The sequence below is a fragment of the Podarcis pityusensis genome, assembly GCF_964106645.2.
Source record: "Podarcis pityusensis genome assembly, chromosome: 8".
NCBI lineage: Eukaryota > Metazoa > Chordata > Lepidosauria > Squamata > Lacertidae > Podarcis > Podarcis pityusensis.
In genome coordinates this window covers 79,034,296-79,093,895 of record NC_138033.1, presented here as the reverse complement: position 1 = coordinate 79,093,895, position 59,600 = coordinate 79,034,296, and the positions used below count along the sequence as shown (strand labels likewise).

At 43.2% G+C, this 59,600-nt stretch overlaps 3 protein-coding genes across 9 annotated transcripts; 2 read left to right on the top strand and 1 right to left on the bottom strand.

Annotated features, from left to right (window-relative positions):
* Positions 1-1,750: 1,750 nt before the first annotated feature.
* LDLRAD2 (low density lipoprotein receptor class A domain containing 2) lies at positions 1,751-20,086 on the bottom strand. Of its 6 annotated transcripts, none has more exons than XM_081017988.1 (6): positions 19,413-20,086; positions 13,520-13,649; positions 6,764-7,228; positions 5,058-5,207; positions 3,446-3,583; positions 1,751-2,207 (listed from the first exon to the last, which is right to left on the bottom strand). In XM_081017988.1, exons 1-6 carry the CDS (start codon positions 19,461-19,463, stop codon positions 1,984-1,986), a joined length of 1,158 nt encoding a protein of 385 aa, XP_080874114.1. In that variant the 5' UTR covers positions 19,464-20,086; the 3' UTR covers positions 1,751-1,983. The 6 variants fall into 6 exon arrangements, with proteins under 6 accessions (XP_080874114.1, XP_080874116.1, XP_080874115.1 ...); XM_081017990.1 differs by lacking the exon at positions 19,413-20,086 and adding an exon at positions 17,533-17,880; XM_081017989.1 differs by lacking the exon at positions 19,413-20,086 and adding an exon at positions 15,600-16,322.
* Positions 20,087-20,283: 197 nt separating this feature from the next.
* On the top strand, positions 20,284-39,954 carry LOC308483147 (uncharacterized protein; the record flags this gene model as incomplete). The annotated part of the gene is made up of 12 exons (XM_081016732.1): positions 20,284-20,729; positions 35,726-35,793; positions 35,941-36,103; positions 37,229-37,370; positions 37,449-37,567; positions 37,681-37,830; positions 38,242-38,384; positions 38,538-38,652; positions 38,764-38,900; positions 39,086-39,205; positions 39,339-39,453; positions 39,721-39,954. Exons 1-12 carry the CDS (start codon positions 20,706-20,708, stop codon positions 39,952-39,954), a joined length of 1,530 nt encoding a protein of 509 aa, XP_080872858.1. The 5' UTR covers positions 20,284-20,705.
* Positions 39,955-40,244: 290 nt separating this feature from the next.
* On the top strand, positions 40,245-44,827 carry LOC308483791 (uncharacterized protein). 2 transcript variants are annotated; one of them, XR_013989774.1, is made up of 7 exons: positions 40,245-40,496; positions 40,605-40,709; positions 40,827-40,932; positions 41,183-41,245; positions 41,494-41,673; positions 41,763-41,927; positions 44,605-44,827. XR_013989774.1 is itself a non-coding variant. In XM_081018026.1 (6 exons), the coding sequence occupies exons 1-6, from the start codon at positions 40,260-40,262 to the stop codon at positions 41,774-41,776; spliced, it is 705 nt and encodes a 234-aa protein (XP_080874152.1). In that variant the 5' UTR covers positions 40,245-40,259; the 3' UTR covers positions 41,777-42,072. The 2 variants fall into 2 exon arrangements, 1 of the variants encoding a protein (XP_080874152.1); XM_081018026.1 differs by lacking the exon at positions 44,605-44,827 and having other exon boundaries at positions 41,763-42,072.
* Positions 44,828-59,600: the final 14,773 nt, after the last annotated feature.

Below are 59,600 nucleotides of genomic sequence, written 5' to 3'. Positions count from 1 at the left end.
CAGGCGGGGGAGAAAGGGCTAAAAATGTAAACCAATAGGAAAGCTGGAGGCAGAGCCTACCTGTTTATAAAAGGGCTTAGCCCAAAGTTTGAGTTACTTGTTGGTGGGTAGTTGGTTGGTTTTAGTGGGTTGTTTGGTTGGGAAAGGCAGTTGGAAATAGAGAGACAGTTAATGCAGTGGGTTCTTGTGTGAGGGGAGGTAGAAGAGATAGAGACAGGATAAAATAGGACTAAGAAGGTAAAGAGTAACAACGTTTGGAATGCAGTTAAAGTTTGTGTCTGCAATAAACTACACTCTTCTTTGTTAACTTGAGAACCTGACTGAGGCAAAGTGATTTACCGGGGAGGACCTGGTTGGTGGCAGCAGATTAGTGTTGTACGGGTCAATAGTCCGTGAGACGACCAGGAGGGCCGTACAAATGCCACAGGTTGTTTTTATTTTGATTACATAGATTGTGGCTTTTATGTTGATCTTTTCTGTGAACCGCCCTGAGACCTCTGGGTATAGGGCATAATAATAATAATAATAATAATAGGAAATACTACTTTACTTAGTACATAGTTAAACTAGGAAACTCCCTCCCACAGAAGGCAGTGACGGCCACCAATCTAGAAGGCTTCGATAGAGCATCAGGGAAATCCATGGAGGTCAGAGGCAGCGAATGCTTAAGAATTCCAGTTGCTGAAAAGCACAGGAAAAAATGGTGCCCTTGTGCTCTGGTTGCAGGTTTCCCACAAGCATCTTGGCAGCCACTGTGAGAACAGGATGCTGGACTAGATGGGCCATTGGCCTGATCCAGCAGGCTCTTCTTGTGTTCTTAAATGCATGGTGTGGATGTGAGCTTGTCTCACGGCCTGGTGCTGGGAGGGAGCCTTAGTTTGAACCCACTGAGGAAAGAAGCAGGCATCTCCTGCCACCTTGTGGGAGATCAGCCAGTATACATCTGTCTGCTTAGCCCAGGGGTCAGCAACCTTTTTCAGCCGTGGGCCGGTCCACCGTCCCTCAGACCATGTGGGGGGCCGGACTATATTTTTTGGAGGGAAGGAAGAAGTACGAATTCCTATGCCCCACAAATAGCCCAGAGATGCATTTTAAATAAAAGGAAACATTCTACAGTGTTACCTTGGGTTACATACGCTTCAGGTTACAGACTCCGCTAACCCAGAAATAGTACCTCGGTTAAGAACTTTGCTTCAGGATGAGAACAGAAATTGTGCTCCGGCAGCATAGCGGCAGCAGGAGGCCTCATTAGCTGAAGTGGTGCTTCAGGTTAAGAACAGTTTCAGGTTAAGAACGGACCTCCAGAACGAATTAAATTCTTAACCCAAGGTACCACTGTACTCATGTAAAAACACCAGGCAGGCCCCACAAATAACCCAGAGATGCATTTTAAATAAAAGGAAACATTCTACAGTGTTACCTTGGGTTACATACGCTTCAGGTTACAGAAGCTTCAGGTTACAGACTCCGCTAACCCAGAAATAGTGCCTCGGGTTAAGAACTTTGCTTCAGGATGAGAACAGAAATCGCACGGCGGCAGCAGCAGGAGGCCCCATTAGCTAAAGTGGTGCTTCAGGTTAAGAACAGTTTCAGGTTAAGAACGGACCTCCAGAACGAATTAAGTTCTTAACCCGAGGTACCACTGTACTCATGTAAAAGCACCAGGCAGGCCCCACAAATAACCCAGAGATGCATTTTAAATAAAAGGACACATTATACTCATGTAAAAACGCCAGGCAGGCCCCACAAATAACCCAGAGATGCCTTTTAAATAAAAGGACACATTCTACTCATGTAAAAACACACTGATTCCTGGACCGTCCACGGGCCAGATTTAGAAGCCAATTGGGCTGCATCCGGCCCCCGGGCCTTAGGTTGCCTACCCCTGGCTTAGCCCCATCATGCCTCCGCTGCCAGCTGCACCCCTTCTGGCCCATGCTCTTCTAAAACTAAGGGCCTGTGATCCTGCCCCCCATCTAGGAGTCACACGGGTGGCTCGGTGCTTCCATGTGGGGTGACCTTGGGGAGCTCCCGGCGGGTGCAGCTGCGTGGGCAGAGGTGGCAGGCAGCGCAGACAGAATTGCAACCGGGCAGGTACCTGCAGGCGCCCATCCTCCAGATGAACCAGCCTGGATTCCAGCAGCACCAGAACAGGAAGGCAGCGCCCAGGATGGCAGCCAGCGAAGCAAGGAGAGGCTTCCGTTTGTCTGCAGAAGGAGGAGAAGGAGCCTGGTGAGGTGCAGGGAAATGGAACAAATCGTGTTCCCCAGCAAACAATTGCCCCAGCTGTGCTATTTTGATACTGTTCTTCATTTCAAAAAACATAGACACTGCTTGACTGTGAAGAAAAACTCAGAGCAGTTTACAAAAAAGGGTAGAACAAGAAAATAAAAAAATTACAACAATAAAACCTAGAAAAAATTAAAATACTAAGAGATTCAAATTCACTTTAACTTTCTAAGCATGTGGATAGGCTTAGCTATACAAAAATGTTTTATATATGATAAATAATGAAGTGAAATGGATGTTTAAAATAACGTTTGCGAAAAAACAACAACAAACCAGAAGCTTTTCTTTCGGGAATTATAGGGACAGAACTACCTAAGCTGTACAGAAACTTCTTCATCGTATGCGACTACAGCGGCAAGAATGTTACTTCCCCCAAATGGAAAGCAGCAGAAGTCCCAGCAAAGGAAGAATGGACGCAAAAACTTATGGAATATGCAGAAATGGCGAAACTTGCCAGAAGAATGAGAAATCAAGAATACAAACTTTTTATAAAAGAATGGAAATAGTTTATTGAACATTTACAGATAAATTGTAAACAGATAAGAACGTTGGCATGGTTATTGTTATAACCTGCAGTTTTATAACAGTATATATTTAAAGTAAATGAATAAATGGGCAAATTAAGTTAATTTGGATATGCAGAAGATATTAAAAATAAATTCAAGGAACCTCAGAAAGAGGAGGAAGGAAGTCAAGCTTTGAAATGTTAAAATGATTGTAAAATTAGTGAAATGTAGACCTGAAAAGCATAAATATTATTTTAAAAAAATGTTTTTAGCAGATTTCCAGGTGAGATGAATGGCGGTTTTTCTGTCTTCCTGTTAGCTCCTGCTGGCTTGGTGATTGATAACATAGTCTGACTATCACTCTGGAGAGAAGAGATGATCTGGGAGTTACCCTCAAATGCTTTGAATGAGGCTGTTTTTCTGGAGACTTGGACGGGGGTTAGAGTGAGTGGATGAGCTGAAGAGTTGCCATTGTGCCAAACACCATGGAATCGCCTTTCATAGGTAAGAAAGAACTGTGTTTTTACCTGAAAAGAGTCGAGTGATAGCCACCTGCTTGGTATCAACAGGCAGGGAGTTCCCAAATGGCACACTATAAACAACCAAGTTATTACAAGACCTCATTCCTGCCAGCAATGGTGCTGCTGTACCTGTTTTGTCCCAGGTGGCAGTGCCTGGGGGCAGGAGCTGGCTTTCCTGGGGTCCTGCGCAGGTCACCTGACTTGGCAGGGCGTTAACTGCAGAAGAGGCCTCGGCATTATTCAAGGGCGGCAGGAGCGTGGGTGAGCCTGGAGTTGAAAAGGAGAAAGAGTCAAAAACAGTAGTGGCCTCTGTGCTGCCACGGAGAAACCAAAGCAGAGGGGCGTAGCCTACTCCTGAAGGAAGGTGCGGACAGGTGACCCCACCTAGGCCCGAAGTCACCCCCCCCCAAAGCAGGCTCAAAGCTTCTCAAAGCTTTTCAAAATCATTTTCTCAGCAGCTAAGCATCTGCTCATTTGCTCTGCTGTTGCAAGGCAAAACTATTACTTTTATCAGCACGAGAAGGCTTCAAAAAGCTAATGAATAGACTCTGTCAGAGCAGGCCTGAGAACTGACTTTTATCTCATTCTAGTTGCAACTTCTTGGACATGCTGAACCGCTCTCCTTCCCCTTTCCTGGGAAGGGTGCCAAGAGTCCAAAAGAGTCCCAAGACAGGGGAGCTTTCTGTTCATGCTCAGAGGAACTCATGGGCAGGACTCCTGAGGGAGGAGAAAGGGGAGGGAACTAGAAGGGGAATATATACTCTGTGCAAATGACTGTGAACTCGTGCATGCTTTTTGAGAGTTATCACACTTGCTCCTTCTACCAGTTCATGGATGGTAGAAATAAAGCTTTTTCTCCGAAACTATTGTTTGAGTGTCTGTTGACTCCCATTTTCCCTTTCCCGGGTGCAATATTTTTCCCACCCGAGGGCAAAGCCCCATAAGGCTACATAAGGCTACACTCCCTTTCTTAACAACTTAAGGGGCCGCTGCAGACATAAGGCTCAGGCATTCAGCCTCACTTTCTCACCCATTTTTTAAAGTGATCATGAGCAAGAAATGGCACTGTTATAAGAATTTTAAGGTCATAAATATATAAAATAAATGTTCATAACTGTGTATATAAACCACATGTCTGAAACCCCATAGAAAAAGTCCAGAACAAATTGACCTCAAATTTTTCTCTGCAAGGTCAAAATTGGAAATCTCCCCATTGTTTCTTTGCTCACAAATCCTGACTTAAGGGCACTTTTGAGATATGAGTAGGGTGTGAGCCCAGTAGTTATCATAACAAAAGACTGGCCAGGCTCCCCAGGTAATCCAGTCAAGTGACCATTAATAGGTAACCTGGCAGACATGATAAAAACAATGCACTCAGATTTCTGTTGTAGACCGCCTTTTCTGTGATGTAGGTATGATGTTTCTGGGGGTGGTCTTGGACTCCAGGGCGGGCAATTTAAAATGTCTATATAAGGGCTTGCGCGCATGGTTCGGGGTCTTCCTCCTCCTCTCTCCTGCGCGTGGGGGAGCACCCTGTTGCAACAGTTAATAGAGATCACGCTTACTAGCTGCTTTGCTTCTCAATATTCTCTGGTTGGCCTCTGTAATTTTCTCCTACCGAGAGAGAATCTGCAAAAGGACTCTATATGGGCTCTTGGGTACCCCATAAGGGAAAAGGAGCAGGTTTTTATTTACTTATAACAGCACATACACACACCCTCTTCCTTCTACAGCCACCAACCTTTGCACCAGGCTGGGGACTGGGCCGCCTGGTCTGTACCATCCCCACAGTTATCGACACTGCTGCCATCGCAGACTAGGCTGGGAGGGATGCACTTGCCATTGTGGCAGGGAAAATACGACTCTGTGCTGCAGGCCGAAGCGTTCAAGCCTGCAAGGAGAGGGAAAGGCAGATTTTGCTGTTCTTGTTGTTTAATGTACCTATAATCACTGCTTTTTTTATAGAAAAAGGGGGCAGTGCTCACCATGAAGTTGTTACAGTGAGTGCCACACTTTTAACATGGGGGGGGGGAGGAGGTGCTGGTACAGTGTACCTTTGAGCACCCCCAGATAAAAAGCACTGCCTAGAATGTACCTCCCAAACTAGCTTAAAACGATAGTTAAAAGGCATTTAACACCAGTGTTGAAATTTTTAAAAGGTAAAGGGCCCCTGGACGGTTAAGTCCAGTCAAAAGTGACTATGGGGTTGTGGCGCTCATCTCGCTTTCAGGCTGAGGGAGCCAGTGTTTGTCCACAGACAGCTTTCCGGGTCATGTGGCCAGCAGGACTAAACTGCTTCTGGCGCAACGGAACACCGTGACGGAAACCAGAGCGCAAGGAAATGCTGTTTAGAGCAATTGGAGCTCTCTCTGTTGCGGGGATTCGAACCACTGACCTTCTGACTGGCAAGCCCTAGAGGCTCAGTGGTTTAGACCACAGCGCCAGGTACCCTGACAGCAGCCCAGTGGTCCACATCACCTGCACCTTACCCTTAGGGTTACAGTATTGGACTAGGACCCAGGAGAGACCAGAGTTCAAATACCCCCACTGGGCAACATGAAACTCCCTGGGTGACCTTGGAGCCCAGTTGCTGCCTCTCAGGCTCACCTGCCTTCCAGGATTGGGAGGATTAAATGAGGAGGCATACACCACCTTGAGCTCCTTGGAAAAGAGGTGGGATATAAATGCAATAAAATAAAATAAAATGAAGATTGCTCAGCTCATTTGGAGTTGTGTGATAGGAATTTTGAGGTCTTTGATATATGGTAATGTTCATAACCGCACGTACATAGATCAGCACAGGAAGACTGACCTGAAACCATTTTGATTCCTAAACTGAGCAAATGTTTTCTCTGCAAAGTCAAAGTGGAAAAGCCTCCCCGTTGTCTTTTCCTTCACAAATCCTGTCTTAAGGGTATGTCTGTGTTTGAATAGGGTGTGAGCCTGTGACCTGGCCCAGGAACTAAGTATTTATCACTACAAAAGACTGGCCAGGCTACCCAGGCAATCTAATCAAGTAACCTGCCAGTCAGGAGATAAACAAGGACAGGAGAAAAACAACATTCAAATTTCTGTTTTAAGACTGCCTTTTCTGTGATGTAGGTGTGATGTATCTGAGGGGTGGTCTTAGGTTACACCCTTTCTGTGATGTATGTATGATGTTTCTGGGGGTGGTCTTGATCTACAGGGTAGCAATTTCAAAAGTCTTTATAAGGCCTTGCACGCCATTTTTCTGGGTCCCTCCTCTCTGGGTGAGGGGAGCACCCTGTTGCAACCGATCAATAAAGATCAAGCTTGCTAGCTGCTTTGCTTCTCAATATTCTCTGGTTGGCCTCTGGTATTCTCTCCTACCAATAGGGAACCTATGTAAGGACTCTATATGGGCTCTTGGATACCCCGTAAGGGAAAAGGGCCGTTTTTGTTTACAACAGCTGCTTCCCGCCTTACCAGTTCGAACGGAGGTGAAGTCACCAACAAAGTCGACACGAGGTTGCTGGCCGCGAGTCACGAGCCTCAAGGTGAGGAAGTTGCCAGTGGAGACGACGGGCCGTGGGATGTTCTTCCCGCACAGCGGCATCCCCAGGGGCTTGGCGGTGTGGTTTTGGCCATCGTAGAATTGCAAATAGGAGCCTGCTGTGCAAGGGTCAGGGGTCTCCCGCTCCCTTCTGGACTTGGGAAGGGCCAGAGTGGGGTGGTCGTTGCTGGCCAGCGTGCTGGAAGGCGAGCGCACCATGCTGTACACCAGGAAGAAGCGGAACTGGAACTGGACCTTGTCTTTGGGGGTTGCCGCTTGCATGGTCAGCTGGCAGTCAGTGCTGGTCACTACAAAGTAGTAACGGCGGGAGTCTCGGTGGGATGTCAACACCATCCCATCCCCGTGCAGGGTCTGGCCGCAGAAATCGACCACGCTCACTGTTGGGGAAGAGAGAGAGGAAAAGGGAGAGTCATTGGCAAGGCACAAGGACATACATAGAAGAATAATCTTCTGGATCAGGCCAGAGACCCATCTATTATATTATTATTATTATTATTATTATTATTATTATTATTCAGATGTATACATTTCACTAATTTTACAATCATTTTAACATTTCAAAACTTGACTTCCTTTCCCCTCTTTCTGCTGTTCCTTAAATTTATTTTTAATACCTTCTCCATATCTAAATTAACTTAATTTGCTCATTTACTCATCTACTTTAAATATATACAGTGGTACCTCGGGTTAAGAACTTAATTCGTTCTGGAGGTCCGTTCTTAACCTGAAACTGTTCTTAACCTGAGGTACCACTTTAGCTAATGGGGCCTCCTGCTGCTGCCACGCTGCCGCAGCGCGATTTCTGTTCTCATCCTGAAGCAAAGTTCTTAACCCAAGGTACTATTTCTGGGTTAGCGGAGTCTGTAACCTGAAGCGTCTGTAACCCGAGGTACCACTGTACTCTTATAAAACTGCAAGTTATTACAATAATCCTGCCAATGTTCTTATCTGTTTACAATTTATCTCTAAATATTCAATAAACTATTGCCATTCTTTTATAAAAGGTTTGTTGTCTTGATTTCTTTTTCTTCCAGTAAGTTCCGCCATTTCTGCATATTCCACAAGTTTTTGTATCCATTCTTCCTTTCATGGGACTTCTGCTTCTTTCCATTTGGGGGCGAGTAACATTCTTGCCGCTGTAGTAGCATATATGAATAAGTTTCTGTACAGCTTAGGTAGTTCTGTCACTATAATTCCCAAAAGAAAAGCTTCTGGGTTTTTCTTTACAAAAGTTATTTTAAACATCCTTTTCAATTCATTATACAGTCGTACCTTGGATCCCCGAACACCGATGGAGAACCTACAACAGACCCTATAAGAGCTCTTGTGTCCCCCATAAGGGAACAAGGGCAGATTTTGTTTATTACACCTCAAAGCTGGTTAGTCCATCTCATTCAGCATTCGGTTACTGGCAAGAGATGGCTCAAGCTCATAATCAGGGCATGAGGCTGCAGCCTCTCCACCTCTTCCTTTGTCTCCCCTCCCCGTACATAATATTATGGGGTATACTGCCTCTGAAAGTGGAAGCTTAATTTAGTACCAACCGCCAGACAGAACTATCCTCCATGACAATTTGTGTATAACTGTGTGCAGTTTCCAGTCTGTGATAGGAATTTTATGGGGGATGGTCAAGTAGCAGGATTTAAGTTGAATAAGGTGAAAACCAAGGTGTTAGAGAAAAATCTTACAGAGATTGAGAAAGAGAGGTTTCAGAAGGAGACAGGATTAATATTGGTTAAGAAAGTGAAATATCTAGGGGTTCATATGACTGCTAAAAATGTGAATTTATTTAAAGATAATTATGAAAAATGTTGGATGGAAGTGAAAAAGGATTTGGAAATATGGTCAAAAATTGAAGTTATCATTGTTGGGCCGAATTGCTGTGATAAAGATGAATGTATTGCCTAGGATGTTGTTTTTGTTTCAAACATTGCAGATTTTGGACAAGATGGACTGTTTCAAGAAATGGCAGAGAGATATTTCGAGATTTGTCTGGCAGGGCAAGAAGCCAAGAATAAAATTTAAGATTTTAACTGATGCTAAAGAAAGAGGTGGATTTGCCCTGCCAGATCTTAAACTTTATTATGAATCAGCCGCATTTTGCTGGCTGAAAGATTGGCTGCTTCTTGAAAACACGGACATTTTGGATTTAGAAGGTTTTAACAATGTCTTTGGATGGCATGCATACTTATGGTATGACAAGGTTAAAGCACATAAGGCCTTTAAGAACCATATTGTCAGGAAAGCATTGTTTAATGTCTGGGTGAGATATAAGGATTTGTTGGAAAGTAAAACACCAAGGTGGCTGTCACCAATGGAGGCTAAGGCTCTGAAAAAAACTAATATGGAGACAAATTGGCCAAAATACTGTGAAATTTTAGAACAAGATGGAGATAGATTAAAGCTGCAGAGCTTTGACAAATTAAAAACTAAAGTTCGAGACTGGCTTCATTACTATCAAATAAGGGAGGCTTATAATTTAGATAAGAAGATTGGTTTCCAGGAGGAAAAATCAAAATTGGAAACAGAATTGTTAGATCCTAAAACTAAGAATTTGTCAAGAATGTATAACTTGCTGTTGAAATGGAATACACAGGATGAAACGGTTAAATCTGTTATGATTAAATGGGCACAAGATTTTGGACATAACATTATGTTTGCTGACTGGGAACAGTTATGGACCACAGGTATGAAATTTACGGCTTGTAATGCCTTAAGAGAAAATATAATGAAAATGATTTACAGGTGGTACTTAACCCCAGTCAAGCTAGCAAAAATCTATCATTTGCCAGATAGTAAATGTTGAAAATGTAAAGAGACTGAGGGAACATTTTTTCACCTTTGGTGGACATGCCCAAGGATTAAGGCTTTCTGGGAAATGATATATAATGAATTGAAAAAGGTATTTAAATATACCTTTCTGAAGAAACCAGAGGCCTTTCTTCTGGGCATGGTCGGCCAATTGGTGCGAAGGGAGGATAGAACTTTCTTTATGTATGCTACAACAGCAGCAAGAATACTCATCAGGAAGTACTGGAAGACACAAGAATTGCCTACCCGAGAAGAATGGCAGATGAAAGTGATGGACTACATGGAACTGGCTGAGATGACCGGCAGAATTCGAGACCAGGGAGAAGGGTCGATGGAAGAAGATTGGAAAAAATTAAAAATATACCTTCAAAAATACTGCAATATAAAAGAATGTTAGAAAGAGGTTGGAAAAAGAATATTAGGTCGTTCTGGTAGATATGATATAATGGACTAAGCAAAAATGAGTTGATGAAATTGATGGAATAGAGGAGGTTTAATTACATTATTTTAATTTTAAAATACGTAAATGAAAATAAGGTTAGAAGGATTTGCTGGAAACACGATTTGAACTAGAATACAAAATTGGGAGGTGAGAGGAGGTCATGGAAATAAGTAAAGGGAAAAAGCTATGTAAAGGTTTAATCTGTTTTTGTTTTATTTTAACTTAATGTATTTTTATATTTTTTGTTAAGTCTTCTTTTTTATTCTATCTTATTGTTCTTTTTTACTTGTTCACTTTTCGCTTTGTTATGGCTAAAGTTTTCTTTGTATTTTGTATGGTTTTTCTTTTTCTTTTTTGTAACTTTAAATTTGGAATAAATATCATTTAAAAACAAAAAAACAAAAAACAGAGGTGGCCGAAGGAAGCCTGTTTAACCCGAATAACACCCAGAGGATGGTTGCCTTGCTACTGTTGAGTGCAACAGAGGACAGGGTTGTTTTGTGGCAATTTAAAGTTGATAAAGAGATTTATGATAGCGGAAACCTTTGTGGCCTAAAGACCCCTTCTCCTTTAGTCCACAGAAGTTTATGCCACTATAAATCTCTTGGTCTTTAAAAGGCCACAAGACTCTATTGTGTTGCCTAATGTCAACTGCTGTCTCAATTACCCGGCACTCGTTTATTTCACTCCTTTTCACCATTACCCAGAAACAACAAAACGGCCAGCACATTAAACCCAGGAATTCTGGCCCTCTAGTTCTTCCCATCACCCTCATAATTGCCACACATCCTAGTGTGAAGAATGAGAGGCTGTACTCAAGAGGTTCCCCCCCTCGCCCACCACCAGCTTCTAGGAAATTTCACTTGGGCGTTTTGTCACTGGCTCATTCCAACTTGCCAGTAGTGAGAGAGTCTGAGAACAGCCTCTGGAGACAGGTTTTCAAACACTTCTGAACCACACAGTGTTCTTTTTCTTTTTTTAAATGATATTTATTAAAATTTCAAAAAGATACAAGAATTACACAAAAACACAAAATGAAAATACAAAAAAATACAAAATACAGCAAGAAGAATAAAAAAACCCCACCCTTATTAAGATATAACAAAACAATGAAAAATAAAAAGAAACAAACAAAATAAAAACAGTTAAAAACACATTAATTTTCCATAACATATCTTCCATACACTTATTTCCCCGGACCTCCTCGTACCTCCCTTTTTTGTATTCCAGTTCAGTTTGTTAGCTCAGCAAATCCTTACCATTAAGCTTTTACCCATTTGTGAACCTTTTTTTGTATCTCTTAAAGCATTACAGCTGGAAACCACTTAGTTTCTATCCAACATCCTTCTAAGATTCATTAATTTTACAATATTTCTGTAAATAGTCTTTAAATTTCTTCCAGTCTTCTTTCACCGACTCTTCCCCCTGGTCTCGGATTCTGCCAGTCATTTCTGCCAATTCCATGTAGTCAATCACCTTCATCTGCCATTCTTCCTGAACCACAGTGTTCAAGGTAGCTGTTATGTTGGCGTATAATTATAGAGGGGGTGTGTTATTATTTAGCTGTTTTAATTATTTATTTGTGTTTTTACCTTGTATTTTATTCTGTGAACCGCCCTGCGATCTTACGAAGAAGTACAGTATATAAACTAAATAAATAAGTAAATAAAACAAATAAACTCTGCAGCTTAATTGTTAGAAATGGTCATTCTGGAACCACAACTTGACCAGATGATCTCCAGGGAACCTCTCAACTAGGGCTGGGCGATAGCTGCTTTTCAGCATCGTGATATATCACCACGTAAACACTGTGATATATGATATATCATGATGCCTGAAATAAGGATGGCGGCAATGTCTAAGCAACACGATGACCATGTACATACGCAATAGAAAATCTTTATAGAATTCCTTCAAACCATAACAAGTACAAAATGAAATCTTTAGTCTCAAAGTCTCTGAAAATCTTTAAATGAAGCGAGGTACCAAACTCTGTACGATGAAAGACAAGCTGTGAAGCTTTGTGAATTCAGCAAATATGATGTCCAACACTGAACAGTGAGTCTGGATATTGACTACTGTTTCGTGGAATTCTTTGTCAGTGTGGTGGGAGGATATAGAATTACATTCATTTGAAATAAGATGGGTTTATGAAGCATGTAAATGAAAATATCAAATGCTGTGGAACAGTGCTCATGTAATAATGTAGTCATAAGGATGGAGCTATGTAGAGGCATTACCTGGCTTCACAGTTTTTCCTGCATCGTGATTTTTTGCATAGTGCACACACAAATCATGATTCATGATATATTGCCAGGTCAAAAATTATGAAATCGTTATCACAATATGGACTTCAAACCAGCTTTGGACGATATATCGCCCAGCCCTACTCTCAGCTCATGATTATTATCTTTCCTGGGGCAGTAAACGCAGCACTTTGTGGCAACCTTGTTGTGCTACAGCCACCATCCAAGCCATATTGACTCCATGAAAACCAGCAACATGGAAAAAAAGAGGCAGGCAAGGACAGTTAAGATACCTGGATGCTACACTAGGTCTTTTGACTCCAGCTCCCATCACCAACCCAGTCCCCGTCTGGTAGAGATTTAGGGGCCAAGCCAAGATGTCAATCCAAAATTGCCTGGGAAGGAAATTGAAGAACTGGCTAAAGCAGAGCTTTCCAAACTCTGTGTCGCGACAGTTTAGCGTGTTGGCTGCAGTGTGTTGGTGTGCTGTGCAAATGCTCCTCTCGGGACTGGAAAGGGGTTTGTTAGTAAAACTGAATTACTGTGTCGCAAAATGCTGCATGTCTAAAAAGTGTGTCACCAGCATGAAAAGTTCGGAAAGCTCCTTTAAAAAAACAAAAACAAAAAAATTAGAATCCTTTTTCCTGGATGGAAATCAGATGGAAATTCCCAGGTGTCAAAAAAGGCTATTTATGTATGCCACTACTGTGGCTCATGTTTTGTTAGCCCAAAAATGGAAAACGAGAGAGGTCCCAACTAAAGAAGAATGGCAACTTAAACTGATGGAATATGCGCAGCTTGCGGATCTAACATATAAGAGAACAAGAAGAACATACGTGTAGAGAAGATTGGAAAGATGTTTATTGAATATATGGAGGAAAATTGTGTACACTTGAAAACACGGGCAGCATTAAGATAAATTCAACAGTGTAAATAAGTTTTGATGGATATAATAATGGAATACTGAATGGTTTAGTTTATATAAAATATGCAGGGATTTATGTTGTGCAAAATGAACCATGGGAAGACATTGATATTTTAAGGTTGTTTAAGTGAATATTCTAAAATGTAAAACAGAAATTTAATAAAAATTGTGACTGCTGAATTGCAAAATAAAAATGGAAAAAAAGGAAAAGTTTGGAAAGTTCTGAGCTAAAGTTTCAGCCTACCTGTCTGCATGGTGGAGACTGCAGGGACAGCAGCGTTCAGGAGAAGCAGCCATTTCCCCCACGCCTGCAAGGCTCCTCGATGGGCTGGTTTGCTCATCTTGGTCTCTTTCGGGAGCCCCTGCATGCCAGGCTATAGCAGAGGAAAAGGCAGGAGTGTGTGAAATGGCAACAGCTGTGAGAAGCAGGGTTTAAATGGACCACCCCAGCCCCCGGTGACCAAATCAAGCCGGGGATTGCTATTGCGTGATTTGACAAGGGAACAAAAGGAGAGGCTGGCAAGCTTATTGCAAAAGAGTCCCATCCTGGTATAAGTGTGTGTTTTTTTCCAAACGGGCGGCTTAACTTTTGCCCTCCTTCATGCCGGCTTTTGCAGACGCTGTCTGCACATCGCTCAGTTGCCATGGGAATGACGGGAGACGGATGGAGCGATGCAAACATCCTGTCTCGGGCAATCTAACCGAACGCCTCAGGAATCTTGAACTGGCTCCTGGCATCGCCATGTGCCAGCTCGCACCTGCTTTCTGGACGATCCCACACCTGAGGCTGGCAGTTTTGAAACGAATGCAAGTTGGGTCCAAGCAAAGCCAGCCAAATGGGAAACAAGAGCGCTGACAGACACTGCTGGGCTGTTGGCTGAGGGTGGTGCCACGCCTTCAGGCTCACATGGGCACCATGCCTTCACAACGCAGCTTCCTGTTTTCCTATCCATATCTCTTGCAGCTAAAACCACAACTCTAGTCCGTGAAAGCTCAAGCCACAATGCATTTAATGGTCTTTGAAGGTGCACACAAGATTAAAAAACAAAGTGCGAGACTGGCTTCATTATTTTCAGATAATGGAGGCATTCAATTTGGACAAGAAAATTGGCTTCCAGGTGGAAAAATCAAAATTAGAAACAGAACTGTTAGAAACCAAAACTAAGAATTTGTCAAGAATGTATAACTTGCTGCTGAAATGGAACACTCAGGATGAAACGGTGAAATCTGCTATGATTAAATGGGCACAAGACGTTTGACACAACATTATGTTCGCTGACTGGGAACAGTTATGGACCACAGGTATGAAATTTACGGCATGTAATGCCCTAAGAGAGAATATTATGAAAATGATATACAGGTGGTACATAACCCCAGTCAAGCTTGCAAAAATCTACCATTTGCCTGATAATAAATGTTGGAAATGTAAGGAAACTGAAGGTACATTTTTTCACCTTTAGTGGACGTGCCCAAAGATTAAGGCTTTCTGGAAAATGATATATAATGAATTAAAAAAGGTATTTAAATATACCTTCTTGAAGAAACCAGAGGCCTTTCTCCTGGGCATAGTCGGCCAATCGGTGTTAAAAAAGGATAGAACTTTCTTTATGTATGCCACAACAGCAGCAAGAATACTTATCGCAAAGTATTGGAAGACACAAGAGTTACCCACACTGGAGAAATGGCAGATGAAATTGATGGACTATATGGAATTGGCGGAAATGACTGGTAGAATCCGTGACCAGGGAGAAGAGTCGGTGGAAGAAGATTGGAAGAAATTTAAAGACTATTTACAGAAATGTTGCAAAATTAAAGAATGTTAGAGTGATGTTGGATTGAAATTAAGTGGCTTCTAGCTGTACAGGCTTTAAAGTTATATATAGATTAAGATTAAGGATTAGGACTAAAAAAGTCAAAAGAAATGGAAAATTGGTTTTTAATAGATTAAAATTTAATGTTATATTATATTAAGATTAAGGATGGGATTAAAAAGGAGGGAAAGGAATTGCTGGACAAACAAATTGAACTGGAATACAAAAGAGGGAGGTATGAGGAGGTCCGGGAAATAAGTAAATGTAAAAGTTGTGATGAAAAGATGGAATTGTTTTTAACTGTTTTTTCTTTTTGTATTTTGTATTTCGTATTTTGTATGGTGTTTTTTCTTTCTATTTTTAATTTTTTTTTCTTTATTAAGATGTTCTTTTCATGTGAAACTCCAATAAATATCATTTAAAAAAAAATAAATGAAGGTGCACACAAGATTCTGTGTTGCTTCGGGAAGAACATGTTGCTGCAGCTGCCAATGGAGACATATTCCAACTGACCTAGCAGTTAGATGGTGTGATTTTGTTTCCATCTGTTCCCTCTTGCTCTCCTTTTCTTTTCATTGCTTTCTCTTCCACAAAACCATTTTTCTTTTCTCTCTATTTCCCCCTTCTTCCTCCACCACTTCCAGTGACTTTCCTTGAGTAGGTTTCTCTCTCGTGTGATAGGAATTTTACGGTCTTAGACATATGGTAATGTTCATAAGTGTACCAACCAAGCACGTACATAGATCAGCACAGGAAGACCGACCTGGAACCATTTTGATTCCCAAACTGTCCCAAACCGACCAAATGTTTTCTCTGCAAGGTCAAAGGAAAATGGAAAATCCTCCCCGTTGTCTTTTCCTTCACAAATCCTGTCTTAAGGGCACATTTAAGATATGAATAAGGTGTGAGCCTGTGGCATGGCCCAGGAACTAAGTATTTATCACTACAATTTATCACTATCCTAGGCCCTTCACGGGCCTAGGACCCTCGTACCTACGGGACCACCTCTCCCGGTATGCCCCACGGAGAGCCTCAAGGTCCATAAATATTAACACCCTAGAGGTCCCGGGGCCTAAGGACGTTAGATTAGCTTCAACCAGAGCCAGGGCCTTCTCAACACTGGCTCCGGCCTGGTGGAACGCTCTGCCTCATGAGACCAGGGCCCTGCAGGATCTGATTTCTTTCCGCAGTGCCTGTAAGACAGAGTTGTTCCGCCTGGCCTTTAGTTTGGAGCCAATTTAATCCCCTCCCTCTTTCTTTTATCTTTTCCTTCTCCTCCTGCAATGAGGCTACTTTTTAATATTTTAATGTTTCAATATTTTAATGTTGTATTTTAATTTTGTTCTTAAGTTGTAGTCATTCAACTTGTTTTTATTATTGCTTGTAAGCCGCTCTGAGCCTGGCCTTGGCTGGGGAGGGCAGGGTATAAATAAAAATTATTATTATTATTATTATTGTTATATGAGAGATAGCTTTGGAAGGATTTGTAAGTGAAAAGAACTATTGGGAAAGGTTTTTCCTTCACCTGCAGAGTAAATATCTGGGGTCATTAAGAGGGTCAAGATAGCTTCAGGATTGCTCTGTGAACTCAAAGAAAGTGTGCCTTTTTTTCCAGGGAATATTTTATAATTTTTGAATGGTGAAGGATTGGTTTTTCTCTAGGGTGCATGTCCCTTGCAAAAATCAGAAGTATTAATCACTTTTGCTTAGCTGAATATGTTAACCCCATATGGAGTCCTTAAGTAGGTCCGCTATCGGAAGCAGAAAATAACAGAGGCCAACCAGAGAATATTGAGAAGCAAAGCAGCTAGTAAGCTTGATCTTTATTAACTGTTCCAACAGGTTGCTCACAGCCACACACACAAGGCAGGAGAGACCCAGAAGAAAGGTGTGCAAACTCTTATATAGACTTTTGAAATTTCCACCCTGTACCTCAACCCCCCCCCCCCAATACATCATACATACATCACAGCAGAAGGGGCGGTCTACAACAAAATCTTGTCTGTCAGGAAACCTGTTGATGGGTTTACCTGGAGAGCCTGGCTATTCTTTTGTGATGATAAATACTTATGGTAATTCCTCACAGGCTCACCCTATTCATACCCAAATGTACCCTTAAGGCAGGATTTGTGAGCACAGAGACAATATCTGAGGTCACTGAAAGAGTGAAAATGGCTTTAGGACTGTTTTCCTATACTGCTTTTTTGTGTGTTTGTGTGAGTGCGCGCACGCATGTGCCTGCATCTGGTACATTTATGAACATTTATTTTCTATCTTAGACCTTATAATCCTCATAACACTTTGATAAAATACATATTTTGTTATGTGCAAATGGCTTTAGATGCCTATTAGGTCCATAAATTACCATCTAGCATATATTCAACACCATAAACAGCGACAATTCGTTGTTGATAAAGGACAGCTGGACATATAAGGGCCCCATTACCTTCAGTAGGTTAGGGCCTCATCAAACCTAAATCTGGCTCTGGATGTGGAATAAGAAAGAAAAGACAGTGAAGAAGAAATGAGGCCAAGAGAAAAGACAGATGGAAAAATACCACCATCTGAGGCAGGCAACTCCCTTGTTTTTCAAGCCAAACAAGAAAATGACTGAAGGGTGGGAAATATGAGTGAAAATACTGAGAATAGGAAAAGGAGACGGCAGGAGAAAAAGGAGATAAGAAAATGTGGCAAGCGGGTGTTGTAAACAAAAATTGCCCTCTTCCCTTATGGGGTATCCAAGAGCCCATATAGAGTCCTTACATAGGTTCCCTATTGGTAGGAGAAAATAACCGAGGCCTTGGATCGAAAATAAGTGGTTTCCAGCTGTACAGGTTAAAGTTATTGAGAGACTAAGATTAAAGATTAGGATTAAAGATGTTTAAGGAAATGGAAATTTGGTACTTAAGAGGTAAAATTTTAATGTTATATTACATTAAGATTAAAGATTAGGATTAAAGAAGTTTAAGTGTTATATATTATATTAAGATTAAAGATTGGGATTAAAAAAGTGGAAAAGAAATTGCTGGACAAACAATTTGGACTGGAATACAAAAGAGGGAGGTATGAGGAAGTCCAGAAAATAAGTAAATTTAAAAACGGAAATGGAAAAGTGATATTGTTTTTAATTGTTCTGGTTTTTTTTAGGGTTTTTTTGTATTTTGTTTTCTGTGTTTTCCTTTTCTTTTTGGATTATGTATTGTGTGTTTTTGTACTTTTACTTTTATGTTTTTCTGTTTAACTTTTAATGAAATTTTAATAAAAAATATATATATATAAAAAGAAAATAACAGAGGCCAACCAGAGAATATTGAGAAGCAAAGCAGCTAGTAAGCTTGATCTTTATTGATCTGTTGCAACAGGGTGCTCCCCTCACATGCAGGAGGAGGAGGAGGAACCCAGAAAAATGGCGTGCAAGGCCTTATAAAGACTTTTGAAATTGTCACCCTGTAGATCAAGACCACCCCCAGAAACACATCACAGAAAAGGCGGTCTAAACAGAAATTTGAATGTTGTTTTTCTCCTGTCCTTGTTTATCTCCTGTCTGGCAGGTTACTTGATTGGATTGCCTGGGGAGCCTGGCCATTCTTTTGTAATAATAGTAATATTTTTTATTTTTACCCCGCCCTCCCCAGCCAAGGCTGGGCTCAGGGCGGCTAACAAGCAATAATAAAAATAAGTTGAATGAATACAACTTAAAAACAAAATTAAAATTCAACATTAAAATATTGAAGCATTAAAATATTAAAATGTAGCCTCATCACAGGAGGAGAAAGGAAAAGAAAAAAGAAAGAGAGGGAGGGAAGGAATCAAATTGGCTCCAAGCCAAAGGCCAGGCGGAACAACTCTGTCTTACAGGCCCTGCGGAAAGAAATCAGATCCTGCAGGGCCCTGGTCTCATGAGGCAGAGCGTTCCACCAGGCCGGAGCCAGAGTTGAAAAGGCCCAGGCTCTGGTTGAAGCCAATCTAACTTCCTTAGGGCCCATGACCACTAGGGTGTTGCTATTTATGGACCTTGAGGCTCTCCGTGAGGCATACCGGGAGAGGCAGTCCTGTAGGTACGAGGGTCCTAGGCCCGTGAAGGGCCTAGGATAGGGATAAATTGTAGTGATAAATACTTAGTTCCTGGGCCATGCCACAGGCTCACACCTTATTCATATCTTAAATGTGCCCTTAAGACAGGATTTGTGAAGGAAAAGACAACGGGGAGGCTTTTCCATTTTCCTTTGACCTTGCAGACAAAACATTTATATATTTTCGGCTCCCACGAAAATATATAAATAGAGGAAGATCTGTGACAATAGATTCAAGAACTGAGCTATTTACCATTTCAATGGAACGGCTCAGACTGGCCAGGAAAGGGCAACCAGCAAGCATTGTCAGGTATCATGACAAGAGACAAGCCAGGAGACAAGATGGCCTCTTTCCATGATGCATGTATGATGCTTGTTGGGTGGGCAGTGGTTTTCAACTAGGGTGCTGTGGCACCCTTTGGTGCCTTGAATGATGGTCAAGGGTGCTGGGAGCAACACTGGCCTCTGTCCCTCTTTCTCCCCCCCCCATGCCTTCTTGCATCTCTGCCTCCCAAAGGCTTGCGCAGCTGTTTGTTGCAGCACCCCTGGCTACAAGCTCCCCGGGCAAACGGTGCCTCTGGAGCTGGCCAGGGGGTGCTTCCCAGGCCCCTGTGGGGCAGCGTGAGGAGGCACCTCGCTTTAGGGAAGGGGCGGCAGCTGTGGCTGTCCAGAGGACTCCGAAGGAGAGGGGAGAGGAGAAGAGGGAACACGCCACAAGGGAAGGAGTCAAAGAACGAGAGGCTGCCAGCTCTGCTGGCAAGGGGTGACATAGCTGGGCTCTTGAGCCTCACAGAAAGAATGTAGTTGGTCAAGGGAGCCGTGGACTCAAAAAAGTCCAAAACCTCTGGGCTAAGGGAAACCCAGCCAGATTGGGGGGGGGGGTATAAAAAATAAATTATTATTATAATTATTGGCAATTTCTCAAGTCTTTAACAACTTGTCTTGGCTCCTCACCTCCATGCAACATGTAAGGTGAGAAACTCTGTCGCAACAGTAAAATTAAGATCTGCCTTGCTTTGACTGGTTCCTGCCGCCGCTCATTTTTCTCTGACCCATCATGGATTTAGCCCCAACCCCAAGAAACTAGAATAGTTTTGGGCCCCCTAAAATAGACCAGGGTCACTGAGTCCTTCCCAGCAATAGAATTAGCCGTTCTGGAAGATTCCTAAAATGTTATTAATCCAGAGTTCAGAATTCAAAAGTCCCAAATATAAAATAAACGTTCATAAATGTACACAGCAAACACATAAGTAAGTACAGGGGTGCAATCCTGTCAGCTTCTTTAGGAGACAACAAGAGTCTGCAAAGCAGGATACAAATAATAGAAAAAGTATTAAACTGTACATTTCAAAGAATATATATATATCACCCTAGCGTTGCATGGCATTAACATTTTCTAACCACTAGGCCACACGGACTCTCCTAGAGCGAGCCTTGGCACTGAGGCCAGGAATTCCAGGTTCTCAACTGCTGTTGCCTAGGAACGGAGCTTGTGACCGTTTGAGATTCCTCAGCATCCAGAGGTTGGCAGAGGTGTTGCCTGAGGATGGCGTCCCAAAGACTCCTGGAGGTAAGTCTAGGTTGCCATGGCCAGGGGACCTAACCCTGGAACCTACTTGTATGAACTTTATTATGGTCACAGACCAGGATAAAAAAAAGAAAGAGCATATAAATAAAGTAGCAGTTAGGATTCATTTTTTTTAACCGGTAACTGTTAGAGCAAATGAGGACAAAGAAACAGGCATAGGGTAAAAGTGTTTAATGGTCACTTTAAAATGTGAAGGTTCATTGTTGCTTCACAAGTTGTGTATGTCTTTACGGGCCAGGGCAAGTAACGAGACCCAGTCTTACAGTTGTGTTAATCAAGCTGTGTCAGCAATTGGGTATAGTATATAAGGAGCAGCACCTAGCTCTCCCATTACCCGGGGGGATGGGTTGGTGGTTGGGTCTGGTTTGTTGTTCATGAGTTTAGCGTATAAGGAGTTTTTGTTTTTGTTATTAAAACCTTGTTTGAGTTATTTTTGAGTCCCTTTTTATTTTTTAAATAATATTTATTAAAATTTCACAAGAAAAAAAAACACATTAATGAAGAAAAAATTAACAATAAAAAGAAAAAATACAAAGGAAAAAAGGAAAAAAACAATTAAAAACGATTTCATCTTTTCCTCGCTTTTACATTTACTTGTTTCTCGGACCTCCTCTTACCCCCCTCTTTTGTATTCTAATTAAATATGTTAATCCAACAATTCCTTTCCCTCCTTTTTAATCCTAATCTTTAATCTTGATATAATATAACTTAAAATTTTAGATTTTAGATATTAAAACCAATTTTTAGATATTAAATTTTTAGATATTAAAACCAATTTTTCCATATTCTTTTAGCCTGTACAGCTAGAAACCCCTTAACTTCAATCCAACATCATTCTAACATTCATTAATTTTGTAATATTTCTGTAAATAGTCTTTGAATTTCTTCCAATCTTCTTCCACCGACTCTTCTCCCTGGTCACGGATTCTACCAGTCATTTCCGCCAATTCCATGTAGTCCATCATTTTCATCGGCCATTCCTCCAGTGTGGGTAGATCTTGTGTCTTCCAATACTTTGCAATGAGTATTCTTGCTGCTGTTGCAGCATACATAAAGAAAGTTCTGTCCTTTTTTAACACCGATTGGCCGACTATGCCCAGGAGAAAGGCTTCTGGTTTCTTCAAGAAGGTATAATTAAATACCTTTTTTAGTTCATTATATATCATCTCCCAGAAAGCCTTAATCTTTGGGCACGTCCACCAAAGGTGAAAAAATGTACCTTCAGTTTCTTTACATTTCCAACATTTATTATCAGGCAAATGGTAGATTTTTGCAAGCTTGACTGGGGTTATGTACCACCTGTATATCATTTTCATAATATTTTCTCTTAAGGCATTACATGCCGTAAATTTCATACCTGTGGTCCACAACTGTTCCCAGTCAGCAAACATATTATGTCCAACGTCTTGTGCCCATTTAATCATAGCAGATTTCACCGTTTCATCCTGAGTGTTCCATTTCAACAGCAAGTTATACACCTTTGACAAAGTTTTAGTTTTGGGTTCTAACAGTTCAATTTCTAATTTTGATTTTTCCACCTGGAAGCCGATTTTCTTATCCAAATTGTATGCCTCCATTATCTGATAATAATGAAGCCAGTCTCGGACTTTGTTTTTTAGTTTTTCAAAACTCGGCAATTTCAATCTGTCTCCATCTTGTTCCAAAATTTCCCAATATTTCGGCCAATTGACCTCCATATTGAGCTTTTTCAAGGCTTTCGCTTCCATTGGTGACAGCCACCTTGGAGTTTTATTTTCCAATAAATCCTTGTATCTTATCCAAACATTAAACAGTGCTTTCCTGACAATATGGTTTTTAAATGCTTTATGTGCTTTGACCTTGTCATACCACAGATATGCATGCCATCCAAATACATTGTTAAAGCCTTCTAGATGCAAAATGTCAGTGTTTTCAAGAAGCAGCCATTCTTTCAACCAGCAAAATGCTGCTGATTCATAGTAAAGTTTGAGGTCTGGCAGGGCAAATCCACCTCTATCCTTAGCATCTGTTAGTATTTTAAATTTTATTCTAGGCTTCTTGCCCTGCCAGACAAATCTAGAAATATCTCTCTGCCACCTCTTGAAACAGTCCATTTTGTTCAGAATTTGCAGTGTTTGAAACAAAAACAACATTCTAGGCAATACATTCATTTTTACAGCAGCAATACGACCCAGCAGTGAATTTTGAGTCCCTTTTTAATGCATGGTCTCCCCAGCAAGCTCTCTGCAGCGCTACTAAACTGCAAAGAGCCAACAAAAACATCTGAATAAAATACAAGATTAAACACGGATAATGAATGGATAAAAACTGATAATTAAAACAGATAAGAACTAAACGAACTTAATAAACGAAAACAGATTATTTGTAACCTAAAAAAAATGTCAAAGCCACAAAGAGATAGAGGGAAGTCACTACTATAGCAGGGATTCAGACTTCTTTTGCTGAACAGAAAGAAAGTGACTGTTTGGCTTTAAGGGAAGAAAGACAAAAAGAAAAACAAATGCAATTACTTTTTATAGAGTATTTAAATCACTGTTTGCATCCCCTCATTATCATTTGTGCTGTGGGAGAAAAGAAAGGACACTCTGTTAAAAGGGAAAATTATTTCATGTGAGAGGTCTGTCAGGAAATGCTGTTCCTAAAATGCATAGGCATATACACACACACACCAAAAAAAACTTATAAAATTTAAATCCCATGGGGGGGGGGGGAAACTACTCAAGAGAGGAACTCACAGTGGGAGTGCTTTGATATTTACCTGTGAAAAGAATTTGGCATGTCCAGTACTTAACTCTTTTGTCTTAAGTAGCCCCTGGAGCAAAACACATTAAGGGTGATTTCCCTCAATGGTTCCAAGTTTTACATAAGGAAATTTGGATAGGTTTCACGCTCTCCAAACCTTCTCTCTCCCCCCTCCTTTCTCTCGCTCTCTCTTTTTTTGTAAGCTGATCTAGCCTCTGTGCATGTGCAGAGTTCATGTCTCAGCAAACCTTTTATACCATTGAAATGTTGCATCTTTTGGCTCAATTAGAATAAGGAAGGGAAAGGTAAGGAGTAGATTTTAAAAATAGGGTTAGATTTTAAAACAAAAAAGAGAAACTCAGCAATTTAAGTATTCACCAAAGCTAGCAATTTCAGCCCAAGCAAAAGGAGTGCTTCCTTTATGTACAGGAAAGGGCTATCATTATTGGTCATTTTATCTGGTCATTCGCGGAACAATCAACCGCTCTCTTATTTATGAGTAAAAATGGCCAGAGAGTTAGAATTCATAGGATTTTTTTTTTTTAACATTCTCAGTCATTTCAGCCTTACCATTTGCAGACAAATTTTACTGCCCTTTATTTACAGGATTGGTCAAGGCTAATTCTACTTGATTATTCATTTGTATGTGCTTAAACTTTGAGTAGACTTTTAAGTCTGATTTTTGTAAATAATAGACAAAACGATAAACACTGTAATCACTTAAATGCCTGATATCACCAGTTCTGCTTCAAACATCATGGCTTCACCTCACACCTTTTAAAAAACAAAGAGCAAATCTGGGCTGAATTTCAACACATCACCTCACCAGAATTTAAGAATTACCCTCCAGTGCTTGCAGACACATGGCCTTCCACACAGCCACAAATTGGGAGAGTTGAAAGGGACCCTGGGGTCATCTAGTCCAACCCTAAAATACAGGGTTCATAGCAAGATTTGTACTACCAGAGAGACACACACATACTTATGTACACAGACACAACTGGGGAAGAGATCACAAGCCATGCGCCTATCACAAACCATGCGCCTATCATGTACTAAGGAAGAGGAAAATAAAAGTACCCAACTTTACACAGAACCCTTTTAGCAGATCTTGAAGCTAGTTTGAGTGAGAGTTTACTTCCTTAGACTAGAGAGTGCAAGTTCCTATAGAAATGATCTTTAAAGGAAGATTGAAGTGAACATTTTTCCTAAGATAGGGAGCGAATCTTTTATAAAGCATAGTTAATTCAATTGATATAACCACTCACAAATAATTAAATCAGCCATAGATTTGATTTAAAAGGAATACAAAAGTGAACAATTTTTCCTGAACTTGCAGAGGAATACTAAGCCTAATCTATGCCCCCCACCTTTGCAGTTTCCTTTAAAGGAAGCTTACTCGGGAGTAAATTTACCTGGCACAGAAGTAAGGAGAAGGGGGAAAAAAAAACCTGAAAGAGACAGAATGAAACAAGGGGGGGGGTATTTTCTAAGAAAATAGGTCAGGAAGTCTTATAGAGACTGATATCAATGTAATACAATGCCTTACAATAACTCTTCTGTCCAACCAAATCAAAGTTAAAACTGGACTCACATATTTTTCTTAGAAGGAACACCTTACTTTCATAGGCATATGCTTAATGAAATACATACACTGCATTTTAGCTTGAGAGAGCAGTTGGCTCAACTAGGCTTTTGCAGCAGAAACATTGGGTTAACTTCACATTCCCAGAATAGACTGGAACAAGCACGTATACAGGATTCTACCACTTGGGAGGAAAACTCTTTTGGAGCCTCTCTCAAATAACAAACATTTAAGTTAAGCAGCTGCTGGATGTTACCTAAGTACAATTTAAACACTGGAAAAACGTTTCTTAAACACAAATTGAAGGGGACTGTCAGAGTCCAGGTGGGAATTAAGCACCAACTGGGCTTCTTTCCCATCAGGAGTCTGCGGGTTCATTTCTTTTGATTGAGGTGCACCCATTTTAAGAATTTTTAATAGCGCTAGCTTTTGCTTTTATACTGCAGTCGGGGTTTTATCCCCACTTTTCAGGAAACACAATAAATAACCCACAGTACACTCAATTTGGACAACTCCGAGAATTAGTACTGTGACACACCGCCGTTCGTCTGGCCTGAGTCAGCGATCTCAAACCTCCCCCCTTTGGTCATTACTCAGCCAGGGAGCCCACAGCAACCTCCTGCCTCTTACAATCTAACCTGAGAGTTCCCTACTGGACACTTGCGTAGCGCAGTGCCAGATTGGGACTCAGAAATGACAAAGAAGGAAAGGAATCAGGTGCCCTTGCTTTCTCTGCTCACAGGTCATCTCTAACAAAGATCGCCATGGCAGAGGTGCGGCTGCACCTGGGAATTATAGTTTTCAGTACAGAAGAAAAAGCACGACCTTTTTCTGGGCAAAACTCCGAAGGAATAGGTCGGCATATAGACTGTAGAAGGGAAATGAAAGAAGTCACACACAACTTTTGCCTGGGCATACTCCGAAGGGCTAGGGCTGGTGTTGAGATCGAGGGGACAGAAAGGAGAAGGCAATTTTTAGATGAAGAAAAAAGTAGAAATTTTAGATTTGAAGGGAAAAGGAAGAATTAAAGAATTTTGGTTGCTGTGGTTTAGAGACCCCAACCCACTACCCGGGTTTCCTACTTAATACTCACTTCCGCATGCGCTGTTCCTGGTGATCCCACGATGTCTTGACTGGTTGTTTAAGGCCGGCCTGATCAAGCGTTGCTTCCTCTGGTTAGCCCCGCTGAAACTCCAGTTATTTCCAGACCCTGGGACCGATGGAAGACTGGTTATTCCTCCTGGCAAACTGCCTGGTGCGCGCTGGATAACCAGTCCTTCCTCGTTTCCAGAATCCGGGTAACCAAAAGTCCCTTCGTGCGTGGTCGCCATCTGTTGTAAATAAAAATATGCCCTTTTCCCTTATGGGGTATCCAAGAGCCCATATAGAGTCCTTACATAGGTTCCCTATTGGTAGGAGAAAATAACAGAGGCCAACCAGAGAATATTGAGAAGCAAAGCAGCTAGTAAGCTTGATCTTTATTGATCTGTTGCAACAGGGTACTCCCCTCACACGCCGGAGAGGAAGAGGACCCAGAACAATGGCGTGCAAGGCCTTATAAAGACTTTTGAAATTCCCATCCTCTAGATCAAGACCACCCCCAGAAACATTATGCATACATCACAGAAGGGGTGTAATCTAAGACCACCCCTCAGATACATCCCACCTACATCACAGAAATTTAAATGTTGTTTTTCTCTTGTCCTTGTTTATCTTCTGTCTAGCAGGTTACTTGATTGGATTTCCTGGGGAGCCTGGCCATTCTTTTGTAGTGGTAAAATACTTATTTCCTGGGCCAGGTCACAGGCTCACACCTTATTCAAACAGACATATCCTTGAGACAGGATTTGTGAGGAAAGAGACAATGGGGTAACCTTGCAGAGAAAGGATTTGGTCAGTTTAGGAATCAAAATGGTTCCAGGTTGGCTTTCCTGTGCTGATCTATGTATGTGCAGTTATGAACATTACTATATATCTAAGACCATAAAATTCCTATCACAGCACGCAGTTAAAACAACTGTAAGAGCATAAGAACTAAAAGACTCGCAGTTAAAACTATAAGAGGCTGCAGAGTAGAAGCTTCTGAAATAGAGGACACTCACAACATTAGAAACTGCTGTGCAAATATGGTTAAAACAGACAATTAAAACAATGCAAAACAATAAATTTAGAAACAATGTTGTAGTAAAGGGGCTCTGGCCACTCACCCCTCCCTCACCTGCCCTTACCCTCCAGCTGGGTCAGGTTTCTGGAAAGGAGGCCGGCAGTCATTTACTTTTTGACAAAACAAAACGTCACAGAAATGGTAATGCTGCCACCACTCTGTCTCAGGGCACCCGGAGGCACAGTCCAAGGGAGAAGACTATGCTCCTTTGTTACCGGTTGCCCCACTCTGCAAGCTGCTTCCACAAACTTGCAGGCAGAAATTCATCAGGTATAGCGTAACCAAGTAGTCAGGCGTTGGACTTAGATTTTCCCTCAGATTGGCACATAAGACAAAAGATTCTTTTTTTAAAATTTATTTTAAAAAACACAGTTAACATGCTTAAAAAGCAGGCACATCTTTTGTATCTTGCAGGCAGATAAAATAAAGACATTGTTTAATATAGCTAACTAAGATACTCACTTCTAAGAACAAAGACAGAGATAGGATAGTTTCAAAGTCCTTCAGTAGATCCGCATTACAAAGTCAGCAGGAATCTCCATTACAAAGAGACACAGGACAGCTGTTGGCAAATCGCAGGTTGCAGAGCACGCTTCTTAGGATCTTTATTCACAAATCTCACGTGGAACCAGAACCCAGACCCAATCACAATTCTTGATTACATTCAAATTCACCAGTGACCAGCTTATGGGCTAATAATTTTAGCTTGTGACAGCTGAGCTCATTAAGTTCCCAGAACCTGGATCAAAGGGCTCACCCCTTTCCTCGGATGTTTCACAGATGCACATTCCCAGGTAATTAAAAGACTGATAACAACACTAGGTGGGTGTGAATAGCTGGAGCCCCAGGTGTCAAGACCCCAAATCAAACTAGAGAACTTCCTTCCTAAGATAACAATTTACACATTTGGAGACTGTGGTCTGCAGGGTTAAAGCAACAGACCTGTTTCCCATAACTCTTGTGGCTTTTTGATTACCCACAATACTCTGCTACTTTCTTGACCAAAGTTTGAAATCCTTAACTTCACTACACCCTCCCCTCTAAGATGAAATTACAGGGTTAAGTCCCTAAATTTCATCAAAACAATGTACTAATAATAATAATAATAATAATAATAATAATAATTTATTATTTGTACCCTGCCCATCTGGCTGGGTTTCCCCAGCCACTCTGGGCGGCTTCCATAGAAACAAAAAATACAGTAAAATATCACAGATTAAAAGCTTCCCTGAACAAACTGATGTAAACATTTCCAGCTTGAGTGGTTAAGCAGCCTTTTAAAGAAAAAATCACTAGCAGCACACTCAAACTGATCTTCCCAGAACTAGGGGGGTTGCACAAATAACTCATCCTGGGTCAGTACCGCAGGCACAGTAAAAAAGCTGTGAAATAACAAAAAACTTCCTAGCCTATGTTCTGGACAGGATAGACAAGGATAACACATCAAAAGTACATTTAGCCTGTTTGTACCCTTCTATGAAGTCTAAGTACTCAAAGGCTACCTGTGTTCGACTTCCAAAAGGAGTTAACAAAGAAAATTCAAGTTCCACATACATTTTCACAGTATTAGCATGATGTTCTCTAAAAGAATTAGGCACCTTTTGGTATTTCTCTTGATAAAGCACAGGACTTAGCTTGGCCTCGGATGTACTAAGGCCAGGCCAGTAAACAACTCGCTTAGGGGGGAGACTGGTAAGATTTAAAGTTACAGCCCAGTCTCCTTTCTCAAAACTTTGAGTCACTATTTCCAGATCAGAAAGACCTTTTTGTTCAGCAGTGGGATGGTCTTTCTCTCGGGGCTACAATTCTTTGCTCAGGTGCACCACAGGTTGCCAACTTCTCTCATTGTCCCGTTGGAACAAAGCTTCTCCTAATCCTATTTTACTGGCATTGGTTTGCATTTCAAAAGGACGCTGCTGGTCAGCCACAAACTTACAAGGGCTTGTGTTAACAACTCAGCGGCTGGCTTGAATTGGTGTAAGAGCCATTCCAGTACACACTGGATTTCTGCTCCCAGGGATTTGATGTTTCCCAAGCCCAATCTAAAGCCGAAATCACTCACTTCTCCTTGAGCAAACTGACATTTATACATTTTAACGGTCAGGATCTTGCAATCGGGCCAAAGCTCTCTGCACATGCTTAAGGTGTTCTGGCTATGACTTAGAAAAAATTAACTCAACTTCTTCCAATCCCTCCCATCTCCCTCTGAGCATGGACAAAGGATTTTCTAGGAGCTTGCCAAAAGCTGGCTGGTCTGACACAAACTCTGGGCTCCTTGAGTAAATCTCAACCAAAATTCCTAACAGATTTTGAACACAGAGGTGGGGTAGGATGGAATCCCAATCAAACCTGAAAACACTTTTACTCATATCATAACCACACTGTTTCCTAGGACTAAAGTTCTGTAAAAGACCCACCAAATCCCATTTTTTCTCCACACAAACATTTGCATTACAAAACATTTTTCGAAAAACAATAAACATATCGACTGGGTCTTTAAAGTCCTTGAGCTGTGGATAGAAAAACTCTTTTTCAGGCACAAAGGGGGTAAACTCTATTGTGCAAAGAGACTTTTCCGCAGTTTCTAAATGACCTAGGAGAGAGTGACCAAATCTCTGCTTTACTTCAAACGCGGCCAAATCTCCCACCATGGCAGAGAACTCAAAACTCTCCACAGCGGCTTGGCTGGGCTGAGCTGGCCCCCGTTTCTCTTCTTGCCTCTCAGCTTTTTCTTTTTTTTTTTTAATTAATATTTATTAAAGTTTCAGAAAAAATAGAATCACATTAATGAACAAGAGAAACTTAAAAAGAAAAAAGAAAAATACACAATACAAAATACGAAAAAATAAAAAGAGAAAAAAAAACAGTTAAAAACAATTCCGTCTTTTCATAACTTCTTTTACATTTACTTGTTTCCCGGACTTCCTCATACCTCCCTCTTTTGTATTCCAATTCAGTTTGTTAGTCCAGCAATTTCTTTCCCTCCTTTTTAATCCCAATCCTTAATCTTAATATATTGTTGTAAATAAAAATATATGCCCTTTTCCCTTATGGGGTATCCAAGAGCCCATATAGAGTCCTTACATAGGTTCCCTATTGGTAGGAGAAAATAACAGAGGCCAACCAGAGAATATTGAGAAGCAAAGCAGCTAGTAAGCTTGATCTTTATTAATCTGTTGCAACAGGGTGCTCCCCTCACACGCAGGAGAGGAGGAGGACCCCAAAAATGCTATGCAAGGGCTTATAAAGACTTTTGAAATTCCCATCCTCTAGATCAAGACCACCCCCAGAAACATTATGCATTCATCACAGAAGGGGTGTAACCTAAGACCACCCCTCAGATAAGACGGTCTAAAACAGAACATTTGCATGTTGTTTTCTCCTGTCGCTTTGTTTATTTCCTGTCTGGCAGGTTACTTGATTGGATTTCTTGGGGAGCCTTGGCAGTCTTTTGTAATGATAAGGCTCACACCCTTATTCAAACACAGATTAAGACAGGATTTGTGAAGGAAGAGACAATGGGGAGGCTTTTCCATTTTTACCATGCAGAGAAACATTTGCTCAGTTTAGGAATCAAAATGGTTCCAGGTTGGCTTTCCTGTGCTGATCTATGTACGTGTGGTTATGAACGTTGCCATATATCTAAAACCATAAAATTCCTATCACAATATTATAACATTAAATTTTTACCTATTAAAAACCAATTTTTCCATTTCTTTTAACCTTATTAATCCTAATCCTTAATCTTGAAATATTTATAACTTTAAAGCCTGTACAGCTAGAAGCCACTTAACTTCAATCCAACATCACTCTAACATTCATTAATTTTGCAATATTTCTGTAAATAATCTTTGAATTTCTTCCAATCTTCTTCCACCAACTCTTCTCCCTGGTCACGGATTCTGCCAGTCATTTCCGCCAATTCCATGTAGTCCATCATTTTCATCTGCCATTCCTCCAGTGTGGGTAACTCTTGTGTCTTCCAATACTTTGCAATGAGTATTCTTGCTGCTGTTGTAGCATACATAAAGAAAGTTCTATCCTTTTTTAACACCGATTGGCCGACTATGCCCAGGAGAAAGGCCTCTGGTTTCTTCAAGAAGGTATATTTAAATACCTTTTTTAATTCATTATATATCATCTCCCAGAAAGCCTTAATCTTTGGGCACGTCCACCAAAGGTGAAAAAAATGTACCTTCAGTTTCTTTACATTTCCAACATTTATTATCAGACAAATGGTAGATTTTTGCAAGCTTGACTGGGGTTATGTACCACCTGTATATCATTTTCATAATATTCTCTCTTAGGGCATTACATGCCGTAAACTTCATACCTGTGGTCCATAACTGTTCCCAGTCAGCAAACATGATGTTATGTCCAACATCTTGTGCCCATTTAATCATAGCAGATTTCACCGTTTCATCCTGAGTATTCCATTTCAGCAGCAAGTTATACATTCTTGACAAATTCTTAGTTTTGGGTTCTAACAGTTCTGTTTCTAATTTTGATTTTTCCACCTGGAAGCCAATTTTCTTATCCAAATTGTATGCCTCCATTATCTGATAATAATGAAGCCAGTCTCGCACTTTGTTTTTTAGTTTTTCAAAACTCTGCAATTTCAATCTGTCTCCATCTTGTTCCAAAATTTCCCAATATTTTGGCCAATTGACCTCCATATTGAGCTTTTTCAAGGCTTTCGCTTCCATTGGTGACAGCCACCTTGGAGTTTTGTTTTCCAATAAATCCTTGTATCTTATCCAAACATTAAACAGTGCTTTCCTGACAATATGGTTTTTAAATGCTTTATGCGCTTTGACCTTGTCATACCACAGATATGCATGCCATCCAAACATATTGTTGAAACCTTCTAAATCCAAAATGTCAGTGTTTTCAAGAAGCAGCCATTCTTTCAACCAGCAGAAAGCTGCTGATTCATAGTATCTTCTTGCCTCTCAGCTTTTGGCTGACAGGATACGCTTGCATCTTTCACAGTCTGCGTCGCTAGGGGGGTTGCTGCAAGCTGCTGGAAAGGAACTGTAGATTTCAAAACCCCTTCCCCCAAAGTAAGGTTTGCACAAACTTGGGGTTCAGGGACTGGAACAAAGGGATCCCCCATAAAATCCTGGGAGGGAACTGAATCAACTGTTGCAGATTGGGGAATTAAGTTTCCACCACTAGGATTACTCTTCCGAAAATCGGACTGGTTCAGCTGGGACAAAACTAAGTCTTTTGGCAGAGTCACAATATCAGAGTCTATGCTTTGAAAGGAAGGCACAACAATTCGATGAAGGTGAACGCTGGGAGGTGTGCTAGACGCTGAGGTGGGCCAGTTAACACCAGGGGTGGCAGTACGTATTAAGCCAACCCTCTTCCCAACCGATTTCTCAGGAACAGCAGTTCCAGTGGTTTTGGGAGTTATAGCATCAGGCGCCCAACCTTCACCCCTCCCATCCGGGATAAGGCTTCCCTCAGCCCTCAAACCTTGAGGTGTTGTTCCCCAGTTTCCCATCCCCTGTACCTGGGTGGGTAAGACCTTGATGGAAAAAGAGTTCACCGCAAGTTGTTGTTGCTAAACCTTAAATCCCAAATCGTTCCCCACCAGGACAGGACTTTTGCACACTTCAGGATCATGTACTATAGTTAGGTGGTTTCCATAGTACCCCTTATACGATACTGGAACAATGGCAGTAGGTTGAAAAATCTCATTCACACCATAGGGGCTAATCTTTAAGGGTTTAGCCTGCATCTGTATGGGCGAAATCAAATCTCTGGGCACACTGGTAATGTCAGACCCAGTGTCTCGGAAAGAGTTCACAGCAATTCCGTTGATCTCAATGGGGGCTGTAAACTTTGAATTAGCCCACTTCACATGAGGCACACTTGGACCAGCACCAGTACTCACAGGTCCCACAATAACTGCACTTGAAGTGGCTACAGCTGGTTTGGAAGCTATAGCGTCAGGAGCTGCCCCACCCTTCCCCTCCGGGACCGGGCTTTCCCTAGTTCCTGATTTTTGCTGTTCCGCTTCCCAATCTTCCTCCGGTTGCTGGATCATGCGCACCGCAGGAGTCGAAGTCAAAACTGGAGGCTTCTTTTCACTTAATTGGGGGCAAACTGCTTTTATATGCCCCGGTTTCTTACAATAAAAGCACAGTCTGGAACTCAGAGACAATTTAGCACGTTCCCCACCTGCTGTAGAGGAGTCTTTTGCAGGAGTAGGGGGACCCCTGCTTTGATCTTTAACGGGAGGGCCAGACCTCCCGCCAGAAGCTGAGGCTGTCGGTCTGTACCCACCAGCCGGTCCCCTGTTTACCAGATGAGAATGATTTAGTCTAAAAGATTCTGCGAATTCTGTGGCCTCCTCTAAAGATTGTGGACTTTGGTCAGCAACCAAACTCGCAATTTCTGGAGACAGGTGGCGCATAAGTTGCTCTATTAGCATCAGCTGCTTACCGTATTTTTCGCCCCATAGGACACACCGGCCCATAGGACGCACCTAGTTTTTTTGGGGGGGGGGAATAAAGGGGAAAAAAATTATTTCCCCCCCAGGTGCGCTGCGCTAATCCCGAAGCTTGGGGCGTGCGGAGCTCAGCGCGCCCCAAGCTTCTGGGTGCCAGCAAGGTCTCCGCTAGCCCTGGGAGAGCTGGGTCTCCCACGGCTAGCGGATAGCTTCCTGAAGCCTGGAGAGCGAGAGGGGTCGGTGCGCACCGACCCCCCTCACTCTCCAGGCTTCAGCGAAAGCCTGCATTCGCCCCATAGGACGCACACACATTTCCCCTTCATTTTTGGAGGGGGAAAAGTGCATCTTATAGGGCGAAAAATACGGTAAGTTCTTCTCGATGGTAGTCTCCCACAGACACTTCTTGCAGCTGCTGCGGCAGATCTTGATACTCATAAGCCATCCGGCTGACTCTCGGCCCCATAAGAATGGACTGGCCCATCTTTGGAAACTTATCACGGCACCGGTATCCACCTTGGCCTGGGTTTTGCAGCCACTCAACCGCATCGACCTCTGAAAACTCCATCTCTTTAGGCTCTGCATAAACAAGATCGTTCCCCCTAGGAGGTGTGGAGGCCATCCCAGCTTCCACTTCCTCACGAGGTGACAAGGGGTGGTTAAGTGGCGTGCCCCTCTCTCTCTCCAAGTTGCAGGACTCTTGCCCACCCTTCTGAACAGTTCTTAATTCGCTGGCGTCCACCAGCTCTCTCTCCGACTTGGGATCTCCCGAAAACCAGGAGGCGGATTCCGCTCTGGGACTTGGAGGTTGGGGGAGGGCTTGTCTTCTCCACCTGGACCCCATTCGTCCACAGTTCGCAAAGTGTATTCCTGTAAAGCCCCAGCTTCCATAATTCCTGACTATCTCTATCTCAAAAAAATAAAACGCCTGTAGTACACAAAAGATTCGTGCCACTTTAAAATCAAAGTGCCTTTCTGCAGGGAAGTTCCATCCCACCGCTGCCACCATGTAGTAAAGGGGCTCCTTTACTAATAATAATAAATTTTATTTATACCCCACCCTCCCCAGCCAAGACCGGGCTCAGGGTGGCTAACAACCAATAATAATAAAAAGTTGATTAAAATACAATTTAAAAGATTAAGATACAACATTAAAACATTAGGATGCAGCCTCTTCACAGGAGGGAAAAGGAAATAGAAAGAGGGGGAGGGAATCAAACTGATTCTAAGCCAAAGGTCAGGTGGAACAACTCTGTCTTACAGGCCCTGCGGAAAGAAATCAGATCCTGCAGGGCCCTGGTCTCATGAGACAGAGCGTTCCACCAGGCCGGAGCCAGTGTTGAGAAGGCCCTGGCTCTGGTTGAGGCTAATCTAACTTCCTTAGGCCCCGGGACCTCTAGGGTGTTGCTATATATGGACCTTAAGGTCCTCTGTGGGGCATACCAGGAGAGGCGGTCCCGTAGGTACGAGGGTCCTAGGCTGTGAAGGGCTTTAAAGGTCAAAACCAGCACCTTAAATCTGACCCTGTACTCCACCGGGAGCCAGTGCAGCTGGAAAAGCACTGGGTGAATATGCTCCCATGGCAGAGACCCCGTGAGGAGCCTCGCTGCAGCATTCTGCACCCGCTGGAGTTTCTGGGACAGCTTCAAGGGCAGCCCCACGTAGAGCGAATTACAGTAGTCAAGCCTGGAGGTGACCATCGCATGGATCACTGTGGCCAGGTTGGGGCAGGAAAGGTAAGGGACCAACTGCTTGATGAGGCGAAGGTGGAAAAATGTTGCCTTGGCTGTTGTAACCTGCGCCCCCGTGGAAAGGGAGGTGTCAAGGATTACACCCAAACTCTTAACCGAAGGCTTAAATGAATAGAAGGATGAGTAAGGTCTCTAAGGAAATGGAGGCCAGAGATTTTCAGTTTGTTTCCCAACCTACCTCGTCTGTGCTTTCCTGATGAACACAAAAACATGAATGGGTCTGATCCATTCTTCACATTCTGACATTCCTGTTTCTCTTTTCTCTTTTCTCATGGACAGGGAATTGAATTTGATGAAGATGAAATATCAGAAATCAGCCTGGAAGATGGGGAGGAACTTCCTCCAAGGTAATCCTGTGCTAATCCCCTCCCCCATAATCAATTGCTTTAAAAAAAACAACCCGGTCCATTTCTATGGTGGTGGTGCTTGGGGTCTTTGAAGGATGGGAGGCAATAAACCCTTTTGACAAAAGTGCTACTCCTGTCTCCCCTCAGCATCCCAACCACAGCTTCTCCGGCTGATCTTCCTCCTGAAAGCGTCAACGAGGACCAGCTGAAGAACAGACTTGCGGATGTGGTCACAAGGATGAAGAATGGGAAGATCCGAAGGAAGGCGCTCCGAGATCTTTCTGCCCTCCTGCAGAAGATCCAGGAATATGTGAGTTGCGTGGCGAGTTCCCGCCTCCCCCATGGAAATAAAGACACAGGACACCAGTATTTTAGGTTAATGGGCAAAATTAGGCCACAACTTTATTGATTACAGGAATTGAGCGGTATTGGCTTAGGCTTTGGTCCTATCGACTAACCGGCTTCAGCCTGATTGCTAGAAGACTGGCAAGGGTTAACCACCAGTAGGGGGAGTCCTGCTGATGTACATCAACTAGGAGCTCCCCCGGGGTCACCGCTCGGGGGCGTGCCTTAGGCCCACACCTCCATAGGCTTCGGACAGGGCAACGCCCCACGGAATCCTTTACCGGACTACCCTTCGATATGGGGGAAGGTGATGGTGCTTCCTGCCCCCCCCACTCATCTGCATAGCAATACCCTTAACAATGCCTAACCGCCAATGCCGAGGAAGTTGTGACGATTTGCTATGAGGTAGGCAAAAAGCCAAATGGCTGGTGCCAATTTGCCAAGTGGAAAAAAATCCTGCCAGGCCCCTTGACAGCGACCAACCGAAGTCCATAGCAATGTCAAAGAGCCAAACCTAAAGGGTGGGAGGGTGGGAAAACTGGAGCAGCTAGGGCGCCGGCAGAAAGAGGGAAATCCTCAGGCGCCGGCCCTAAATAGCGCGGGCCACTCCTCCCGGGCCAGCCGATTGGCTGGCAAGGGAGATGACGCGCCCGAGGATTCCTTGCTCTTGCGGGGGCTGCAAGCCAGCCCCTGAGTACGTGGGGGGAGGGCATGAAGCCTCCAATCCCACCTCCTCTGCAGCTTGGAAGTGGCTTTACTGAAGGGAAGCATTGCAACCATGCAGGGCTGTCAAGGCCTTCAGGCTGCTGCTTCTTGGCCCACCCTGCAAGGTGCCCAAGGGACAATCAGGCATCCCAGCACATACTCAATTTGGAGAACAGAGCTGGGCCATAGTGAGTAAGACGGCTGAGAAAAGAAGAAAAAAAGCAAACATTAGGAAAAGAGGGGTGGGAAGTCAAAAAGAAATCATTTTTTTTCTGTAGAGGATGCTAAATGTTTTGGAATGTTTGGAAGATTTAATAAAAATGTTATAGGAAAAATGGTCATGGGTTGCTTCTCTTATCAGTCCCTTCTCTGGGTTTCTTCTCAGCCATCGGAAGCGCTTCCTGCACCCTCCCTTGGCCAACTGGTGGCGATTTCCTGTCTTTGTGCACTGGATCAAGACCTGGAGAGCAGGCAGAGGGCAGCAAAGGCTCTCTGCCATCTTCTGCCCATCCTGCGGCACAACGAAGGTAAGACTGAAAGAATGCATCCCAGCATGGGGTGGGGGTGAGCAAGACCCAAACTAACCCTTTGGCTTTCCTTTGCAGAGACGCTGGCACGAACGTCATGGAACCAAACGCTCATCTTCAGAGCTGAGAAGGTCCTCAAATCCACCGGAGGACCGGTTCCTGAACTTTTCGTGAACAATTGTTACTCTCTTGCCAGGGTAAGTCGCTGTCTCTCAAGCCACATGTTCTGGGTTCTGCAGAGGCAGCACCTGGGCTTTCTGCTCCCCAGCCCTGCCCTGTGGGCATCTCTGACCTTCGTCTCTCGCTTCAGGTCTTTGGCGCCTTTCTCCCTGCGGAGCAGCTCTTGGAGGCCATGTGCTTCCTGGCCAGAGACCTGGTTGTCGAGAGCAGCTTCAACCCACTGAATATCTCCCACTTACTGCAAGAATTCATCAAGCAGTTTGGCGGCACAAAAGTGGAGGTAAGGCGTCTGCAAAGGTAGGAGAGAAGAAGATTCTCTGCTTGGTGTAGGGGAGGCCACCTCATGCCATTGGGTGGCCAGGACACATGTTAGTTGAGAGGGGCCTGGCAATGTCAGGACAAGAACCTCAGCCAAGGGTCCTGAGAAACATGGATTCAGGGATGGGGAATCCTCCTCCTTCTGGGAGCAGACTGGCAAGCTTCTTCTCTTGGCCCACAATAGATAGGGGAACTGGTGCCCTGGAGCTGCCTGGGTCCAATTCTCCCCAGGACCCTGAGTGGTACCTTGGAAGGAAGAGGCTGTGGTGGCACAGGTCAAGGGTCCCTCTTTCAATGAGGGATGGAGGGATCCGCCTGCAGACAGCCCCGCTTCCTTGTACTCTCCAAGCAACTCTCTCCTTTTCTCTGACAGGTGAAGGTGCTGCTGGAGGCCTTCTGTAAGATCAGCCAGGGGCCTACAGTGGAAGGCAGAAGTATGGCCGTCTTCTCGTTGTCCATCTTGTCGCACCACCACCTGGCGAAAGTGGTGCATTATCTCCTCCAGTTTCCCTTCAGGTATGGAGCCCTCCAGGTTGTACTGGGCTAAGGGGAAGGTTGGCAAGCTGCAGGGCTTGCTCAGAAAGCCCTTGCTGCCATTTCCTCTCTCTGGAGCATGGCAGCAAGCAGAAGACTTGAATCTGACCATTGCTTTTGTTTTTGCATTCACAGAGACTTTGAGAGAGTTTGGAAGGAGGTTTTAGCATCGGCCGATCCAGAAAAGCTGATCCATCTCATGGCCAAGCAGATTTACCAAAGCCCCTTGGTGGAATCTGCCACCAAAGTGGTAAGGACCAACCACCTGCTTTCTGGCTTCCTTCTTCCCAGGGTAATATCGAGGGGTTCCTGTATTCTGCAGAAAAGCAGAGAAAGTGACTTGCACCCCTCTCTCTTCCAGCAACATCTCACCAGCCTGTTGCACGCCATCCTCAGGATGGAGGACTACAAGGCAGCTGTGCGCCACAACTTCCCACAGCTGCTGATCGCTCTCCTGGGGATGGTTGTAAACTTCCATTACGACCAGGAATTCCTTGGGTGAGTAGTGTGTTGCAAAGGGACCAATGAAGTCCTTTCCCCTTCAACCTCGGGGGGTTTCCAGTCCAGCTTGGTTTTCCAAGGGAGGCTCTCCTTCAGGCGGCTGCTAGGGAGGAAGGACGGGGAAAGAATTTGAGTGTGTGCCAATGACCCTCCTGTTAAAACTGGTCTTGCTTTGGTTCCAGAGGGGCTAAGGAAGTTCTGCACCTCCTTCTTGGCACCACTGGAGAGCAAGTGGAGGCGGCCATCGTTGACCAACTTTTCTGCCGGGAGACTTTCAGCCAGGGGTTGTCTGCCATGGTGAGGTAAGAGGAAGAACGCGGTGACCTTCCCCAGTGGTCTGGCAAACGGAGCTGAAGGCACGGGATCGGACTGTGCCCCTGTTTGCTTCCTGCGGTGTCTTTCCCTTCCTTACCAAGATCTGCTTCTCCATTTCAGAGCTGTCGGAAAGCGACGCTGGTGGATCCCTCCCATGGTGGAAAGCATCATCGCTGCTCTCGAGGACCAGGATTTTGCCGGGATGCCACAAGTCGCGGCAGCTATCTACATCGAGGTGAGGGGGACTGACGCGGGAGGAAATGGGTGCAGCAAGGAGGTCCTGGCTTGGTTTCTGCCGAGTGTTGGGCTACTTTGAGCCTAAGGACTGTTGCCTGTTTTAGTGCTCCTCAGAGTAGACCCATTGGATTTGATGTACATGGCAAACTTTGGTCCATTCACTTCAGTGGGTTTGCTCTATGCAGAATTGCAAATGGTGGGTAAAAGGAGAACCTGCCTCAGCCTCTCATCACTGAAGGGTTTCTTTCTCTTTGGGCCTCTTTAGCTGCTCAGCTGCCGTCTGGAGGTCTATCCCTGTGAAGATACACTGGAGCGGCTCCTCAACTGGCTGGAACACGACTACCTGCAAGTCCGGAAGCTCAGCGTCAGAGGGATATCCCTGCTTCTGGACTCTGACATGGCAAGTGATGCTCAGAGGGAGGGAGGGGGGGTACAGATCTTGATTCTAATCATGGCCCAGCACTCTTTTGCTGGCACAATACTGAAGGGCCTGTGCTAAAAGGCATGAGGCCTTTCAGACCTTTGAAAAGATTCTCTCTTTTGTGTAGGACCCTTCGCTTCTGCGGCTCTTGCTGCTGGATTCCCTCTCTTATGTAGAAGCTGATGTCCTCCCAGAATTGATAGAGCTGGTAGACCAAGCCTACCATTCCAGGGAGCTGGAAGAGGAAGACCTGAATATGCTGGCAGAAACCTACTGCAGCCTGGCTGCCCATGTGAGTATGAGGGGAAACATGACATCACACCCGGTGGTGGAGGAATGCTTTGGAAGAGGAAGGGTGGGGTTTAGACTGGCATGCAGCGGAGATGTTCTGGCTTCAGGAGGGTGTTCCTCTGGAAAGTGATCAGATGAGAAACACAACCTCTGATATTTTCTGCCTACAGGAGGAAGACTCCGTCCGGGCATCAGCCATCGAACATCTGGGGCTGCTTCGGGGCTGGGTGAGAGACCAAAGACTTCCCATTACAGCACCAGAAGAGGAAGCCATTCACGAACTGGTTGTGGTCCTCATTCACCTCGAAGACGAGGACGAAGTGGCCAAGGTGAGGGCCAAAGAGGTGGACTTATGCAGTAGGAGGGAGGGATTGTTCTCAGGAGCTTCCGAGACTATGTACTGCAATTTGTAACCCTCTTCTCTTCTTGTGTTGCAGGCCGCAAGGAGGGCTCTTTCCCATCTAGCCCCAGAAGTCAAGTGGTGGGCTCATCCCAACAAATTTAGCCTCCACTTTGCTCTCCACCAGGCTGCCAAGCATATGGTAAGGTCCCTCTGCTTTGTTGGCAGCTTTGCCCAGGCATGTCTTTGGGAGTGCAAGGCTCTTCTGCTGCGCTCTCAAGCCTCTCTGATGCCACTTCTCCTTTGTCTTTGCCCACAGAGCAAGACCTTCAGCAAGGACATCCTTCGGAGTGCTGCCTTATCATGTACGAAGCCGTCTGCCAACAGGCTGCCAGCAGTCTCCAGGGTGGCAGCTCTGCTTCTGGGTAAGTCAAGCAACGTTCTTCCCTGGTAGGGATGGACAGAAACGTCTTGGTAACAATGGCAGGGAGGATGGACATGTCCCCAGGCCACCTGCTAGGTAGGCCTCCATCTGCGCCCAGATCTTGCTCTGAGTGCTCCGTGAGGGTGGAGGCCTCTAGAGCATACCTGTCCTCCTGCTGAGCTGCCTCTGTCTCTGCTTGCTTTGCACCGAGATGACGTCCCTTTTCTTGCCCTCTCTCTCTCTCTCTCTAGGTCATCTGGCTTTCCGGGATGCCAGTTTCATCCACGATCAAGACATGGCATCCTATGGAACATGTGAGTGAGACATACGGAGGGCAGGGAGGGATGCTTCTGCTGAGAAAGGTCTTCAGGGGAAGGCAAATTCCCAGATGTATGTTCAGACAGAGGTGCCACAAGATGAACATGCAAAGAGAATTGGAATGTGACTTCACTGCTCTCTCTCACACACACAAACACACCTGAAGGCTGTTTTCATATTGTTGATGGATGGCTCTTTTCCTGTGTATCTCCACCTTGCTCAACCTTTCTCCCTTGCCACTCAGGGCTAGAAGAGATGCAGCAGCACGAGGAAGAAGAGCTTAGGCAGACAGGGAGGAGCTGCCTGAACATCATGCAGCGGGCCTATAGACATCGGAACGGCAGGGTCCAGCGCTTTTTGAGGTGGCTGCTCCACTGTGTTCACAGGGAACCTTACCCGCAGGACTTCCTGAGCTGCATGCCAGGTGAGTGAGGCATCTGGTGGGCTATTGGGACATCTGGTGGGCTGTTTGGATGGGACGTTTCTCAACGAGCCCCTTTCTCCTCCTGACAGAACATCCGGAGTAGTGCCAAGGCAACGTGGACACCAGAGTTGTGCTGCAGAGATACCATCTTCTGCTCTCCGCGGGATCCAGTCTGGACCAGCACCAGGAACATCAACACCATCAGGATCGACCAAGAGGAGTGGTGCTGCCCTCACGACCCTCCGTACACAGCGGTAGGATACCTTTTTGTTGTTGTGTTTCTTGTTGATGTTGTTTTTGATTGTTGATTTTATTGATTTTGAATCTCAGGGTGGTTCACAACACCAAGTATACGAAGCACAAAATAAATAATAAGAATACTCACTGCACAAAATTCATAATAAAAATATCAGAACATAATATAAATTAAAATAATAAAAACATACTAAAAATAGCCACAAGACCAATGTATGCACACTAATAAACAATACAAGAGCCCTGAAACAACACTCCAGCCCACAAATACAAAATCTAAATCAACATAACACATTTAACAACCGTTTAAAACAACCCCACCTTCTTGAAGAAGGCTGATATATTAGATTTAGAAGGTTGGAATACGAGGTTTGGATGGCACGCCTACCTAACATACAACAAAGTGGCAGTGCATGAGGACTTTTTAAATCATATAGTCAGAATTTTATTATACAAGGTCTGGGATAAGTACCACAGACTATTAGAGCCCCAAATACCCTGGTGGGCATCCCCAGTGGAGATGATAACGGTAAAAAATACAAACATGGACACAAATTGGGCAACTTAGCAACAATTAATAAAGGTAGAACAGGGCCAATTAAAAATCAAATTGTATGAAGAAATTAAACAGTATTGTAACGGCTGGATTCACTATCACCTAATAGTGCATATATTTAATCAGGATAAGAAAATTGGTTTTGGAGAAAAGAAGTCATTCTTACAAAAGGAATTAGTACATATTAATAAAAAGACCCTATCTAGGATGTATGATCTTGGAATGGGAACTCAAGGATGAGATGCTAAAGGATGTTATGATAAAGTGGGCGCAGGATTTTGGCCACAACATAATGTTAGCTGTGGAAATTTGACATCAAGTTCACAGCATGTTATACAATAAGGGAGAATCTAATGAAAATGATCTACCGGTGGTACCTAACCCCCGCCCCAAGGAATCGGCAAAAATCTATAAGCAAAAAACCAATGTGTGCTGGAGATGTAACACCGAGATAGGAACAATGTACCATATATGGTGGGGTGTAAGGAGATAAAAAGCTTTTGGAACAAAGTTCATGAAGAAATCATTAAGATTAAAAAAAAAATCATTCAACAAGAAACCAGAAGCGTATGTTGCAAGCATATAATCTTGATTCTTAAGATTTTAGGCACTTCTAGCCTTAACAATTTAAGCATTATTATAGTATTTATGGTTATACATAAAACGTAAAGGTAAAACTCTTCCAGGTGGCCTTGCCACATTCCCCCCTTTCAAGCTTAGAAACAAGTTACAGTTGTTTATCCAGCTTGACTCTCATGTTGAACCCCGGTATAGACAACTGTGTCTCTCAAGGGGATCTCTTCAGGGGACATTTCACGAATTAGTCAAGCATACTCATGCTCTTCTTCTGCCGGGGGGGGGGGGGGGGCAGGGCTCGGTATATGGCCATGATGTGGGTTTCAGTGAGATTCTTAATGCTTTGGGCCACCATTCCTCTGACTAGAGATATGCAGCAAGGGGTGATGCAAAGAAGTATTAGGAAGACTAATCCTCCTACCGCAATGGCGGCCAAAAGGCTATGTAACCATCCTACTCCTGGGACCCAAGACCACATCCATTCCCAAGGATTCTGACTGGGTTGGTTATCATTTATAAGGGCCTGTAATTTTGGCAACTCATCCTCAATAGTGTTGTTGAGGTCATGAAACTTCACTTCAGTTGCCTTCCGGGATATTTTACAAAAACGTCCTGATTTGGCAAGGAGATAGTCAAGAGCAAGTCTATTAGCTGCTGCTATCTGGTTCAAATCCTCAATCTCGGACTGCAACTGTCAGAGGATATGTGTAGTGGCATTGATGGTTTTCTCCAACCTGCATGTTAGGGCAAATAGTGCTTCACGATTTTGTTCAGCCACAACTCCCGGATGTATGCCAATGGTGAGGATGCTAACGAAGCCTCCACCAACAGCACCCACAGAGCGGGCCAGGAAAATCTCATCATTGCACTGTTCCCCTTGGACTTCTCTCCTCTTTCTGTTTCTAAGAGAGGGTAGAGGAGGAAAAGCCTCCACAGTCACAGGGAAAGTAAAGGCACCTATTCCCACACACTGATAATTACCAGGGTGGTAATTAGTGGCTAGTCCATTATACAAGAACCAAAGATTGGGGTCCTTGATCAGCCAGCCAGAACAGATGGATCTCTGTCCGGTGAAGTTGACTGTATATTGGGGAAAGTATGGATACAGATCTGAGGATGTGGTGTTGCTTTGGTAAGAGGCGTTGAAGGAACCCCACAACCAAAACTTATCAGTGCACTGTGTGTAATTTCCCAGCCAACCTTTATGTTGGTGGTGCTGGACATGCGGCCAATCTTTCCATTTGGTGTTCCATGATCCAGAGGCATAACAACAAAAGCACAAGCCCTGGGTGGTTCTGGAGAACCGGAAATATCGGTATGTGGCATCATTCATTTCAGAAGGAGGTGTCACGAAAAGGCCACTTTGATTATTGAGTAGGCCTGCCAAGACAATGTCAGGGTCCCTGATTAGTCCTGGGATGAGGGACATGTCAGCTACCTTTCTAGGGTGTTCATAATAAAGGGTGACATTTTCGCCATATATTTGAAACATCTGCTTAGCATGCTTTACAAAAACATTTTCTTTGGTCATTGGTCTCCTCAAGGTCAAGATGCACATCAGGGTTAACATCAACTTCATCATGATCAAGGAACTCCAGGGGTTCAAGGAGACCAAGGATACCAACAATTCCTCGTGGATAGTCTTTCCAAAGAAATACCTCCTATATACGTAAAAGAAGATAAGAAGGAGAACAGTTATTATTACTGTAAGAAGAACTGGAGGTAACCAAGACCACAGCATACCTGGAGAGTGAGCCAACCTTCCGTTCAGCCACACCCAGTAGAGCCTCTTAGTCGTCCCCAGGTTCTGGTCGAACTGGAGTGGTCAATTGACACTGTATACACTCTGCTATTGCTACTCAAAAAGGGTTTGTGGGTGGTGGAGGAAAGAATGCTACTGTGACCAGTATGGTGGGAGGCAGTGGTGGGTGAGAGAACCCAACTACAGTTCTTTTAGGTTCCCCGGGCATTTACCTCCTATGATAGGTTGGTCTCGGCCGAAACCCTTCTAAGGGTATATGGGTATATGCCACAGCTGCCTTGGTAATGCTTGTTCCCAAACGGGTATGTACCAATCATGAAAATACAAGGGGATATGACGTCCGTAATCCTCCAACAACTCTACCCACTTATCAATTATGTTCCCTAGCCCATCCACATTCCTTACTACTATCTGTACAGCGGGTCTGTATTTAAATCTGGCACAAATTGAGGACTGGCTGATAATTCAACTGGTAAAGATCCTCCCATCTGCCGGTGCAGTTCCTCAATCTTCGGGTGTGCGTAGACTCACTGGCTTCTGGTGCAATAGGAGCAGACCGGTCGTCTGGGGCTCGTGCCCTAACCCACTCCGGTGGGGCTAGGGGCAGGGGTTCCTGGTGATCTTCAACTTCAGGGGGTCCGAAGGATTCTGCTCACAGTTCCAATGGCCCTCAGACCACTTCAGACGAGAATGATCAATCCAGGGGGGCACCTCGGCCACTTTCACCGTGGTAGGCGTTGCAAGCAAGATGACATTGCAAGCAAGACCACGCCACTTAAGAGCCAATGGGTTGTTCTTCCACTCCTTCATCCAAACCTCATCTCCAGGCTGGAAGGGCTGTATGGGTTCAGCCAGGCTGACTGGCGTACCTTTATGGGGAGGTACTCTGGTTCCTCCTTCCTGATGGACCCATTCTGCTTCTCTCTCTGTATAAATGCTTCATTTCCTCCATATTAATAACTGTCGGCAAAAGGGAGGCTATCATAGTGTCTGGTGGAGGTTCCTCTAGGGCTGATTTCCTTGCTGCCTTGTCTGCCAAATGATTGCCCTTTGCCGTTTTGCAGGACTCCCGGCTGTGGCCCCGGCAGTGCATTACAGCAATTTTCTCGGGTGCCCATACAGCTTCCAAGAGATTTTCTAATTCTGGGCCGTATTTGAGAGCTTTGCCCTTTGTACCAATGAGTCCGTTCTCCTTCCATAGGGCTTCATGGGCACGCAGGGTTAAGAAGGCAAACTTTGAATCAGTATGGATATTGGCACAGCAGCCTGTTGATAGCTGTAGGGCCCTAGCGAGTGCCACAGTTTCTTGGGCCGTGTTTGGATGGATCATAGCTTCCTGCTCCCATTTAATCTGAATAATCCTTATCATTCTTTCTTTGTCGCTTATCATCAGTTTATATAACATCTCTACTATCCCTTTGTTAGTCATTTGTCTTTTGTTCAGCACCATATCTATTTTCATTTGTGTCCTTATCGTTTCATCTGCTCTTTCCATTTTTATTAAATCATAAAGTCCTTGCACTTTCAGCCAATATTGTTTTCCTATTTTTTCTTTAAAAACTTTTTTTGTAATTAAATTCCCCTCTTCATCAAACATATCTTTTAATTTATAAAATCCCTGATCTTCTAATTTCTTCCACCAACCAGGCTCCCTTTGATCCTCCTGCATATATTTTAATGGCATCCACCTTGAGTATGTTGGCATCCATTTTGTATTCCAGTTCTTCCAGATTCCTAACGCAGTTTTCCTTGGTCCTATTGTCTTCTTGAAAGCCGTGTTAATATCTCTATTAAATAGCCCTTCTCTTCCTATTCCTTCACTTATTTCATTCTCCAGCCTTATCCATTTAATCCCTTCCTTATATCCAATATCTATTAGATTTTTCAATTGGAACGTTTCATAGTAAAATTCTAAGTTTGGTATTCCCCATCCCATCTCTTCTTGAGATGAATAATTTACTATGTCTGGGGTTCTAACTCTTTTACTTCCAAAAATCCAATTTTTAAATACCTTATTCCATGTTTTGAACCATATTTTCCTAATGGGTAGTGTAATTACTTGAAATAAATAAAAAAAACAAAAAAATAAAAAAACAATAAAAAATATAAAAAATAAAAAAATTTTTAACTGCTCTAACCCTACCTAGAATAGATAAATTCTTATTTTTCCATGAGCTTTCTCCTTCTTGATCTTTCTCCACGCTTCTTTGTAATTTACATCTGGAATCCTAGCACTATTTTAAATAATATTTACCCCCAAGTATTCAATTTTTTTCCTATTGATATCCATCTTTGTCATTTTTGCAATTTCCTTCTTCTCCTCTTTATTTACATCCCCAAATAAAATTTCAGACTTCTCCAAATTTACTCCCAATCCCGACTCTTCTTTAAAGTTCTTCAGGATTATCATAAATTCTCTTACACCCTCTAAGGGGTTTGTAAATAATAATAGGATATCATCTGCATAAATCTTTAACTTAATTTCTTCCTTTCCTTTCTTATATCCTTTTATCCTTACTGAGTTTCATATTCTGTCTGCCAAGTACTCCATACCTAATACAAATAGTAGTGGTGAAAGTGAACATCCTTGTTTAACTCCTCTTTGTATATTGAATTGATCTGAAACCCCCTCATTCACTCTGACCACAGCCTTCCCTTCTCTATAGAATTCCCGGATTGCTTCCACAAAGTTCTCTCCTAATCCTCCCTCCTGCATAATACTCCATAAGAACTTATGTCTAATCGTGTCGAAGGCCTTATACACATCCAATTTTAAAACCACCAATTTTCCTTTTACCCTGCTTGTTAATACATTTCACACATTTCTTGTAGGATGGCCTATGTATCTTCCCTTAACAAATCCATATTGATCTTCCTTAATTATTTTAGGTAGTACCTTTTCCAGTCGCCTTGCCAAGATCTTTGTAAATATCTTACAGTCTTGATTTAATAGGCTAATTGGTCTGTATGACCCCACCTCTGTAGGGTCCTTTTGTGGTTTTTCAGTCCCTACTGTTTCCGCTAGTTTCCAAGTATCTGGGGCTCCCCCCCCCCTTCTAAGATATTATTAAATACTTTTTTGAGTTCTGAGCCCAGGATATCAATTGCTTCTTTATAAAAGTCTGCCGTAATTCCATCTAATCCTGGGGATTTCTTACTTTTAAATGATTTAACTACATTCTCTATTTCTTCCAGAGAAATTTCCTCCTTCAGTCTTAATCTATCACTTTCTTTGATTTAAACCCTAAACTTTCCCTACTTATATTTTTATTTTCTTCTTTATATAAAGATTGATAGAATTCTGCCAATTCTTTCCTTATTTCTCTAGAGCTTTGTGTAAGTATTTTCCTTCTGGTCTTAATGGCCTTCACCCTCTGTTTATCCCTTCTTTTCTTTAAATAGTTTGCCAGTCTCTTATATGATCCTATTGAGGTTCTCTGAAAATAAGTTTTGATCATATTATCTCTCTTCCAACTATATCCAGCTCATCCAATTCCTGTTTTAACTTTCTTAATTGCTCCTGACTCCTCCTTAGAAATTTAACCTGTTGCTGTTGTTGCAAGATTTCAATCTCTTTAATTTTTTCCTGTCTCCCCAAGTACCAATCCTTCTTAATCGCAATCTCTTTCAGTATACAATGTCCTCTCATAACAGCTTTGAAAGCGTCCCATACTACCGGGATCTCGGCTGAAGCATTGTTTTCTTTAAAATACCAACCAATTTGTTTTCTAATATATTCCCTGTCAATCTCTTTTGCCATTATTAGGTTATTGTACCGCCATCTCATATTTTTTCCATCCTCTTCCAGTCCCAGCTCCACAAATAGTGGAGCATGGTCTGAAATTCATATTCCCATAGTCTTTGCTGTTCTAACACTGATTTCATTCCCTTCTTTAATTAGCTCGTAGTCAATATAAGAGAAAGTCTTATGTCTGTTGGAGAAGAAGGTAGGTTTGGTATTGGGGTTTTTCCTCTCAAAAACATCCTTTAATCCCCATTTAGATAATCTGAAACTACTGTCATTCTTTATATTCCAATTAAAGTCTGCTGTAACGATAACTTCCCCTTCAGCGTAAAGCTGCAGTCTATTCAAGGTTTTCTTTATAAAAAAAATTCTGTCTTGTGTTAGGCTTGTATATATTAGCTATTGTAAAGATTTTTTGTGACACTTTAATTTTTAAGAATCTAAATCTACCATCATTATCTTTTTCTGGCTCAGAACCTCCGGCCTAAGATTTGCATTACATAGTATAGTGACCCCTCTAGCCTTGCTCGTGGCTTTCGATTCTGCTATTAGGCCCCATTGCTGAGAGCATAACAAAGGTCTATTTGCTTTGGCTCTATGAGTCTCCTTAAGGCATAGTATATCCACTTTCATTTTCTTAGCCAGTGTCAGAACCCAGTAGCGTTTGGTGTTTGAGGCCCTGCCCATTAACATTTAAAGATAAAACCTTTAAAGATCTATCCATTATCCCAGCTACTGTTTATTTTTTGAATCCCTCTGTGTACATATATTATATTTTCCATTCTGGCCCTTTCAACTCCCCCCTGAGACTCAGTTAGGGATCTCCATGATCCCTGTCTCATTGTATCTTGGAGAACCACACTCCTTTCCCTTCGCTCTTGGAAAGTTTATATCAGAAAAAGCAACATATATATATTTACAAAAGCCCATTTTAGATGTCTCTAGTATATATTCTTTCTTGCTGCTTCCTTCCCCTCTCGACTTCCGTCTTCTTTTATTCTCTTGTCTCTGCACTGGAGATTTTGGAGATTCTTCACTCGACTCTCCCTGTAATTCTTCCCAACTTGAGAGTTCTTGCTCAGTCTGTCCTTGTAGTCCAACTCCTAAACCAGCTAGCATTTTTTTTGCTTCACCAGGGTTCTTAGCAGAATATTTCCTACTGTCTTTAAAAACCAACAGTGTAGCAGGGTAGGCCCAGGTAAAGAGGATTTTATGATTGTAGAGAGCTTGTGCAAACCGCTGCATACGTTTCCTATCTTGAAGCGTTTCCTGAGAAATGTCTTGTCTCACTATGACCTTTCGCTGTTTAAACTGCAGGTCTGCTTTCTGCCGGAGTGATTTATAAATTTGATCTCTTACCTTCTCTCTTGTGAATGCCATAATTACAACCCTGGGAAGTCCAGAGCCTCCTCGTGATGTGAACACCCAGTGCACTCTCTCAATTTCATTCTGCTCAATTTCAATTCCTTGTTCTTTGAGCATCTCTTTTTCTAGAGATCTCTTTTTCTAGGTCCTTACATCTCTTTTTCTAGGTCCTTATTCCCAATATCTTCAGAAATACCAGAGAATTTTAAATTCCTTCTGTGCTGTCTATCGTTCATTTGTGAAATCCTTTTTGTCTGAGATTCTATTTTGTTTACGTTTGCATCAGCTACCTCTTTTGCATACTCTGCTATTTTAATAACTTTTTCTACTGTAGCAGTCATTCTTCTCATCTCTCCTTTCAAGTCTTGCATATCAGCGCGAACATTTGCTTCCAAACGCTGAATCATTTCACCCAGCTCCTTCAAAGACTTGGCCATCTTGTTAAGACCTTCTCAAGTCTTTCCCAAATAAATAGATAAACCACCGTTTTAAACACTAACTCACCCCAATCCAGGACTTGTACCTAAGCCCAGTTTTGGGTCAGTTATCTGAGCTATCAGTTTGCAGAGAGTTATTTGTTTTTCAGGCTTTTAATTAGTAAAGTCCCAAGAGCGAGACGGGTGTGCATCTATCCATGCCGACGCATGCACAGTTCTGCTTGCACCGGGCTTTAGAGCTACTACAATTGGTGGTAATTTCAATTCTGCCCCTTTAGGGGTGAAGGCTATTTGAGCTTGAATTTTAGATAGAAAATCACGTCCCAAAAGGGGAATTGGACATACTGGTACATAAAGAAACTGATGAGTGAAGGTCCTCCCTCCAATCTGGCACTCTTGGGGTTGCAGAAAGGGTTTTATTGCTGGCTCAGACTAGTTTGAACAGGTCTAGGCTGGTTTGAACCGGTCCAAGCCGGGTGGTACAGGTCCAAACCGGTTGGAACTGCTTTAGACGGGTTGGAACTGGTCCAATCCAGTTTGAACCAGCTGAAACCAGTTGGGAAAAGTCCATGCAGGTTCCAACTTGCCCACACCAGTTTGAACTGGCCCAGACTGGTAGGAACTGGCTAAGACTGGTTGGAACAGGTCTAGGCTGGTTTGAACCGGTCCAAGTCGGTTGAAACAGGTCGAAGCCGGTTGGAACTAGTCTAGGCCAGTTGGAACTGGTCTAGGCAGGTTTATGTCAGTACAAGACAGTTTAAACCAGTCTAGGCCGGTTTGAACAGGTCTAGGCCAGTTTTAAACGACCCAAGCTAGTTTGAGCAGTTCCAAGTGGGTTGGAACTGACCCAGACAGGTTGGAGCAGGTCCAGACCAGTTGGAGCAGGTGCAGGTCATTTGAAACTGAATTTGACCAGTTCAAACCAGCCTAGACCAGTTCAAACCGGCTTCAACCAGCACAAATCGGCTTGGACTGGTTCAAACCAGTCTAGACCTCTTCCAACCAGTCTGAGCTGGTTCCAACCAGTCTGGGAAAGTTGGATCCCGCCTGGACCTTTTCCAACTGGTTTGGGCTGGTTCCAACTGGCTTGGGCTGGATCCAACTGGTATGGAATGATTCCTACAGGTCTGGGCTGGTTCCAAGCGACATAGACCTGTTCCAACCAGCCTGGATCTGTTGTAACCGGCTTGGGCCAGTTTCAAATGATCTGCACCTGCTCCAACTGGCCTGGACCTGCTCCAACCTGTCTGGGCCAGTTCCAACCCACTTGGAACTGTTCAAACCGGCCTAGACCGGTACAAACCTGACTTGACTGGTTCAAACTGGCTTGGACCGGCACAAACCAGCCTAGACCGGTTCATATTGACCTAGACTGATTCCAACCGGCTTGGACCTGTTTCAACCGACCTGGACCGGTTCAAACCAGTCTGGGCCAACCAGTCTGGGCCTGTTCCAACTGGTCTGGGCAAGTTGGAACCCACCTGGACATTTTCCAACTGCTTGCTTGAAAACCCGGAAGGGTTAACACCAGCAGGGGGAGCCCTGCTGATGCACATCAACTGGAACCAGTTCATACCTGTTGGGTCCGGTCCACGCCGGTTGGAACCATCCCAAAGCAGTTGGAAAAGGTCCAGGCGGGTTCCAACTTGCACAGACCACTTGGAACTGGCCCATACTGGTTGGAACAGGTCTAGACTGGTTTGAACCAGACCAAGTCGGCTGAAACAGATCCAAGCCGGTTGGAACCGGTCTAGGCCAGTTTGAACCGGTCTAGGCCGGTTTCTGCCAGTCCAAGCCGGTTTGAATTGGTCGAGGCAGTTTTGTACCGGTTTAGGCCGGTTTGAACAGTTCCAAGTGGGTTGGAACTGGCCCAGACAGGTTGGAGCAGGTCCAGGCCAGTTGGAGCAGGTGCAGGTCATTTGAAATTGGCCCAAGCTAGTTACAACAGGTCCAGGCAGGTTGGAACAGGTCTATGTTTCTTGGAAGCAGCCCAGACCAGTTGGAATCATTTCATACCAGTTGGATCCAGCCCAAGCCAGTTGGAACCAGCCCAAACCAGTTGGAAAAGGTCCAGGCGGGATCCAAATTTCCCAGACTGGTTGGAACCAGCTCAGACTGGTTGGAAGAGGTCTAGACTGGTTTGAACCAGTCCAAGCCGATTTGTGCTGGTTGAAGCCGGTTTGAACTGGTCTAGGCTGGTTTGAACTGGTCAAATTCAGTTTCAAATGACCTGCACCTACTCCAACTGGTCTGGACCTGCTCCAACCTGTCTGGGCCAGTTCCAACCCATTTGGAACTGCTCAAAGTGGCTTGGGCCATTTCAAACCGGCCTAGACCGGTTCAAACTGGCCTAGACGGGTTTCAACCGACTTGGACCGGTTCAAACCAGCCTAGACCAGTTCTGAGCAGTCTGAGCTGCTTCCAACCAGTCTGGGCCAGTTCAAACTGGTGTGGGCAAGTTGGAACCCGCCTGGACATTTCCCAACTGGTTTCAGCTGGTTCAAACCGGCTTGGACCAGTTCCAACTGGTCTGAACCGGTACCAGCTGGCTTGGACCTGTTCCACCCGGCTTGGACCGGTTCAAACCAGCCTAGACCTCTTCAAACCAGTTTGAGCCAGTTCCAAGCAGTCTGGGCCAATTCAAACCGGTCTTGGGAACTTAGAATCCGGCTGGACTTTTTCAAATTGCTTTGGGATGGTTCCTACTGGCTTGGGCTGGATCCAACCAGTATGAACGGGTCCCAGCAGGTCTGGGCTGCTTCCAAGTGACACAGAGCTGTTCCAACCGGCCTAGACCTCTTCGAACCGGCTCAGACCGGCAGAAACCAGCCTAGACCGGTTCAAACCGGCCTAGACCAGCTCAAACCGGCTTGGACCGGTACCGACTGGCCTATTCTGGTTCAAACTGGCCTAGACCAGTTCCAACTGGCTTGGACCGGTTCAAATCAGCCTAGTCCAATGCAGTGCATTACAGCAATTTTCTCGGGTGCCCATACAGCTTCCAAGAGATTTTCTAATTCTGGGCCGTATTTGAGAGCTTTGCCCTTTGTACCAATGAGTCCATTCTCCTTCCATAGGGCTTCATGGGCACGCAGGGTTAAGAAGGCAAACTTTGAATCAGTATGGATATTGGCACAGCAGCCTGTTGATAGCTGTAGGGCCCTAGCGAGTGCCACAATTTCTTGGGCCGTGTTTGGATGGATCATAGCTTCCTGCTCCCATTTAATCTGAATAATCCTTATCATTCTTTCTTTGTCGCTTATCATCAGTTTATATAACATCTCTACTATCCCTTTGTTAGTCATTTGTCTTTTGTTCAGCACCATATCTATTTTCATTTGTGTCCTTATCGTTTCATCTGCTCTTTCCATTTTTATTAAATCATAAAGTCCTTGCACTTTCAGCCAATATTGTTTTCCTATTTTTTCTTTAAAAACTTTTTTTGTAATTAAATTCCCCTCTTCATCAAACATATCTTTTAATTTATAAAATCCCTGATCTTCTAATTTCTTCCACCAACCAGGCTCCCTTTGATCCTCCTGCATATATTTTAACGGCATCCACCTTGAGTATGTTGGCATCCATTTTGTATTCCAGTTCTTCCAGATTCCTAACGCAGTTTTCCTTGGTCCTATTGTCTTCTTGAAAGCCGTGTTAATATCTCTATTAAATAGCCCTTCTCTTCCTATTCCTTCACTTATTTCATTCTCCAGCCTTATCCATTTAATCCCTTCCTTATATCCAATATCTATTAGATTTTTCAATTGGAACGTTTCATAGTAAAATTCTAAGTTTGGTATTCCCCATCCCATCTCTTCTTGAGATGAATAATTTACTATGTCTGGGGTTCTAACTCTTTTACTTCCAAAAATCCAATTTTTAAATACCTTATTCCATGTTTTGAACCATATTTTCCTAATGGGTAGTGTAATTACTTGAAATAAATAAAAATAATAATAAAAAAAAATAAAAAATAAAAAAAATAAAAAAAAATTTTAACTGCTCTAACCCTACCTAGAATAGATAAATTCTTATTTTTCCATGAGCTTTCTCCTTCTTGATCTTTCTCCACGCTTCTTTGTAATTTACATCTGGAATCCTAGCACTATTTTAAATAATATTTACCCCCAAGTATTCAATTTTTTTCCTATTGATATCCATCTTTGTCATTTTTGCAATTTCCTTCTTCTCCTCTTTATTTACATCCCCAAATAAAATTTCAGACTTCTCCAAATTTACTCCCAATCCCGACTCTTCTTTAAAGTTCTTCAGGATTATCATAAATTCTCTTACACCCTCTAAGGGGTTTGTAAATAATAATAGGATATCATCTGCATAAATCTTTAACTTAATTTCTTCCTTTCCTTTCTTATATCCTTTTATCCTTACTGAGTTTCATATTCTGTCTGCCAAGTACTCCATACCTAATACAAATAGTAGTGGTGAAAGTGAACATCCTTGTTTAACTCCTCTTTGTATATTGAATTGATCTGAAACCCCCTCATTCACTCTGACCACAGCCTTCCCTTCTCTATACAATTCCCGGATTGCTTCCACAAAGTTCTCTCCTAATCCTCCCTCCTGCATAATACTCCATAAGAACTTATGTCTAATCGTGTCGAAGGCCTTATACACATCCAATTTTAAAACCACCAATTTTCCTTTTACCCTGCTTGTTAATACATTTCACACATTTCTTGTAGGATGGCCTATGTATCTTCCCTTAACAAATCCATATTGATCTTCCTTAATTATTTTAGGTAGTACCTTTTCCAGTCGCCTTGCCAAGATCTTTGTAAATATCTTATAGTCTTGATTTAATAGGCTAATTGGTCTGTATGACCCCACCTCTGTAGGGTCCTTTTGTGGTTTTTCAGTCCCTACTGTTTCCGCTAGTTTCCAAGTATCTGGGGCTCCCCCCCCCCCTTCTAAGATATTATTAAATACTTTTTTGAGTTCTGAGCCCAGGATATCAATTGCTTCTTTATAAAAGTCTGCCGTAATTCCATCTAATCCTGGGGATTTCTTACTTTTAAATGATTTAACTACATTCTCTATTTCTTCCAGAGAAATTTCCTCCTTCAGTCTTAATCTATCACTTTCTTTGATTTAAACCCTAAACTTTCCCTACTTATATTTTTATTTTCTTCTTTATATAAAGATTGATAGAATTCTGCCAATTCTTTCCTTATTTCTCTAGAGCTTTGTGTAAGTATTTTCCTTCTGGTCTTAATGGCCTTCACCCTCTGTTTATCCCTTCTTTTCTTTAAATAGTTTGCCAGTCTCTTATATGATCCTATTGAGGTTCTCTGAAAATAAGTTTTGATCATATTATCTGTCTTCCAACTATATCCAGCTCATCCAATTCCTGTTTTAACTTTCTTAATTGCTCCTGACTCCTCCTTAGAAATGTAACCTGTTGCTGTTGTTGCAAGATTTCAATCTCTTTAATTTTTTCCTGTCTCCCCAAGTACCAATCCTTCTTAATCGCAATCTCTTTCAGTATACAATGTCCTCTCATAACAGCTTTGAAAGCGTCCCATACTACCGGGATCTCGGCTGAAGCATTGTTTTCTTTAAAATACCAACCAATTTGTTTTCTAATATATTCCCTGTCAATCTCTTTTGCCATTATTAGGTTATTGTACCGCCATCTCATATTTTTTCCATCCTCTTCCAGTCCCAGCTCCACAAATAGTGGAGCATGGTCTGAAATTCATATTCCCATAGTCTTTGCTGTTCTAACACTGATTTCATTCCCTTCTTTAATTAGCTCGTAGTCAATATAAGAGAAAGTCTTATGTCTGTTGGAGAAGAAGGTAGGTTTGGTATTGGGGTTTTTCCTCTCAAAAACATCCTTTAATCCCCATTTAGATAATCTGAAACTACTGTCATTCTTTATATTCCAATTAAAGTCTGCTGTAACGATAACTTCCCCTTCAGCGTAAAGCTGCAGTCTATTCAAGGTTTTCTTTATAAAAAAAATTCTGTCTTGTGTTAGGCTTGTATATATTAGCTATTGTAAAGATTTTTTGTGACACTTTAATTTTTAAGAATCTAAATCTACCATCATTATCTTTTTCTGGCTCAGAACCTCCGGCCTAAGATTTGCATTACATAGTATAGTGACCCCTCTAGCCTTGCTCGTGGCTTTCGATTCTGCTATTAGGCCCCATTGCTGAGAGCATAACAAAGGTCTATTTGCTTTGGCTCTATGAGTCTCCTTAAGGCATAGTATATCCACTTTCATTTTCTTAGCCAGTGTCAGAACCCAGTAGCGTTTGGTGTTTGAGGCCCTGCCCATTAACATTTAAAGATAAAACCTTTAAAGATCTATCCATTATCCCAGCTACTGTTTATTTTTTGAATCCCTCTGTGTACATATATTATATTTTCCATTCTGGCCCTTTCAACTCCCCCCTGAGACTCAGTTAGGGATCTCCATGATCCCTGTCTCATTGTATCTTGGAGAACCACACTCCTTTCCCTTCGCTCTTGGAAAGTTTATATCAGAAAAAGCAACATATATATATTTACAAAAGCCCATTTTAGATGTCTCTAGTATATATTCTTTCTTGCTGCTTCCTTCCCCTCTCGACTTCCGTCTTCTTTTATTCTCTTGTCTCTGCACTGGAGATTTTGGAGATTCTTCACTCGACTCTCCCTGTAATTCTTCCCAACTTGAGAGTTCTTGCTCAGTCTGTCCTTGTAGTCCAACTCCTAAACCAGCTAGCATTTTTTTTGCTTCACCAGGGTTCTTAGCAGAATATTTCCTACTGTCTTTAAAAACCAACAGTGTAGCAGGGTAGGCCCAGGTAAAGAGGATTTTATGATTGTAGAGAGCTTGTGCAAACCGCTGCATACGTTTCCTATCTTGAAGCGTTTCCTGAGAAATGTCTTGTCTCACTATGACCTTTCGCTGTTTAAACTGCAGGTCTGCTTTCTGCCGGAGTGATTTATAAATTTGATCTCTTACCTTCTCTCTTGTGAATGCCATAATTACAACCCTGGGAAGTCCAGAGCCTCCTCGTGATGTGAACACCCAGTGCACTCTCTCAATTTCATTCTGCTCAATTTCAATTCCTTGTTCTTTGAGCATCTCTTTTTCTAGAGATCTCTTTTTCTAGGTCCTTACATCTCTTTTTCTAGGTCCTTATTCCCAATATCTTCAGAAATACCAGAGAATTTTAAATTCCTTCTGTGCTGTCTATCGTTCATTTGTGAAATCCTTTTTGTCTGAGATTCTATTTTGTTTACGTTTGCATCAGCTACCTCTTTTGCATACTCTGCTATTTTAATAACTTTTTCTACTGTAGCAGTCATTCTTCTCATCTCTCCTTTCAAGTCTTGCATATCAGCGCGAACATTTGCTTCCAAACGCTGAATCATTTCACCCAGCTCCTTCAAAGACTTGGCCATCTTGTTAAGACCTTCTCAAGTCTTTCCCAAATAAATAGATAAACCACCGTTTTAAACACTAACTCACCCCAATCCAGGACTTGTACCTAAGCCCAGTTTTGGGTCAGTTATCTGAGCTATCAGTTTGCAGAGAGTTATTTGTTTTTCAGGCTTTTAATTAGTAAAGTCCCAAGAGCGAGACGGGTGTGCATCTATCCATGCCGACGCATGCACAGTTCTGCTTGCACCGGGCTTTAGAGCTACTACAATTGGTGGTAATTTCAATTCTGCCCCTTTAGGGGTGAAGGCTATTTGAGCTTGAATTTTAGATAGAAAATCACGTCCCAAAAGGGGAATTGGACATACTGGTACATAAAGAAACTGATGAGTGAAGGTCCTCCCTCCAATCTGGCACTCTTGGGGTTGCAGAAAGGGTTTTATTGCTGGCTCAGACTAGTTTGAACAGGTCTAGGCTGGTTTGAACCGGTCCAAGCCGGGTGGTACAGGTCCAAACCGGTTGGAACTGCTTTAGACGGGTTGGAACTGGTCCAATCCAGTTTGAACCAGCTGAAACCAGTTGGGAAAAGTCCATGCAGGTTCCAACTTGCCCACACCAGTTTGAACTGGCCCAGACTGGTAGGAACTGGCTAAGACTGGTTGGAACAGGTCTAGGCTGGTTTGAACCGGTCCAAGTCGGTTGAAACAGGTCGAAGCCGGTTGGAACTAGTCTAGGCCAGTTGGAACTGGTCTAGGCAGGTTTATGTCAGTACAAGACAGTTTAAACCAGTCTAGGCCGGTTTGAACAGGTCTAGGCCAGTTTTAAACGACCCAAGCTAGTTTGAGCAGTTCCAAGTGGGTTGGAACTGACCCAGACAGGTTGGAGCAGGTCCAGACCAGTTGGAGCAGGTGCAGGTCATTTGAAACTGAATTTGACCAGTTCAAACCAGCCTAGACCAGTTCAAACCGGCTTCAACCAGCACAAATCGGCTTGGACTGGTTCAAACCAGTCTAGACCTCTTCCAACCAGTCTGAGCTGGTTCCAACCAGTCTGGGAAAGTTGGATCCCGCCTGGACCTTTTCCAACTGGTTTGGGCTGGTTCCAACTGGCTTGGGCTGGATCCAACTGGTATGGAATGATTCCTACAGGTCTGGGCTGGTTCCAAGCGACATAGACCTGTTCCAACCAGCCTGGATCTGTTGTAACCGGCTTGGGCCAGTTTCAAATGATCTGCACCTGCTCCAACTGGCCTGGACCTGCTCCAACCTGTCTGGGCCAGTTCCAACCCACTTGGAACTGTTCAAACCGGCCTAGACCGGTACAAACCTGACTTGACTGGTTCAAACTGGCTTGGACCGGCACAAACCAGCCTAGACCGGTTCATATTGACCTAGACTGATTCCAACCGGCTTGGACCTGTTTCAACCGACCTGGACCGGTTCAAACCAGTCTGGGCCAACCAGTCTGGGCCTGTTCCAACTGGTCTGGGCAAGTTGGAACCCACCTGGACATTTTCCAACTGCTTGCTTGAAAACCCGGAAGGGTTAACACCAGCAGGGGGAGCCCTGCTGATGCACATCAACTGGAACCAGTTCATACCTGTTGGGTCCGGTCCACGCCGGTTGGAACCATCCCAAAGCAGTTGGAAAAGGTCCAGGCGGGTTCCAACTTGCACAGACCACTTGGAACTGGCCCATACTGGTTGGAACAGGTCTAGACTGGTTTGAACCAGACCAAGTCGGCTGAAACAGATCCAAGCCGGTTGGAACCGGTCTAGGCCAGTTTGAACCGGTCTAGGCCGGTTTCTGCCAGTCCAAGCCGGTTTGAATTGGTCG

Excerpts from the sequence above, each read along its gene's own strand:
- LOC308483791 (XM_081018026.1), top strand. The coding sequence starts at position 40,260 with ATGTTCTGGCTTCAGGAGGGTGTTCCTCTGGAAAGTGATCAGATGAGA. Across the intron at positions 40,710-40,826 it reads ACCAGGCTGCCAAGCATATG|AGCAAGACCTTCAGCAAGGA; the intron begins GTAAGGTCCCTC and ends CTTTGCCCACAG. Across the intron at positions 41,246-41,493 it reads CATGGCATCCTATGGAACAT|GGCTAGAAGAGATGCAGCAG; the intron begins GTGAGTGAGACA and ends CTTGCCACTCAG.
- LDLRAD2 (XM_081017988.1), bottom strand. The coding sequence starts at position 19,463 with ATGCTTGCTGGTTGCCCTTTCCTGGCCAGTCTGAGCCGTTCCATTGAA. Across the intron at positions 13,650-19,412 it reads TGAGCCGTTCCATTGAAATG|CCTGGCATGCAGGGGCTCCC; the intron begins GTAAATAGCTCA and ends CCTCTGCTATAG. Across the intron at positions 7,229-13,519 it reads AGTCTCCACCATGCAGACAG|TGAGCGTGGTCGATTTCTGC; the intron begins GTAGGCTGAAAC and ends CTTCCCCAACAG.